Source organism: Schistocerca americana, chromosome 8 (assembly GCF_021461395.2).
Source record: "Schistocerca americana isolate TAMUIC-IGC-003095 chromosome 8, iqSchAmer2.1, whole genome shotgun sequence".
NCBI classification, from domain to species: Eukaryota; Metazoa; Arthropoda; class Insecta; order Orthoptera; family Acrididae; genus Schistocerca; species Schistocerca americana.
The window spans coordinates 144,976,879-145,048,967 of NC_060126.1; the positions used below are offsets into that span (position 1 = coordinate 144,976,879).

The 72,089-nt window shown below is 42.6% G+C and overlaps 4 non-coding genes across 4 annotated transcripts; 3 read left to right on the top strand and 1 right to left on the bottom strand.

Moving 5' to 3' along the window:
• The first annotated feature begins 5,343 nt into the window (after positions 1 to 5,343).
• Trnav-cac lies at positions 5,344 to 5,416 on the top strand. Its single transcript has one exon. It is a non-coding gene; the product is annotated as a tRNA-Val (tRNA).
• A 17,571-nt stretch (positions 5,417 to 22,987) lies between these two features.
• On the top strand, positions 22,988 to 23,061 carry Trnai-aau. The gene has a single exon. It is a non-coding gene; the product is annotated as a tRNA-Ile (tRNA).
• Positions 23,062 to 29,622: 6,561 nt separating this feature from the next.
• Positions 29,623 to 29,695, top strand: Trnak-cuu. The gene has a single exon. It is a non-coding gene; the product is annotated as a tRNA-Lys (tRNA).
• Positions 29,696 to 71,782: 42,087 nt separating this feature from the next.
• Trnae-uuc lies at positions 71,783 to 71,854 on the bottom strand. The gene has a single exon. It is a non-coding gene; the product is annotated as a tRNA-Glu (tRNA).
• Positions 71,855 to 72,089: the final 235 nt, after the last annotated feature.

Here is a 72,089-nt window from a genome sequence, read left to right on the forward strand (position 1 = left end):
CCAAATCCACAGACACTACTGAGGTGTTGTCTACGTGGAAGACCATCGGTTAGAAGTGGCAGGATAATTTTAGCATTCCCCGTTTAATTAATATAGAAAACGGCCAAGATGGCGAAATGTAGCTTGCTCTACAGGTCACTATTTCAAATCATCGTTGGACCCACGCGGTGGTGGAGGCACACTCGGTTCTCCCGGTTTCTGAGAATTCTTCCCGCCTAACGTGAGGGTCGGAACTCCGGAAGGCAAGAACAGCAGGAACAGTTCCACCTCTCACCCCTGTTAGGTTGGCTACGAGATCGTTTTCGCGTACCGCGGAGGTGCACTGAAGCTCATCGACCGGGCCTTTAAATAACCAGAATAGCAACCCCCCCCCCCCCATCTTACGAGGCGCTGTTCGACGCACCAACTCCACGAGGACACCGGGATCCTGCCGCTCCGAGATAGGATCTGCGCCATCGCCAGGAGGTTCTACGAGAAAGCGGGCCACTCCTGCAACCGGCTGATACGAGGACTGGGTCATGAACCACACCACAGGCCAACCACGCGTTGGCCTCACCTGCTGAGGGGTTAAATTTTATTAATCCCCAACAGTGAGTGTTTACTTCGTCTATAGATTTCCAGCAGCAAGGACGAATCAAGAAGACAGGTAAGATTTTTCTCTCCCTCTTAGGAACTGCAGGAATTATAATTCTGTTTAAACTGCACCATCTCCTCGAGCCAAGGACCGACTCGTCATATAGCGTCTGCTTCAGCATCTCCAGCCTGCATTCCATTGCAGTTTCTACAGGAGTCAGCATCGCAGAGTTCAGTGTACGGCAGTTACTGCCATTTAATGACTAGTGCTTCCCACTGCCCTGGAACTGCATAGATTTAGTCGCCGGGAATCACTCGCGATGTTTCTGAACCACTCCGCAATTACGATGGTTACGTCTACATTAGTGCTACGTATGTACAGCAAGGTACTAATGCCGTAGACCGGCATGTATGGTAGTAAGCCGTTTTGGCCGACTCCTGTTGCTGTTAGCGTGGCCCATGGTTAGTTTCTCTGGCTGTAGCGATACCCGCTATTTCATTTCTGTGCGCTCTCTGGGGACTGGTCTTCGTACTGAAGACGGGTTTGTGAGTCATCTTGTGTACTTTCAATTGGTCCTACAGCAAGTATGGTCGCCAGCGGCTACATTCCGTGTGTAACAACGTATGAAAACTTGTGACAGGGCTACCTCTGAATTCGTGTGCTCATTTCCGATTATGTTTCGCCAGACTACCCCGACTTTCATTGTCTGTGGCTTCCCTACTGTCCCTTTCGTAAACCAGTTTCTTACTGCAGAAGAGACAAAGTCCGTCGCCTGGGACAGAAGATTGAAACGTAACAGCCCATTAAAGCCTATTTAAAATGAACGTTTCCCAGTCTAATTCAAGATTGCACATGTAAACAAAATACGAAACTCATACAGAAAAACTTATAACTGAGAAAATAACTGTTTAATCTATTTCAGTTCAAAGTGTAGAATCTCTGTATATGAAGGGAATAATTCCCGTGAAGGGAGAGCCTAGTAATTAATGAAAAATATAAATGTATTATTGTAATTTCTTATGTGAGAGCTTATTCTCGAAAGAAATAACAGACATGTACTAATATCATAGTGTACTTACTGTACTGAGCAGACATACGTTTGCATATGTATTTTCAGTTTTTTCGTATAAATTTTAATTGTCAATTAATCAAATGTTCATCTTAAACAATGCTGAGGATTGTTCGGGATTGTTAAGAAAATATAAATAGTGAATGCCATGTTTGCAGGGAGAGTTAGTCTGGTTTTGGGTTTTGAGCAGTGAGCATGTAGCTGCTCGTTTTGTATTGTTTGCCTGTGTAATAGTACTTTAATATTGTTTTTACAGTAGAATAAATGTGTGTAAAAAACATAATACAAGATTGATTTTCAATTTTAACTTTTTTGAAGTTGGAATTTCGCAGTAACTGTCTCCAGGACTTATGCTGCGACAGATTGCCCGATACGATGAGTAAAACAACCCCTAAGAACTTTATAAGATACTAAGGTGAGTGCGATCTGCTAGGGAATATTGTCAATCAGAGCTCCACTCCTGACCTAGTACAGTTACTTCCATCAAAAATCCAAGCGCTACTGAATGTCGCTAGCAGCTGTATACCTAATGTGTCGGCTACGTCAGCACATTGCGAATTTTTTTCCTTTCCTTTTCCAGGCTGCCGTAGCTCTCTCATTCGCTCTACACTGGACATTTTAGGTTTTCTGGATTCGTTTCGGTGCGAGCTTTCCTCTGACTTGCGTTTTCTATAATTCCAAGCATAATTACGAATCGTACGAGACGATGTCTTTCATTGCTTTGTAATTTTCAGTCTGACATTGATTTTCATTTATATTCCGATGAATATTTTTAGTGTCTCGCTCTGGGTCCTAATAGCGCTTCGTACGCTCTTCACAGTGACACTCAGATAAAAGTTCTAACAAAACGTATTTCCATACTACACAAATTTATTACTTCACGCAAAGCTAATTTGTAACAAGCAAGCACATGCGCTATACTTACAAGGTAGCGCCACAGAGAAATAGAGATGCACGCGACCAACACGTAAAGACATGATCTCCCCGTTGAAAGCTCGACCACGGTTTACGTATTATCTGTCTCGTAATTATTAGCGATTCAAATCTGACGATATTTTGTCACACAACAAAGTTCGAACGACGAGCGAGAAGCCGTTTTCACGTCACACTACAAATTGTAGTAGGACAAGAAACAGAAGCTGTGTGCTTGCTCCTCAATCTATTGAAAATGTTATTGGAACATTTAATGAAGATACGGCATGAGTAACCTCGGTTCTCTGAAATTACTTACTTAATTCCAAAACACTGTGAATGGAAAAGTGATGGTACTCAAAAACGAACATCTTGAATTTCTACACACTACTACTAACGACAAATCACAGAAAATAAATGAACACACTTCCGAGACTTTATGGAATTATAAAATTTTCTTAAAATTCATTCCATTTCCTGGAGATACTACTATTGTCAACTTCGGGGGATATTCTTTGTTCTGAGATGAATAACATACTGGCCACACAAACAAATTTGTTAACATATTTTCATCGCTGAAGCATAAAATAAACAAAAACTTCACAATAGCTGGCTGTCCGGCCCATATTTTGCACAGCTGCCCGCCAGCAGGGTGGCGATACTTATTAATGATCGATGTCGAAACAGCAGTACTGCAGGTTGGTTGGTTCGTTTAAGGGGGGAAGGGAGGAAGGGACTAAACTGCTTGGTCGTCCGTTCCTTTTTCGTATAAAACAAGTCCACAAGGGACAGAATAAAAAAAAAGCCACAAAACCTGGAGAAAAGAAAACCACAAGAACTACAGAACGGCAACAAACTCTACAATGGACAAAATAAGACAAGAAAACCACAGAGAGACGCAGATTTTCAATTTCTTTGTTATCTACACATTTAGAGTAGAGGGATTTAAATAGTTCCGTGTGTTTGTTCATATTAATTACCAGTAACATTTGAGATTTTGCAAAAGTAGATGGCTGAGATTGTTCCTGGTTTACAGCTGCTTATTAAAGAGTTTCTTGCTGTAAAGTTGTACTTCATCCCCCAACCACATAAAACCTTCTCCAGTACTTGCGAGATTATTCTTTGCATACGAGCTCTCGGAAGTGGATCTTTCGTTCTCTTACTTCACGATGTCTGTGTTCCATCCCTGTATTTCAGCAGTGGAATGAGGAAACACCTACTGCGGAAGTACATGTTACAGTTTTACGTGTTCTTATTGTCTCTCGTGATAGGTTGAAAGATAACTTCATAACACTAAAAGTAATACAGTCACTGAACTGTCCCACAGAATCCGATATTAAATTTACAAAAATTGCGACATACCGATGATAATTGCATTGCTCAAAAATGAAATTTGAAAACATGACAAACATTAAGATTGACGATGTCTTGCTGTGCGTTCAATACCTACAATCCAAGAGTGTAAGTGTTCTTGATTCTAAGCTACTGGAACATTACGTCAGTTAGATTTAACTTTACATGAAAAATGGTGTAAATTCTTCAACTGCACACAGTCTGCATGTCCTTAATGTTTTCGTGGACTTTTTAAAACTTGCAAGTTCCATTTCTCCAGTCCAAGCTATAAAGCGAAATATGAAAGGTTTTTTTCCTAAATGACTTCTCGACAAAGGAAAGAAACCGCATCTTGTAACATACAATTAAGGGGGATTGTAATTGTGACATACAGTTTCAAGGAACAGTTTTACAATCACATCCTAAAAAAAAAAAACAAAAAACACTTCTCATCAAAATTGGTGCCAGTGACAAATACAAATGTAACACAGCTTCAGCTGTTAGGAGGTTCTCCATTAAAACCAGGCACGCAATTCTTTTGTTTGACGCTGATATGCTGATAATTATTTCAATACTTGTATATATTTTCAAAAGGTTTCTCCTTTTTAAAAAACTGATCTCTTCCACATAATGCATGTACAATTTTTGTTTTCATCTTCATGTAGTAGGTGCATTTGTCTTCTGTGTAGAGATAGTTGCACAGCTCTAAATGAATGTTAGGGGATTGTTCCGTGCGGGAAGCGCCGACACTGCATATTGCCACAACATGTTCCTGCCCAAATACCAATCATTAGGTAATCTGAAACAGAATTATATTGTAGAGGGCACGAAAACATCAACAGTTGTCCCTGAGTTTCATTCATCTCAGATGATAATGTGGAAGGAAAGTTACTACGTCATCGGGAAGTACACATCAGAAGAGAATAAGAATCTCGCTCGCTCGCTCTCTCTCTCTCTCTCTCTCTCTCTCTCTCTCTCTCTCTCTCTCTCACACACACACACACACACACACACACACAAACGCGTGCGCGCAAGGAAAAACATTGCACAATAAATTCATTAACAACTCTCAGAAATTAAACAACGACATTGTATCTAATGACTAAGAAAACTTGCAAAAAGTTTGTATTACGATAACGTGGGGTTCCTACGCAACAGGAAACACGATAACAAAGCGAAAAACTAAAAATTAATAGCCCCATTATGTGTGCTGCTTACGTGTATCTTTGTCTTCTATTTCGATAACACTATAAAATATGTCCCTAAGCCAGTTATTAATGTGAAAAACTCGAAATGTGTGTTACGTGCTACAGCACACACTTTGATAAGACATTAATAACTGAAATTCGTCCTGTTTTCGAATTCCTCTCACCCCCCGCCCCCAACTCCTCACTCATGCACCACATACCGTACTTTTCACCAAGCATACTATGATAAAGAAGGCAGCACATACGAGGTTTCCGTAGTGTAGTGGTTATCACGTGCGCCTCACACGCGCAAGGTCCCCGGTTCGATCCCGGGCGGAAACATGGGTCGTATTTTAATTTTTAATGCTTGGTATATGAATTACATGGGCTTCGAAACAGTGTTCTACGTAGGCCTTACCACTATAACTGTTAAGTTACTACGAGATTCAGAAGGCACACAATAATGTTGCTTCATGGTGTAAGAGTATTTAGAGTAACTTGTTGACTGAACAGTGGTGCTGAGAATTTGAGGGAAAATCGTCAGGTTTCGAGGGATTTACTGGCGTGCAGATACAACTGATGTTGTGACCTGAGCAGTGCTGGAAACTTAATGTCGCAGGAGGTCGGATCTGACGTAGAAGCATAAGAATGATTAGTGCAAAAGAGGAGGAGCTCTACACACGTAATTCCATCCAGGCAGAAAGTAAGGAAGTTGCAGGCGTTTTAGCAAAAGAAACGGACTATTAATTGCAGCATGAAGCTGAAAGAAGGCTCTGTAATGTTTACTTAGAAAGCGAGAAGTAAAGGACTATGAGAACAGAAAAGAAATGAACAGACGCGTACATATATCATGGAGCTTTTCTAGTAAACTAAACAGGGTTTTCAGAATTAAGTTTATGATATTTTGAAATCGGAGGTTTTCAAGCTGAGTGAAATACCAGTTTTTAACTGGCCGTAGTAAGACATGAAATTTTAAAGCGAAAACCATTCGGAAGTTGTAGGACGCGCAGTGAGCAAAGGAGAGATGCATGTTGGCAATTACAAGAAAAACAAACAAGTGGGTCTGTAGTTGTTGGCTGCCTGCCAGCCTGTGAAGACGTGTGCTGCTGCTCCATTGTGCTTCGCCTGTATCGAGGCCTTTCCAGCCGCCGAGCCCACTTTCGCCACCTGCTGGCTTCCGCGCCGCGCCAGCCGTAATTGTTCGCTGCAGTCATTCATTGACGATTTGGTGAGTCCACAGTGAACTTGACTACGGATAACCGGTCAAACACCACGCCGCAACCCCATTCAGACAGTGAATACGCAAGACCAACGCCATTCGAAATAGAAGAGTGGGTGTTCCACGAACTAAGGATAGAGGAAGGACGAATTTGAAGAACTGATGCCTGTCTTCACAGTATTCAGCCTTTTCATGTAGTTGACACAGACATGCTGTGAAACTCTGGTGACCACCCAAGGTGGATACGAAAATTTAAACACTGGGACGTGACGTCAAGATCTCGTTCGCCGAGTGCAGTCTGCCCTTCGAGGCGCCGGACGACGAAGTCTCACGATGCCTAAGACTGTATGGAGACGTGCTTTCCTTGAACTGCGACTTCTGGGGTACGGGATAGAGGTACAAAGCCGACTCAGGCGCCAGGTCCTTCGCAATAGTGTAAGAAAGGCATGTGCCGTCTTTCGTAATGATACGAGGAGACGGGTGGTGGTGCAGTACAGCGGCTAGCCTCAGACGTGCTCAGTATACAATTCCACGGACCACATGGGAGCAAACTGCCTAAGGAGCAAGTATCTGAACCACATTATCGGTCGCTCGATATAGCGATATTTCAGAACATCAGTGACAGCACAACTGGAAAATTTGCCACACCTCCTTTACACCGTCTTCTTCAGAAGTAAAGTTAGTTTCTAAGTTTGTGAATGCACGTAGGGGGATCGTTTGTGTGAAGTGTGAAACCTCCCCCCACTAAAGGGCTTCCATTACCAGAAGTATTAGCAGTTGTATAATGTGAATTATATTGCTAGTAATTAGTAGCAATATAAAAGTTTAATAATCCTCGTCATTTTCGAGACGCAGTTTCCAGCTCGATTACTGACTGCTCTATGTACCCATCCACACCTCTAGAAGAGAAAATCGTGAAGGTTCAAAGCGACTCTAAGAATTCGCAGCGTAAAAGAGCCATAACTGATAACAAAAGTGTGCAAAAATGAGTATTGGTACAGTGTGTCATTGAAATTATTATGCGATTTGAAAGGGATGATAAATAAATGTGAACTGTACTGTGATTGAATAACCAAAATTCCATTCTCACCACTCATCTCATACCCCAAAATGTTCTGCCATGTTTCAATGATAGACTTGCTGGGGAGTGATGCTGATCCGTCTATCCCTCCCACCTTGAATGTTGGTTGAGGTGACAGACTGACCTGTAGCGCAGCTCAACGTCTAGCTTAGGTTGGAAGGTGGCATGTTTTAAGATTGATGATGTGCAAGTAAAAACAGTGGAAAGCACTGATATTGCAGTTACAAGTTGAAACTGGTAACAGCACTAATGCAATATTTTAAAATACAGACAAAAGTTTAACTGCATATTGTACTGCCGGAAAAATATTCGTCTTTTGAGTACAACTGTTAAGCACGTGGTAAAAATTACATAGTAGACACCAGATTGCATTTTTTGCAGTTTATGTACGACATACGTGTGTAATAGGCATCAAAATACTCATCGGAGACATCCATTATCTGTTTTTGAGACAACTGTGAAATTTTAGCTTTTATGATGAGGAGTGTGTTTAAATATATTACGAAAATTCCAGGCTACGCTACAGGTCTATCTATTAGCACAACCTTTATTCGACCTTCACATTACTCGGCTGTACCAATTCTCAACCGAGTATAAACTTTTTCTCAGAGCAAATGAGCTTTTTGGTTCATTTCTTCGACCATAAGCATGTAATACATCCATATCGTGAGACACAAGGTTATCAGAAAGAAGTGCGGGCGTAGGATAACAGGTCGCACACGGAATCTAATGTTGCTACTTCTAGCTGGGGCTTGTCAAGGGAATCGCAGATAGATTCGATAGCGTGTCGCAAAGAAAAACAGTACTACGAACTTATGCTGTCAGATGGCACACGGCGTTGAATGTTAACTGCGGTTTTTAGCTGCTACTTGTGACTTCTACTTGCAACTTGTCACTGAAATTGCAGATAGACAATAGATTCACAGGAAGAAGTACGAAATTCGGCCAACAGATGGCACACGATGTGGGCGTAACCCCGAATCCTTCCGCGGTTAGAAAAATGGTACCGAATAAGCCCACTCCCGCAAGGGTCTGAAAAACGATGGGACCGAATCCTCCCGTTTGAAGCAGGTAGCAGTTCTAAACGTTATGAATACTTCAAGCAGGCAAAGGAAAGCATATGAAGTTACAGTAGAGGATGTAAAAATTTTTCGCGTGTATTATATGTTTAAAAGTTTTGTCTTTTATTATTTTGATATTTATTTTTATAAATTGGAATCATTTATAGCCTCACTTCCGGCTTTCATTATACTCTCTTCCAAATCAGGAATTGATGGTGAAAAGTTCAAACCTATATTACTACATTTATCGAAAACGCTTTGAAATACATACTGATACGACGAACTTTTCTTGTTGTTCAAAAACGAGAAGACGGACCTCATAAATATCTTCTATGTCTTTTCTCTTTAGGTTAGAAATGATTTCCTGCCTCTGAATTTTGTTATGAGGCATTTCTTCATGATTGCGCTCTTTTTGACACTCCACGACATCCAGATTCCTGAATAGAAATAGTTTTAACAAAACTTCTGCATCCATTAATGCTGCACGTCCATCGCGTTCGACCACCTTTCTGTAGTTTTCGAAAACCGAATGTGTTACCTTTGAAAACCAATATTCTCCTCCCCTTCCTATTTGCTGAAACTGTAAGATCGTCTGAGGACATGTTCACTCTACAACGATCTGCCGCGAACTGCGAAGTGGCCGCAGGCATGCTCTGTCGCCGAGAACTGCGAAATGGCCGCAGGCAGCTGTCATTAGCGCACACAATGCACTGTCGCATTGTGTCAATTTGGGAGGATTCGGTCCTGTTACCTGCTTACCTACCAGGTTTCGGTAGGATTCGGGGTTGCGCCCCACGATGATGACTGTGAAAGTCAGTTGCGACTCCTAGTTGTGAGTGAAATTGCAGCCAGATTCAGTAAAGTTGTTATTGTGATATCTGTGACTTCTCAGTCACTGTGATTTGTCAGATAATGCGATTTCTTGCCCACCCCTACCAGCTACGCTAACGGGCGAAGCGTCGGTCGTAGTCGTAGCTGCCGTTGTAGCGGCGGCAGAAGTGCGCACACAGAGACCCAGCCGGCAACCCCGGCCTTGACGCGGGGAAGAAGCGACAGCTCAGCTGCGATTCGAAGGGCGAGCACTGAATGGAAAACGAGCCGGCCCTGCCCCCCCGGCTCCTCCCATTCCACACCGCTCGGCAGCAGAGGATCGCGGAGGTTGGCGCCCCCGGCCAGGAAATAGCTGCGGCCAGCCAGCCGCCGGACCCGGCAGCAACAGGGTAGCATTTTTCATCTCACGCTAGCTGAGGAGAGCCCTACGTCATAGTGACATAACGCTACGTCATCGTGACGTAAATAAACCTAAATCGACTTCATGAGTACCTGTATCGATCTTTGCAGTTAGAGGTTGCGCGGTAACGTGAAAGCTAAATGTGATATGTTCAGCCCAGTTGAATTACTTATGAAGCTGTAATCCCAACAGTTTTGGATGTTATTGTGTGTTTCTTGAACATAATGAATGTCTGAACGAAGGAACCATAACGAAAGAAAAAAAGAAACGCTTGCAGTCTTTTTTTAAATCCGTGAATCGTCCAGAAATCATTTAGAAAAAACGTGAAATAATTAATTATTAAGCTGTAATCCAAAGAATTTTAGATGTTATTGATTATTTCATGAGTATAACGAAAGTAAAAAAAAAGCTTGTACTCATTTTTTGAAAAATCCCATGAATTGTGCATGATTGTGTCGACAAAAACGTGAAATAATTAATTATTAAGCTCTAATCCCAAGAATGTAGGATGTTATTGTGTGTTACATGAATATAGCGAATATCTGAACGAAGGAGCCATAACCACAACGAAAATAAAAAAAGCGAGTAGTCATTAAAAAATCCGATTAATTATGCATAAATCATGTGGACAGACAAGTGAAATAGGGAGAAATTAAAGTGTTTCGTATTTTTATATAAGCCAATGGATTGTACATAACTCTTCCGGGCAGAAACGTTAAACCGAGAAATTAATGTGGTTCCAAAGATAATGCGGAATGTTTCTGGAGTTTTAATTTTGCATTCATTCTTTATACGCTGTATACTGTGAAAAAACAATGATATTTCGTCTATAATTGTTACATTTTAATATGTAAGCAGTATCAACTATAAAAAAAGTAAGTCTCCTAGTAGTTGCCAAATGATGTTGGAACACTGGCTGTCACAATGGGTGAACTACTTGACAAAATAGCCACAAAAGCCCACAGTTTTAGCAGCACTAAGCGATGTTTCATATGCGATGGTGGAATACTGTGTTAGTTTATTCTCTCAACAGACATGCTATTAATTTTGGGGGTGTTTGGCATGATTACTATAGCTATTTCCACATTACCTAAGTCATACAAAAAGTAGCTGAAAATGGCAACAGCACTCACTGCTTTCAGTTGCTTAAAATTCTGGTAAATGTAACTTGGATGTCATTGTTTTTTCACAGTATACAACATATGAAGAAAAATAATGAGATGTGTTACAAGAGGTCAGTACATTATATTCATCAGCAATAACTTATTTCTGAAGAGCAAAAGTGTCTGTGCTGATCTACAGCATGAAGGAAAAATTAAAATTCCATCAATATTCCGAATTATATTTGGAACCACATTAATTTCTCGGTTTAACGTATCTGTCCAGAAGAATTATGTACAATTTATTGGCTTTTATAAAAATACGAAACACTTTAATTTCCCTCTATTTCACGTTTCTATCCGCATGATTTATGCACAATTAATCGGATTTTTTTTTAAATGACTAGACGCTATTTTTGGCTTTTGTTATTGTTTTGGTTCCTTCGTTCAGACATTCATTACATCAAGAAACACACAATAACATCGAAAACTGTTGAGATTACAGCTTAATAAGTAATTCAACTGGGATGAGCATACCACACAACTGCTGTCATTTCGTTTGTACATGTGTATTTACATTTAGCTTCCACGTTACCGTGCAACCTCTGTGGTACAACTGCAAAGATCGATATACGTACGTATGAAGTCGATTTAGGTTTATTTACGCCATAATGACGTAGCGGGTACGTTACTATGACGTAGAGCTCTCCTCACCTAGCGTTAGATGAATGCTACCCGCAGCAACACACCGCTGACGTTCTGCGAGATGCGCGAAATCAGCATCAAGAAATGCAGAGCAAACTAGCGCGCATACTGGAAGAGTCTGACGACGAGAGAAAAGATAATAACGTAGGACGGCAAAAGCCGGCAAAAACGAAAATAAAAGGCCTCAGGAAGAGCCAAGAAAACGCGGAACAGATGGGTACATCCGATGCAGAAGTGTCTCACACGCCACACGCAAGCACAAAAACGCCCACAAACAAACCCGAGGACGTCGTCCTAAGGCCGGACCGACCACAGCAAACACCCGACTCGTCCAGGCAGAATGCATGACTCCTATCACTGTAAATGCACAGGTAAACAATGCATACGAACCTCTCATGCAATCTCAACAGAGTGAGCACATCAGCGAAATCAGACGCCCTTTCAGACTTCTTGCAGCACAGAACAAGAGACATAATTCTTCTATACGCAAATAGAAGAGGTACCGGGATATCACGTTTTCATCAACATTGGCGCTGAAATCCGACGAGGGACAGCAAGAAGAAATAGAAACAGGAGACCCAGAACTAATGATACACGGAAATGGTTTGGTAGTATAAATTGCGGGAACGCTATTCATAAACATGCACCCACTTTCGGGAACGGAGAGCAAGAGGGCGAGAAGTCAGTTTTTCAATTAACGCATTTGCGAACTCCTCCCGCACTATAACACCAACGTTGCACTAGGGGGGGGGGGGGGGGGGGTTAATTGAGTTACCGCGCCAGAAGACCCCGCCGCCAAGTCTATGCATAAGGCTGCAAGAGCTGATAAGGCGTCTGAAGCTCGTAGACTCGTGGCGTTTGCACAACGAGGGCAACACAGACTTGGCAGAGTGTATGTGAGCAGAGAGCTGCCAGCCTCTGTATCACATCAGCCCAGTGATAGTCTCTGAACATTGCGCATACGAGACCAAAATCCACCAGCCAAGACGAAAGATCGCTGGTCAAAAACCAAGATGGAAACTGAAAACACAACACCTCACAGAAGAGAGACTACGCTCTGAAATCACAATATGCAAATGCTCAGAAAGATGAGACCCATACAACTCCACTACAGAGTGGTGGGTGGAACATGCCAAGCCAGCGATCAGATCTCTGATCAGGTACAGTGCGGAGAAAGCTTTCTGGAGAAAAAGCTAGGCAGACTTCTACGCTCTCTGTCCAAAAAACGCCCTGAACGCACCTGCACACAACCCCCAGTACCTGACATGCGTGAAAGGATTAAAGGCACGCCTCCTCGACATCAAACGACAGCGAATGAAAGTCTCTGTATGTCCATCTTTTTAGAGATGGTTACGGCACTCGGCTGTTTGATACAGGATGTCAAATTGAACACCTTTCAGCCGTCTAGTTTCCAAACTTATTTTATTTGGCTGCTAGTTTCAGAGTTTTACTACGCCATCTTAAGGGTCCTGACTGACGTGTAAGAAGATTCTACCTCAGTTCTGATCAAAACAGGGGCCAGCAATACTGGTATTCGTAGGTTTTCGCTATAGCGATCACTTCAACCATCATTTGCCGACTGTTCAGATGATACATGAAGTGTCCGCTATAGCGAAAATCTACTAATACCTGTATTGCTGGCCCCTGTTTTGATCAGAACCGAGGTAGAATCTTCCTACATATCGATCAGGGGCCTGAAGATGGCGTAGTCATGCGCTGAAACTGGTAGCCAAATAAAATAAGTTTGGAAACTAGACGGCTGAAAGATGTTTGACATCCCGTGACAAAGGCGTCATTGCTTGTTCAAATGGCTCTGAGCACTATGGGACTTAACTTCTAAGGTCATCAGTCCCCTAGAACTTAGAACTACTTAAACCTAACTAACCGAAGGACATCACACACGTCCATGCCCGAGGCAGGATTCGAACCTGCGACCGTAGCGGCCGCGCGGTGCCAGACTGTAGCGCCTTTAACCGCTTGGCCACCGCGGCCGGCGTCGTCATTACTTGTAGTCAGTAATACTGTGTCAGCGAAGCTGAGCCTGCCACACTGTACCACTTACACAGAAAAACGCAAAAGGTCAAGCAGCAAAATCATCACTGAACTGCGCGACCACCACGGAAGCAAAATGTCGACTAAACAAGAAACCCTACACCATGTAGAAAATCACTTTAACGAAGCGAAGAGACGGACGATGCCTACACGACCGTTACCCAACTAAAAACACGTCGAATCCTGAGCAATGCAGACCAGGCGATACCGACCGAAAGTGTTACTGAGGATGAGGTGAGAGCCATCCTCGAAGGCAGCGTAAAACCCAGAGCACCAGGCGCCGAGACATTCCCACGAAATTCTACAGCCAATTATGGGCCTATTGGGTGGTTTCTTAACCGAAATAGTAAACGAAATCTGAAATGGACACAGCATTAATGAGGACCATTATGCCGTGGTAAACGTGTGCACTGCTAGGCAGGAGCATTTTCGATGCCGCCTGCGCATACAGAGATGTCATTGCGTAAGCCGCAACCACCAGAGCGATCGTAGCAATAATTTCTGTTGACTTTCACATGGCTTTCGGCAGGATCAGCCGCCTGTACCTACTGCAAACGTTGACAAAACTAGGATTTGGCCGCAAATTTACTAAAATCATAAGAAGTTTCCTAACGAACGACACATCGATACTATCCATAACTGGAAGGACAGCAAGAAGAATTAAATTACGGAAGTCATAGAGACAAGGCTGGCCGCTGTCCTTGGCCCTTTTCGCGGCAGTACGTGACCCATTCCTGCGGTAACGGGCAGCCAGCTTAAATGGTACCCAACAGAACCACAAACAACCGCATACATAGCCTACGCCGATGATGGAATTTTCATCAACAGTGAGAACATCGACAAAATTGAGCCAATTATAAAACGTTCCAAAACGCATCAGGAGCAAGGATCAATCATTGAAAAACAATGCTGCTCTCCAATGGCAATGGGAGTTTTAAAAACCAACAGGTAGTTGTGCTAAATAACTGACATCCATAAAACACTCGGGATAGAAATAAAAAAGTTCACTAAAGATGTCGGTACAAAACTGGCGTATCAACAGGACGATCCTGTCGAAAACGTGGTATATGGCACAGATAATACGGGCATCAACAGAAATTGCAAGAGCGATCCAAGGGCAGTCAACTACCTGTTGTGGAGGCGGGAGATCTACAAAGTCTCACAGGTGGCGTGATCGCTGGCGAAGGAGGGCTGAGATTCGTCGAAGTGAAAACCTGTACAGCACTGTTGTTCCACGGAACAATCCAAATGGAAGACAAGAACGCAAACAATACCACGGCCTGCCTAATAAACACCTACAGGTCACAGTGAAAGGAAGGGCTACTAGACACCAGCCATATCCCCTTCAATATGCGTCACATCAGGCAACTGACAGTCGATGAGAGCTACGCATTCACCACTGTGGCTAACCAACAACTAAGGACGGCGAAAGAAAACTACGGCGCAGTGAGAGGGCACACAAGCAAAGCAAAAATAGAGACAAAATTTCCAGATCACGACTGGCCAGTAGTCTGGAAAAACATCACAGAACGGGCAATAACAGAACACGTCAAACCCACGTGGTACAAGGTCGTGCACACCACCGTACTAACGAATGAGAGGCTGGCCCTATTCTATATTAAAGAATCGCACAACTGCAAAATCTGCAACGAAGAGGACACTACAGAGCACCGGTTCCTATGCGGGACAAGCAATAATATAATATATAGACGACATGAAAAAAAAAGAAAAAGTGGTGGCCCACATAAACAGGAGCGACCCACGCAACATACATTATGGTACTTACCGCCCCTGAAGCGAAACTGTTCCCCAGACAAAAGCGCACGAGCTTTGACTCCTGGAGAGGAGTTCAAGGACGCCTGCCGAAACGTCACGTGACCGCCTCCGTTGCTACCCACCCCAACATGCCCTAGTTGCCGCTGTCGTCGACGCCCTCCACCCCTCCCACACCTCACAAGCATCAAAAATTGCGACGTATGTCTAAAAGTGCAAGAAAGTGACAGTGAAATGTGTATTTTTTTTTAATGTTTCTCGCACGCAAAGCTCTTCTTGTAGCACCATCGGTGTGTCTTATCACTCGTGTGCAAACACAGCGTTTGCCAAATAGCTGAGCACTGAAAATTATTTCCCAGAACTGAAATCAGTTAGTGTTTACGTGTTTAAATGTAGCTTCTCTTTCACCACGACTGCCTCCCTCCTCCTCTGCCCTGTCTTTCCTACTCTTGCTTCTCACTTTTATCAAATTTGTTCTATATTTTGCTTCGTCCATTGCACCCCAATGTGTCAGTTCTTACTCACTTTGTCTATATGTAGCACGATCTCTCTCTCTCTCTCTCTCTCTCTCTCTCTCTCTCTCTCTCTCTCTCTCTCTCTCTCTCCCCTTTCTATAGATGAAATGTGTATACTTGTAAAAGGTCGCTCGACTAAACATAACCACGAGTAACAGGAAAACCAAACCTTAAAACTTAAATTTCAATCCTCCTCCTCGCTAGTTTTGAGTGTGCCTTTCCTTCTTCTTACGCGACCTAAGATTATGTGTTTTCTTGCTTCCCCTTGTTTAGACATATTATGTAAGTAGTTAAAATAGCACACCATATTAAACTGAGAAAGATTCTCAATCATATATAGTGTCAACCAGGAAATATCCCGCCTCCATGTGCTAGCAAACCAATACAAACAATGCACAGAACATTAACTTCCGTTACTATACGGTCTCAAAAAGAAAACATACATAATGTAAAATACCACTATAGTCAAACTAGGATTAAGTGACAAGAGATTACTATTGTTATTATTTTTCTATTCTTTTGTGTAATTAAGCTCCTTATTGTATCCACATGTTTTCTGATTACCGTTTGTTTTGTATACATACACGCAGCGTTTCTCTTTTCACAAAAAGCTAAACTAATGTACTAAACTGCAAAAAGCCAGCACTAACGAACTCAGTTTGAGGGGGCAGTCACAAAATAAAGAGACTCGTGAAAACACAAGCCTTGAAAAATACCAAAATGTGTTTTTTTTTTACTGAAATGCGAAACATGTAAAGTGATTTTAAAAAATAAAATCTGTTATTCTGTTAACAGGTTTATATACGTTGTTCGATAGCAGGTGGAAACGTGTGTTGTATTATAATTTTTAATGTTAGGTATACGAATTCCATGGACTTTGAAATCGTGTTCTGAGTAGGTCCTGCCACTGTAACTGTAAAGTTACGAAAAGGTTCAAAAGGTGTGCAATAATTTTCTTCTAGGTGTAGGCGTATTTGAGAGATCGTATTAATTAAATATTTGAGGGAAAATCGTAAGGGTTTTGAAGGATTTACTTACGTGCAAATGCCACTGATACTGTGACCTAATAAACTACTCCTGGAGCACCGCTGGAAACATAATGAAGCAGAAAGTCAGGTCTGACGTAAAAGCATGAGCGTAATTTTTGCAAAAGATGAGGAGCTCAAGAAAATTAACTGCGGCATGAGGCTGAACGAAAGTTCTGCAATGTTTACACAGAAAGCGAGAAGTAAACGACAAGGAGAACACAAAATATATGAACAGAAGCGTAAAAATATCCTGGAGCTTTTCTAATAAACTAAGCAGGGTTTTCAGAATTAAGTTTTGATAGTTTGAAATAGGACGTTTTCGAGCTGAGTGAAATACTAGTTTTAACTGGCGGCAGTAAGACATGAACTTTTAAATTCAAAACCATTCAGAAGCTACAGGATGCACAATGAGAAGAGGAGGGATGCGTATTGGGAATTGTAAGTAATTACTTAGCTGGCTGGCTGCCTGGAAACACCTCATGCAGTCATGCCTTCCTACTGTGCGAACGCAGGTAGCTGAATGGGGAAATTTATCGCACCACGTCCCTTGCTTGCCCCATGCCAGCCCATTACAGTGCAGTCTTTTCTTATAACTCAGACCCGAAATCTGAGGCGTGTGACTGTAAATGGCGGAATCCAGAAGTTTAAACACGGGGATGGTGCAGTTAGCGACGGGAAAATTTCGTACGCTAGGCATACAACCTGTCTGCCGTTCGAGATACTTAACGAAGTATGACGCTATTTAAGACTGCATGGTGAGGTCCTACCCGCGACTAGAGACTTCTGGGGGACAGGCTACATTTAGAAGGTACGCTTAGGCGATCGGTAAGAATGACGGTAGGGGAACACAGCAGGGTCGTTCAATGTAGTGAGCAGCCTCTGACATACTCCATCCGAAGCCCCACATTACAGTCAAACGTGCCCAAGCAGCAAACGACCGCCTCACCCACTAACAGAAAAAAATGGAAATGCTCGTCTACTGGCTGACACATACAGCTACGGAGGAGCGCTGACGGGCCGTAGCGAAAAGCGGCAGCGGCAAAGCCACAGACGTACCCACGGTGATTCAGTGGGAACCATCGGCTGTCGAGCAATCCGATAGATGTCTCTACGGTCACACTTTCGTGGATCCTTTGCGAGTCCAGGCCGCCCTCGAGGGAGTGTGTTTCTGCTGTTTAGCTCTGGAAGTGTGGAGAAAGCAATTCTAAGCAATGGCGCATTGAAGATTTGTCACAAATACGTCACTGTTTTTCACAAAATCTTTGTCAAACTTTTATGACCAAACTAATTCACTGGAGCTACATTATCGTAAAATTTTTCGTTTCGTCATTGTTGCTCGGGAATTAATGGCGAACAGTTAATCACCTGTACAACAGCATTTGATTTAATGTTGGTGGCAAGCACATTGCTTGAGAAGAAAGGGAAATTGAAATATTTTTGGATGAAACCGCGGATAGAGAGAACAACTCAAAGAGTTTATCAGAATTCAAAATGGTTCAAATGCCTCTGAGCACTATGGGACCAAACATCTGAGGTCATCAGTCCCATAGACTTAGAACTACTTAAACCTAACTAAGGACATCACACACATCCATGCCCGAGGCAGGATTCGAACCTGCGACCGTAGTAGTCGCACGGCTGATTTTTTATCTGACAAAGTTTTTATTTTTACGAAACAACAATATTATCTCCTTCAAAGTAGTTCCCTTCAGCAGGTAAACACCGGTGGAGTCGTTCGCAGTCCTGGCCTTTTGTGGTTAACAATTCCATGATGGAAATGATCGTGTGACATGGGGCTTTGGCATGATGCAGCATTCACCTCTCTGCAATGAGCGGTCTCACTCGATTCACGCTTTTCCTGAGCCTTCGACGGACACATTTGCAAAACACTTGGTTGACACTTTGACCTGGAGGAACAAATTCCTTCTACATGATAGCCCTACAGTCAGAAAAGCAATTTAGCATTTTTTTGAGTTTTTATTTGCTCATTTGAGCTTTTTTCGGTCGAGGAGATGTCTCAGTTTACCACTCCTCACTTTGTCTCAGGACCGTACTCAAGATTCCAGGATTCACACGACTGAACCATTCGTGGTCATTGGCACTTCTCTCAAGAAGATCAGCGCACACTTTTCCTCGATTGTCCTCCTCAATCGTGAGGTTTTTGGGCATCATTTTAGCACCAACCTTTTGCATGTGCACATTTTCGGTCAAAAACGTTCGACATTTTCGTCGATTTTTGAAGCTGAAGTTTTCCCTGAGCGATCAAATTTCAAGACAGTTGACAACAACTGTTACTATGCGCTGCAATTGCTAGCACCACAATTGCTCTGTTTGTGTATTTGGAAGAAAGGGAGTGGAAGAAAAGGAAACATACTTAGATGAAGCCATAGATATTACATCGAAATATTAAAAGCATTCAGCAAAATTTATTACGAGAGCTGCTAGTGGATGATGTCAAGTCTTATATATAAATTACTTACAAATGGATGTATTTCAGTACTTGCTCAGTAAAGTGGTTTCTCATATTACAAAACAGAATACTCTCTTGAGAAATTTTATATATGCAGAAGACGGGCAAACTGTGACACTGGGATTTCTAGATACAGGAGAGAGCTAATCTAGTTTACAGCACAGCATTGGAATATCACATTGCACATTAACCAAAATAATTCCAGAAACGTGTGAAGGTATTTACAAAGCAATGAATGGGGAATATGTGAAGGTAAATAAATGTCTAGTACATTATATGGGTAATAAAAACTATTTTTATTTTTGAATAATTTTATTAATGGAATTAGTGTTCCAATAACAACAAAATTAATATTAAGTACGAAACAGATGAAGCGCTTTTTAACTTGTGACATCCAGATTTCAAAAGTAAAGTAGAATGGAAAGCTAAGAAAGAATTTTTCATTTTAGAGTGTGACCACTTCCTGTACTCCAGCTTGCTGAAAAGCTGCCTGGATGTTTCCAGATGTAGAGGTGGATGGCTGTAGCTGTGATTGGGGACGTGAAGTCGCCTGCAGCATACTCCACTGGCACATCAGCACACAATTAATAGCATGCACTGTGTTCGTAGCTCATCCTCCACCCTAGTCAAAGGAACACACCAACTTTGAAGCCACGTTTACAAACACTACAAAGACGTCAAATAGCTGTAGCGACGCCAGCGCTCCAAGTAGTTACATCTCACATTGCAGTGAACAGAAGACGAACGGCTTTTATGATCAAATCAAGGGCGAGATCCTAGATCTGATCATATTTATTTGACGGCAGACGAGATTTCACAGTTCCCTATTACATCATCAAATTTCTTTGACATATCAATTTTGGCAAAGAAATATGGTCTGTCATACTGGCCTAAGGAATGTTCCCTATGGGTCTGTTTCAACTTTTCACGGGCCACAGTCACGGATTCTCCAAGTTCACTACAAACCGATGTCATAAACTTGCTCTCAGTTCCGCTGTTCCATTTTCGTAACACTGTACGGAGCTGAAACTGGAGCAGAGCATCTGGAAGGGTTGAACGCTACGGTCTACACAAGTAGAACAACACAGCGTTGCCAGATCGCTCGAAGTGTTGTCAGTCTGATTACTTTTGTCATAAATCTCCTGTACTGTGGCTGTTACTATGAATATTCCACGAATTTCTACTACTACAGCAGAATGTCAATGTTCCGTATTCTCTATATGAAGTTTAAGTGGCAACTTCGCCCCCAACTCGACGGTTCGTGCCCCCGAATAAATTCTATCAAAACGAAACAAAACCAACCACGCTTATCGATTAAACGAACGAACCATATTGCCATACATGGCCGATTCATTGCATGTGGTTTCTTCAGACTAATCAAATGAGAATCACAATCGCACGCCTAGTTACGTCGTTAGTTCCAACTTCAACTATGCAATACTTCGAGATGCGTCGACTCTACAATGCAAAAAATTATAATCTGTGTTCAAATACAATGATTTTACTTTTTGGTAAACAATTCTGCCTTGAGCATACGTCATTTTATTCTTTTATTTCCCATCGGCTTGCTCTGGACAGAATCCGTATTTACTTCAGAACAGACATGAACACACATTGACATTTTATCCTCAACAATGATTTATCCTTTACAGGAAATGAATCCTCTCTCCTGACGAGCCACTTTAACATTAATAACTGCTACAAAAGCATACATTATCCGTCCAAAATTTTCCAAGAATACCAAAGTTGCAGCTTGAACTAATTACTTTAAGCAACAGATGTGCATTCGAGCAATCAGGTGTGAGGTTAAGCGGTGAACGTGCGGCCGTAGTGTGTCAACTTTGTCTCACAACTTGCAGTGGAGAAGCATCTCTATGTCAAGTGTTCAAGAAATACTCCAGAATGTTCTAAAGAGAAAGTGTGTGCAAAGTTGGTCATTTACACCTCGGCTCTCTAACAAAAACAATGACGCATGAACAGCTGCCGCAACTTGATGGAAATGTAAAATGCGTAGAGTGCTTTTCTGGAAAAAAAATCGCCCTATGTGGCCAGACTTACTGTTATCTTTACTAACTTGCCATAAAACGACAAAGTGCTGAAATTCACGTCATGTCAAAGAAACATTTTTCTGGCAATTTCACTAGGCTGCATGAAAGTTGTTAGTTGCACTTAATTTGAGGGAGACTATGTATAACACCTGAAGCATGAAAACCTTCATCTTAACTCCTCTGTCCGTTATTAAGGTTCGAAACTTTTTGGAGTGATTTCCTTATGGTCTCCACTATGAAGACTGATTTGATGTAACTCTCCATGATAGTCTATCCTTTGCAAGTACTTAAACTGTGCTTCACTATTGCAACACACGTCCACTCGCACATGTTCTACAATCTCTCCAACATACCCGAACACCTTCTTCCACTATCGGATTCACTGTTCTTTGATGCATCAGGTTAATCGACATCCGAAACCTTCTTTTAAGTATAGTTGTAGCATAAACATCTTTTTTCCCTATTCGATTACGTAATTCTTTAGTTATTTTATCTACTCCTCTAACCTTCAGCGTTCAGCTCTAGCTCCACATTTCAATAGCTGCTACTGTCTTCTTGTCTGTACTTCTACACAAAACATAATTGCACTTGTACAATTTATAAAATCGCTAAAGCTATTTTGTACTGCGTTAGTTATCGGCTATCAGTTCAATAAATAATCATTACCATTTGTAGGCGTTTTAAGTGATACGGATGACGTTAAAGCGTGTCAACTGTTCAGCACAAATATTTTACTTTGACGTACAAACTGTGACGAGCGGCTGTCCAGGATTACTTCACTACTGTTCAGCGTAGTGGCTTTACAATTACTTTTTCTGGTTACTTTTCGTTGTAAATTTTTAAACGATCTCTAATAATATGTTTACTCTTGGTGAATTCCCGTGACTGTTCGGAGTGTTGTTTTCATCACAGTTTCTGGGACAGTCGCAAAATTGTTATCGTGCAGTATGCGATATCCACATCAAAATGCATAAACTTAATTCCTTACACATCCAACGTAACTTTCTGGAGACTTCAAAGGCGGCTACAACAAATCGGAACTGCTTTCCCGCAAGCAGTTAATAAATAATATACCTTCCACCTGGTAATGATGTTGTTAGTCTTTTTTTCTATTGGCAGGGCACGCAGTGAAACATAACAATCTAGCGACGGAGGGAGACACTGATATTTTCATTTAAATTAGCAATCTCATTTCTCACAGCCAAACCAAAAACGATGAAACTGTTGTTTTAATATTGGATTGGATTGTAAATATTACAAATTTTATCGAATTGATAAATAATTTGGGTGTAAGTTGTCTTGACCCACTATCTGGCAAGGAGTTGGTTACACCGCCACAGGAACAAATCTGAAATGTCTGCTTCATACTATACGATGTCCTGATACGCCAGATATCTTTTCCCTACTTTTTGGAACTGCTCACAAGAGTTACGTCGTACTTTGATCCTGTGTGCTTAAAATATTTCGTATGTCCTCATGGTAATTAAAAATAAGCATTTCATGGTTGCCTAGGAAGTAAGTTGAGTTGTTCAAACAGTTATCACAATACCTTTTCAATTTCAAAACTTATAATCCACTATTACAAATTACGTGATGGTTATGAGTAAAAACGTTTCACCGTCTTCTCAACGGCCCGTTAGCTCAGTTGGTTAGAGCGTCGTGCTAATAACGCGAAGGTCGTGGGTTCGATCCCCCCACGGGCCAATATTTTTTAGCTTTTGCTCGTTCAGTGATAAATTGATTATTTCAGCTGGTGTATTATTGTGTCCAAGCACAACGCGTAATTACTTAATTGTTCTATTAATTAATATAGCGGTACTTCCATTTTTGCCTTAATTGTGCAATATAGCTCTCGAATAATACGAGTCGAAACTAAACCAAAGGACACTGTGATAATACAAATATACATGCCAACATCCAAAGAAGAAGACGCAGTCATCGACGAAATATGAGAAGAAATAAGTAATGCGATGAGAAATGTTATGGGAGATGAAAACCTGAGTGCCATGGGGGACTGGAACGCGGCTGTGGGTGAAGAACCGGAGGAAGGAATTGTTGGCAAATATGGACTTGGAAGAAGAAATGAATTACGAGATCGACTAATCGAGTTCTGCTCGAGGCACCAATTAGTTGTTGTAAACACACTTTTCCAACATTACAAACGAAGAAGATACGCATGGAAGGCCCCTGGTGACCGAAAGAGACAACAGATTGATTACATTCTAATGAAAACACGTTTTGGGAACCATGTAAAAGATTGCAGTTGCTATCCATCTGCAAACATAGGCAGCGATCATAACTTGGTCCTGATGAAAATTTTACTGAGATTCAAACGTTTGAAGAAGCAGCCAGCAAAACTTAAATGGGAACTAGAAAAACTGAAAACTGAGGGACTGGCAAAGCGCTATTCTCATGAAACAGACAACCTAGCTAAAATTTTTAAACATGGTGGAGTAAGTGAAGACTGGGATCAAATTAAATCTTGTATATACAAAGCAGCAGAAAAGATAGCCGGAAGGACTGAACCTAAAAACATGGGGAAATGGATTAAAGCAAGTAGTATTGAGCACTAGTTTAACACAAACCTAAACACTGCATCAGAAGGAAGTGTTCAGTTCCTAGTGCAGTGAAATGTGACAATTATAAGGAGAGGAACGGCACCACAAATGGATGAGAAACGTATTATGTACAAAATCGTCCACGCAACCTACCACTGAAGATGCCTTGCAGAGAATAAATGCGAAACGTGTATGTCACGAAAATTGTGTTTCATTCAGTTGCAGTCAGACTGTCCAAAAAGTAAAAATTATCAATATACCCTAATAGTAAACGTAACAACACGTGTTAAGTTCCACTCGCGAAATTTAGTTGAATTCGAAAGTGTTCTCGCAGGTGGTGGTGTCTAGTACCAGTGAAAATTGTGTAAACAACAGTGTTCTGTGCAGTAGTGCTATTTTTTTCTGTGCTGCGCCAATATCTTCGAGGAAATGGTAAACAGAAGAGTCAACAGCAGCGCGTATGCAGCGGGTGCGGCGGGCTCGCTCTTGGCCGAAGGTGTGGCCGCGGCTCCCGGTATAGCGGAGCTGGTCCGCTCCGAGGTAAACGCTGCGCTTCGCGATAAAGACAATCTCGATCTGATAGCAGGCACTGTATCAGATACAGTAACGGCAGCAGTATTGGCCAAAATGCGTGAAACTGTTGAGGCCAATACTGCCGAACTTACAGCACTAAAAAAGTCTGTGTCTGGATACGAGAAAAAGGTACGAGATTTGGAAGTGAAACTATCTGCCGCAACAGACGAGCTAGAACAGTACCAGAGGCGAAATAGTCTACGACTGTTTGGAGTAGCAGAAAATAAGGAAGAAGACACAGACAACCTGCTTATACAGGTTGCGCGTGAAAAATTAGGCGTTGAAGTGACTAAGGCAGACATTGATAGGAGCCATCGGGTGGGACGAAAACTACCAGGTGCTACCAAACCTCGTCCAATAATAGTTAAATTTGTCTCATACCGAAAAAGGGCAGAGATCTTTATCCAGAAGAAGAGGTTAGCAAGGACAGGGCTTACAATAAGGGAAGATCTGACACACGAAAGTCTAAAGCTTTTAAACAGTGCCATATCCCATTTCGGTCTTCAGAATGTGTGGACTCAGGATGGCAGAGTAATCATTAAGACAGCAGCTGGAAAGAAGACAGTCACAAACATGACAGAACTGAATAGTATTAAGTGAAGCTACTCGAGCCAAACACCATATGCAAATTGTAACAGCACTATACTCAAATATACTGTTTTGTAATTGTATTAACTTTTTAATTATACCCATATTTGTACCTTCAACTAATCGTTTTTGTAACTGTATTAACTTTTTACTATTTTTTGTACCTGTAGTTCTAACGTTTACTTAATTTTAGTTACTGCTAATTCCTTTTTTTCATTTTCTCAGCTTATTCTCTTCCATTCTGTAATAGTACCATTGCAATTATTAGTCTCTCCTTTAGCTCATTAATCACCCATCTCTTCGGTTTACATTGTTCATAACAAAAATCACTATCAGTATCACTTTATCAAACTTCAATCTAACTGTAGCTTCCTACGATAACCACTACCAGTATCACTTTAGTAAATTTCAATTTAATTCTAGCTTCCTACGATAAGCTAATAGTTATTAAGCTTACTTCTCTCTGCTGGCAGCAACGACCTCTTAAATCACTCCCCTTTCCCGTATTTCCACCCTAAGCTGTTTCAAATACGCTAATTACATTTCTCCTCTTACGACAGAGGATACACAGTGACACACAGCCGTCACTATTTTGGTCATATTCTCCTTGCACCGAATACCACTAATCCATTTTCTACACTCCTGCAACATCAGGAAATCTCTTGCAGTCGCCTTTCTTTCGGTACTCGTGGAGTCACAAACAGGGCGCGCAAAATCTCGGACACCCCTGTGTTATGTCACTTGGCGGAAGCAGCGGCCAGTGCCCCTCCGCGGCAGGTAGCGCCCAACAAAGGGACAAACCAGTCTGCCACCCTACTACAGGCTGCTCAGTGGAACTCGACAGAACTTTTAGTAGCTCACTGCAACATCCAGTCTTTACCTGCACATTACGAAGAACTTAGCCTCCTCTTCAACCAACTAAACTACTACGTACTTCTCTTATCCGAAACGTGGTTAAAACCACACATATCCTCTGCAACTATTCATCTCCCAGGGTACACATTTCTTAGGGCAGACAGATCAAAAAAGCGAGGTGGCGGGGTCGGCGCGTATATACGAACAGACCTCAAAGCGAAAGTCTTATGTACGTCAAACCCTGCTGAAGAAAAAGAGGCTGAACTCATGTTAATTGAAAAAAATATACAAAGTAGGAAGTTCTTGACTGGCGTCGTGTACAAGCCACCAAAAATAAGCTCAATGAGTTCCTTTCCGTCGGAATTACATTCACTTCAGTGTCAATACGAACATGTCATCGTAATGGGTGACTTGAACACAGACCTGCTAAGAGACATTCCCTCCGCAATAAACCTAAGAAGATTGTTTAGTTGCAATAGCATGAACATTCTTCCATTACAACCCACACACCATACGGCGCACAGTCATACTCTTATAGACATAATCGCAACGAAACAGACTGACAAAGTAAGAGATGTTGGTCAAACTTCGGCTCCAGGTCTCTCAGCACATGATGTAATATTCCTGGCCTACTCTGTGCAGCCCCCCCCCCCCCCCCCCAAGGATCAAATAGCGTTACATAACTTGTAGGAACATGAAACGTATTGACCTTGACGATCTAACAGCCGATTGCTCAGAAATCTCATGGCATAAGATAATCAGGGAACCTACAATCGACGGCAAAATTAATGAACTTGGTGATAAACTCACTGCCCTCTATGACAAACATGCACCTGAACGCACAATCCGTGTAAGAAAAGCTCCTGCTCCATGGCTGACAGCTGAATTACGTCAAATGATGACTAATTGGGATGCTGCCCACAGGCGTTTCAAGGCAGATCCGAAACCCGAGCGTTTCGAAGAATATAGAAAGCTACGAAACAGAGTGAAACAATGCATTCGCAATGCTAAAATCAGGCACGCTCGTTCCCTTGTATGCAGCGATCTGACGCCCACGACTCTATGGAAGATTCTCCGTAGCTTAGGGGTCGGAAAGGCAAAATCGGGAACTACTTTTCGTGTGTCAGCTAACGAATTAAATGAATTCTTCTCTGCACCTCTGAATACCCAGAAGAATCCCCAAACAGGATAACTAACAACGATACCTTCCATCTAAAACATGTAACAATAAATACGGCAAGAAAACCAATAATGAGAATCTCTTCTGATGCAATAGGCAATGACAGTATCGGTATAACAATGATTAAGAATGTTGCCGATATCTTAATACCAGTCTTAACTGACATATTTAATTTTTCCCTCGTGAACGGAATATACCCCACTGCATGGAAAAGAAGCATAATTCGACCCATCCCTAAGATCGAAAACCCGCAACTGCCTAGTGATTACCGACCAATTAGCATACTGCCTGCTGTTTCCAAAGCACTTGAATGTATTGTTCATGATCAAATCACTGAACACCTGCATGAATTCAGTCTATATGACAAATTTCAATCCGGTTTCTGTAAACATCACAGCACGAACACTGCTCTAATTGAAGTAACTGATGACCTAAAATATGCCATCGACAACCGAAAGGCAACAATATTGACGCTACTGGACTTCAGCAAAGCTTTTGACACTTAACTTTGACATATTGCTCAGAAAAATGCAACAGTTTAATTTCTCAGATAGTGCAATGAGATGGTTTGAAAGCTACTTAAAAGACAGACGGCAATGTGTTGTCTGCGTAAATGAAAAATCTTCCTGGAAACATGTTTCCTCGGGAGTGCCACAAGGATCAGTCTTAGGACCACTTTCGTTTTCTTTATATGTCAACGATATTTCGTCGGTTCTGTCCTGCTGTAAATATCATTTCTATGCCGACGACCTCCAGCTCTACCTAAGCGTCAGACCAGAAGATGTAAACACTGCAATCGCTCAGATGAATAATGATCTGTCTTCAGTAGTGACATGGACGAAAAACCTGGGGCTTAAACTAAATGCAAAAAAGACGCAAGTAATCTTAATAGCACATCAGAAATTGATAAGTTCAGATTTCCGCGAACGGCTACCTCCTATTCTGCTCGACGGTACTCCAATACCATAAACAGAGAACAGTTAAGGACTTGGGTGTCACTTTGGATGAGCATCTCAACTGGGCGGAGAATACAGTCGCAGTGTGCCGGAAGACGTCTGCTTATCTCTATGCTCTCAAAAAGTTTCGGAACATATTTCCACAGGACTTGAAACGCCAGCTCGTGCAAGAACTCGTTCTACCGAACCTCCACTATTGTGATGTAATTCAACAAGGCATGAGTAGTGAAAACAAAAGACGGCTAGAACTAACCATGAATGCCAGTGTGCGTTACACCTGCAACATTCGCCGATATGATCATGTTAGTGCTTCATACTCCGAGCTAGGGTGGCTGCGGCCGGACAAATTGTGTTACTACCACACTATGTCTACATCACTGACTCCTCGTCGCGCAAGCATCCCAGTACCCTGCTTCAGAGATTAAAAACCTGTCATGCCATCATAATCGAAACACGAGGTCACTCTTATTTGGTATCCTAACTGTGCCCACTCACAAAACAAAAACTTTTGCAAACTCCTTCTCAGTTGCCGCTGTCCGCCTCTGGAACAAACTCCCCCTTGCCTTGGGCAAAATTCAATCCCCTGCTGCTTTTAAGAAGAAGTTGAAGCATTTCCTACTATCATCCTCATAACGTTCTCCACAAAATTAATGTACAAGGCCAATCCTCTCAGCTGTCAAATAGCAAAGCTAGCGCCTCCTATCTTGCTCCTGAGATGCCTTCCTCTTCATCTATCTCTATTAGCCATGCAATCTTCTTTTTCTTTATATTTCCTTAATTATGTTTCATCATGTCTCTATTCTTGTCCTCCTTTCACCATCAGTCTGCCTCATACTCCCTGCTGCTATCACTCCTATCTAAAATCTGTCTCTTCAATAATGTCTAATTATAACAGTAGTTATGATCTACGCATATAAACTCTATATGTATGTATTTTTCCAGATGTGCCTTTGTAATTGTTTATTTCACTTTTTGTACTAGATGTAGTTTAACATGCCTACTAAAACTTATGAATGTAAAATAAGTAGAATGCTTGGTTAGATGTAAGAGTGGGCCTGATGGCCCTACTTTTGCCAGGTTAAATAAATCAATAAATAAAAATAAATAAATAAAATAAATAACTGAGGAAGACAGGACTACAAAAGTTGAAAATGGTAACTTTGATTTCGGGGTGTTTCTTTCTTTTCGAGGAGGACAGGATTGCAGACGCCTGCACAAAGCGCTAGCTGCAGTAAAAAAAAATTCGCTGTAAGAGCATACCATATTGTAGTATATAACAGCAACTATGGACAAAGATGCTTTAAGCTTAGGCTTTGTAGACGCAATAGTCTCGTAGTGTGCTTTATTTACTGGCCAGCGCTAGAATGCATTTTACTTTGCTTTCACCAAAGACTCGTGACTTTCGTGGTCGACCATCAGTAAAAGTCGTTTCGTCTTGCTGCTATGTAGACAAATTCGCACATCAAATATTGACATCTCTCCACAAACAGCAAAGAAAGGATGGACTACTACATTGCACCTTTCTACTGCATCATGGGTGCCCGCTCCTCGCGCGGCCCGGCTAGCTCAGTCGGTAGAGCATGAGACTCTTAATCTCAGGGTCGTGGGTTCGAGCCCCACGCTGGGCGACAGGTTTTTTAAACTTTTGTTGTCTGGTACACGACAAAACTAATTCTTTTGTGCAATCATTGATAAGAGAAACAGCACATTTAAGTGAGTTCGGAAATTACTCCAAGCCCCTCTTTGCGTTGTGATGCTCGAGATACAAGCAAGTAAGAGTTATATTGAAAAATGAAGATAACCGCAGGACAGTTGCTTAACCCATGACCGGTTTCGGAACAGTTACAGTTCCATCATCTGATGTAAACTGCAATAGTAAAAATATTCTGTTACACGTGAAAGGGAGGGGATCCTCAAGTCTGAAATATCAGATAACGAACATTCGGCTAAAATTTCAAAATTAAAACAAATTAAAAGAGAGAACAGGATGTTAATTACAAATGAAATCACTTAATCATCTGATGTCATCCTCACACTAATGTTGTCATGGAACAAAAGGATTCGCGTCAAAAGAGTAAAAGGGACGTAAAACAATGCGAAAAACAGACATCACGGCCGGATGCCTGTTTTCCTCGCAGCAGAGGAAGACGAAAACGAGGAATCACCACTTTTAGCCCCAGAAGAAGTGGCAAAAATAATAAAGTCTCTCCCGACGAAAAAGGCACCACGCCACGACCGGCTCACAAATCAACTGATTAAGGAACTCTCGCCTCTGGTAATCCAACGAGCTGGAAACACGCGGAAGGGGTCGCGATAGCAATCCTGGAGAGGGCCCATTATTCTCACAGCACTACAGACCGACTAGTCTTCTGCCAACCCTCAGCAAGATCTACGAGCGCCTCCTACTCATACCAGTTGAACAGCACATTGGCAGGGAGCAACTACTCCCTGATCTCAAATTCGAAATCAGACAAAACATTCAGCCCCACAACAGATCATGAGGGTAGTTGAGGCCACTACAAAGGCCTTCAACCGCAGAAGCTACGGTGGCATAGTGCTACAAAGCCTTCGATATAGTATGGCATGATGGGTTACTTTACAAACTATACACTCAAGGCTTCCCCGGATGGACAGTCAAACTTCTACAAAGTTATCTTACCGGTAGAACTTTCTCCGTTAAAACTGACACCTCCCTTTCCACAAGCACGCGCATACGTGCCCACCTGCTACAAGCCTATATACGGCTGACACCCCCACCGCCCCCCTGGTAAAGACGGCACAGTATGCGGACGATACCGCGTTCTGTACTCGAAACGCACACCTGGATCTGGTCACTCGACGACTGCAAGTAGTCCTGAACGCAGCAGAAAGACTATACACCACGACAAAACACAGGCAATGTTAATTACACGCCGTCTCGGGAAACGAGGCCCGCTAAGGAGGAGGCCCCTCCATCTCAGGTTCGGCGGACGGGAACTACCGTGGCGGCAGGCAGCCAATTACCTGGGGGTAACCCTGGATAACAGGCTGACTTGAAAACTGTACACTGAAGACCTAAGCCGCAGCGCCAGCGGAAGTATGAGCACCCTATGCCCGGTTCTGAACGCAGAAATTTCTCTATCCTCAAGTACAGGCGTAAGAGTTTACTGTACCCTAATCACACCAATAATGGAATACGCCTGTCCTGTATGGGGCTACGCCGCCGCCGCCGCGCACAAAGAAACTCCAGGCAGTGCAGAACAGGGCACTCAAACGTGCGCTACATTTTCCCAACCGATTCCCTACATTAAACCTGCACGAAGCCTCTGAAGTCCCCCTCCTAAAGTAACGTTTCGAAGACCTTGCAAAATCCTTCTATGAAACCACAGCTAAATCACACAATGAACTAATAAGGTCACTAGGACGTTATGACCCGTTCGGAGAGTGTCATAAAAGACCCAAGGCGATCTTCCTTGACTAATAGGTAACAAATAACCAAGCTTGGCCAAACCATCAAAGTAAAGGGGAAAGAAAACAGCAGGCACTCTTCCTAACATTAGCAAATTACATATTAAATATATCTATAATAAAAAATACAAAAATCAGACATCACCTCATAATATAAACAGACCATCAATCCATAATCATCCACTCACCCCACCAACCACGGTATGGCAGCTAAAGAAACACTAAACAAAAAACACGCACAAACAGCAACGACAAACCCAAAAGTAAAGCTATAACACAAAAATCATTCGCAAACCATACATTACGAGTAAATATCCAAAGGACAAAAGCCCTAATAACATCACCCTCAAAAGATGAGGAAATAAAAACATTGCGAAGTAGACCCATTGGTCACCAAAGGCTGCCCACGCCTAGTGTAAACGGTAACTGCTTACCGGCCTCTTCCCCGACTCCCCCCCCCCCCCCCCCCCCCGGGTCAGGATTTTTAGTGTGTGGTTAACCACACTTCCTTCAACCACTGTCCAAAAATTTGCGATTACACTTCACTGACGTTAATTTAACTGTCCTGTGAAGGTATGAAAGAAAAACAAAAGACTTCTGAACGTTATGCAGAATATAATTAAGTTTACAATTCAATCTAACCTTTACCTTTACAGGCAGAGCAATTCCTTAGTGAGTAGGATAGACGAATAGACGGTTTAATTGTAAATTTTACGTTGTTAAAAAAACTGATAAAATTTTGAGGAAAAATGCAGACAAACGTCCGTTTTCCAATTTGCAAGTGTATGGCTAAGCCGGTGGCGGTAATTGCACAGTCAATAAAGACAGAAAAGGTTGAATGTGGGGGTATAATTCGTGCAATCGACAATTTTTGTACAGTGGAAGGAGCGAGTTCCATGAATAACCAGGTAATTGTAAAAATCCTTACACTGAACCGATGCTGTACTGGTGGGGTGTGTTTGAGGATCACTTTTGTACGATTTTCTTGAATAACTCCAAAATCGAGACTTCTATCGAAAATGCACTCAATACAAAATTTAACTACGTGAATTGGATTTTCCGTCGGTGATTGGACGAAAATGACAATAATACCTTAAATTTCCTGTAGAAAAGACTTAAACTTCATTTTTTCTCAAGGACTAATACTCCGCACAAAGACAACGAGAGACTATTGACAATCTCGCGCGACGCGCGTATGCTACAACTTAGGTGGTTTTTGTAGACCAATTTACGAGTGTTTCCCGGCTTGATAGGCTGTAGTTTATTGTTCTGTACCAAATTTTTCGTCTCAAAATCCTTTACATCACTGTGGTAAGTTGTAAACATTTATCATTTACACCCTGTATATACGTGTAAAAAAGCTAAATATAAAAACTGTAAACGAAAGAAGGCCATAGCTTCCATCTTTCTTGAAAACAGAAACCACAGTTCAGTAAACAAAAAACATTTATAACAAAAAAGTCTTAATTTATCTGTAAAACCCTATATTTTACAACAGCGATCAAACCAGTAACATAAAAACATGGTCTCTACCACCCACTAGTGTGGGTTCCAGATATAATGGTCGGCGGTGGGTGATAGGAGTTCTAAAAACATTTTATTAGGTTTTCATAATATTTTAACAAAGTATTTGGTATGTAATTATTATTGCTTTAACTTTCTATAACTCTGCTTTATAAATTTTAAAGCATAAAGCTACTGTCCTACGTTATTAACCACCATTACTACGGTGGGCGGTTACAAAATTTTGCTAGCATCGGAGACAGAAGTGGAGAGTAAGTAAAAAAGCTTGACAACCACAGCATTATACACGTAGGAAATGCTTACTCTCAAAGACAATGCATTAAAAGAACAGTTATAATTAAAAATCACATAAAATTAAGAGCAAAAATCGTAAGGCCAAGAATAGAATACGAAACATCGCCCAATAAACAGTGCAGAAACGTACAGTCAAACCCCTTAAATTAAGGTTCCAAGGAGCATGCGAAGAATTACCACTCTGTGACACGCACAAAGAACCAAAGCAAACTACGTAACGAAACACATTCTTGAAAATTCAAACTACTAGACTCAATTAGTAAAACCAAAACAGAAAAAGAACTTCAGGGTATGGGAGTACCAAATTTACAGGAGCGCGACACAATCAGGAAAGTTATACAGACAAAGGGTTCCGAGGAATATCAGAGGAGTAAATAACAGACATGGGCAAGTAACACAGTCACTCGTTGCGTTTGAAAGAATATTCGACAAAAGAATGGGCGATAAGTGTCGATTTTGCACGGGTCTGAGTAATTCACTTCCGGAAAAAGCCATCTACTACTGACGCTCCTCCTCATTTGCAGTCGCTACGCATCTTCTTACGTAACGTCTCGTCACTCCCCGAAGTTAGTGCAGCTTCTAGCACCAAGAACAGCAATGTAAATGTACTATAGGTGGTTTATTCAGCCCTTGCCGTGCACCTAGTTTTTGCGGGCAGTCTTCATCTAAAAAGTCTTAGCAATTTGCCAGAGTAGTTCGGCAAATTCATGGACCTGATGACTTGGTGCACACCCCATCTTTAGCTGGGCCTGACAAGATCAGTCTAATAAGATTGTGAGTTTCGTTTATACAAAACCTTTCCAAACCTCACTGCTCCAATTTTAATCATGTAATCAGGAAACAGATAGTTCTACGACAAAATGTGCGAAGTACCACTGAACAGTCTGCCCCTCCTCTGTGTCTTTACCGTTACAGCTCAAACCGAACCAAGCGCGTGGGGGAATGGGGGGGGGGGGGGGCGTGGTAAACTACTTTACTCCTATTTAGAAAGACTGAGTTCAAGTACCTATTTGCCTTCAACGGTGAGGGGAAACAAAGAACAACCTAGAGTCAACAGACATTCGTCGTTGACATAATTACGTTAATTACGAACCTAAACTTAGACAGCTAGACGAGAATTTAAAAGTCGATCGTCCCAACTGTGTCCCTGACAACTGAATGGAGTCGGAAATAATGCCAGTCGTGTCTTCGTTGGCGTGGTTCATAGTCTGTGCCCAGTATGCACTGATTACAGAAAATGGAATGTTAAAATTAGCAAACAATTTACACGAGATACTGCTCAGTAACTTCCAATATTTTATATCAAGGCAGATGTGGAACCCGCACTATTAAATCATAACACAAATGTACACACATCACCCATCTCTTTTTCTATTATTCTACTCATTTACTATGCGTCACAAATACACGGTTAACTTTTGCACTTCAGTTATTGCACTGAAATCATGAGGAGTACTGTCATGCAAAGCGTTTTTCTGTTATTCTCACACGTTGATGCAACACGTCCGCGATATTTCTGATTTTTTATCTCCTTCGGCTTACTTTCTTGCTTCGTGGCCTTTCTCCATAAAACTTGCAAATTGCTCAAATAGTTTGTTATTGGTGCAATGTCGCCAGAAAGTTGCAACAGCTGCTGGGAGAGATACATGATGGGAACGGCACAGGAAAAAAAAGTGCAGCTTAAAGATGCTGCAAAAGCAACAGTTCACCTGAAGGTGACTGGTAGGAAACTCGTAGAAACGTTGTGACAACATAACATGGCCAATAACCCGAGAAAAATTCACAATACGATTTGTTGTGCTGAAGTGTCAGGAAATAATGGCGCTAGGCAAGAAATGCTACATATTGACATCCAGAATGACTAAAGCACACAAAATCAGAAAAAGCAAATTTACTGCTGCCAAATTTCGAGGCAATATTGAAAATATCGTTAGAGGTATTCCGTTATGTGCCACCAATGTGCCACCAGTGAAGCGTCTACAGTGGTGAAAATTATTATTTCCTGCTTCCAACAACTACGTAGCAGAATGTACACTCTCCCACTCTCCTTCCCCCCCCCCCCCCCCCCCCTGAGCCCGAGTGCCTGGATCAAGAAAAGATAGACAGGTGTAAAAGTCACACACATTACAGCACTGCTATTTAATGGAAAATGGACTCCTGTTGTCTGAAATGTTTATGGTAAATACAATGTTTCGTGCGCAGGAAGCTTGCGAGAAGTGTTCCACTCCCGAGTCTTCTCTCCCGAAGGGACGAGCAAAAAATATCGGTATCAGAATATCGATGATACCGTCATCTTTCATAAATGTCGATAGAATATATACATTTTCAAATATTTGCCCATTCCTATGAGAGTGAGATGGTTGACTTGACAGAGCCGGTCCCACGCTGAGGCAGTGAGTCAGCTGTTAACGCTGTGAGCTGCTTGGCAGTGAATCACAGCGGAGACACGCGCGGCTGATGAATGGGCCGCCCGTTGTCCCCTTCCTGTCCTCGCTGCGTATAGTGAATCACTTTAATATTCGGACACTATATGTTAAACTTGTAGCATCATAACTTTATTCGTAACAAAACATATAACCAAGTATTATATTCCGTGATGTGTCTCGTAAATAAAAGCATAAACTTCATTAAGATAACGTACATAAGTTCTTTTATAATACTATTTAAATACAACTCGGTCCTATATTCACATTACTTTAATATTCGGACACTTTGCAGAACTAAACGTTTCAAGACAAGATTTTGTGGAACATTAAATGTTTCGATATTTTGTCGGGTAGCAATTCTGTTTTACCAATTCTTTCAAACGCTTCAGCATACTACAAACCATTTTTTTTTTAAATAGTCCGCATGTAGACTGTCCTATTCTTTTAATCGACGCTTCATATTCTCCTTGGACGATTATGGTGTTTTTCTAATATGTCACTCCAGTTCTCCCCACACATTCTAAATGCGGTTGAGATCTGGTGATTGAGGTGGTGGTTGTAAGACTTTGGGGGCAATTGTACAACAAATATTCCTGCACAATGCGAGCCTTATGTTTCGGGTCATTGTCCTGGTAAAATCTGAACGTGTTTGATATCGCCATGGTCTCAGCACTTTCCCGTAAATTGTTCTTTAATATGTTCAAATAGACATATTTGTCCACAATACTGTCGATGAACACCAATCCGCCCGGTCCAAATATCGATATACAGCCCCAGACAAGAACGTTGCCACCTCCATGCTTTACAGTCGGTTTGATATGTATTTGTGACTGTACATTTTTTCGTTCTTCTTCTAACACACTAGGCTTCGTCCATCCGACCGAAAAACCTCAAATTTACTGTCGTCGGCAAAAATGACGTCGTTCCACAATATTTCATCCGTCGTAATGAACACCCTGGCAAAGTGCAATATCTTCCTTCGATTCCGTCCATTCACATACTGTTTCTTCCTGGCCACTGTTCCCACTGCAGCTATTGCAGGTACAGGATGTACCTTCTTGCCAGTCTCGTTTAACAGCTCACGTGCTAATCTGGGTGCACTGAGTGCAGGATCCTTCTTTGTTTTCCGCATTAGCTGCCTCTTGTCTTCGGTGGCCCTTTTGCGGAAGAGAGTTGATACGGTCCTCATTTTTGAATCGTCTGACGATATCTGCCACAATCCTCTTACTTACGTTGCGCGTGGCAGCAATTTGTCTATATTATTTACCTTTCGCGTTGTGAAAAATCACAAGCTGTCGTATCTCAAAATTAGTATTAGCTTCGCGTGGCATCGAACCGTTTGGATAGTCGACCGCGCTTGTAAACGCACACGTGCCCTCTGACGTAAGTATTTAACCCGGTGCGAACGGTGAAAACAAGTGCGGCACTGCCATCTGTCCGGATATTAAAGTAACGTGACCATCGAAGATTGCTTTATTTCATTCGTATTATTGAACATGTGGTATGCGTTGTGTAAACATCATGCATGCTAATATTTACTAGACATCTACTTTCATATAATACGTGGATATATTTTTCTTTTATTCAGAATACAGTTATGATGCAGCAAAGTAAAAATCTCTTAGTGTCCGAATATTAGGGTTAGTCACTGTATGTACCAGGCGCCTACAATCAAATAAAACTAACAGACTGAGCACGCCTCTATGAAGACAGTCAGAGCCAAAGCAAACAGATCACTGCACTCTCATAATATACTGTGTTCATCATAAGAACAAACCTGATGCAAACATTACACCATGTATTCTTCCGCGGTTGCTCGAATTCCACTGCAAATGTTTTCACGTTGAACGGCAGCCAAGCTGACTTGAATACAGTCAAGTGCGAAAATAAGGATACGTTTTATGCTTTGCGTTATGCGCACATCGACTGAGCGATTTTACGGGACAAAAGAGCAACCGACGCATTTAACTCGCACAGCTATGGCTAGCCAGTCCAACAAACCAGCGAGAAACTGCAATTACGACGTAAAAAGAGACGAGCACAGAATTAACGTAGCTACGAATGTCATTTTTAAAGAGCATCAATTAATATTCGACACAACTCCAACAATATCATACGCTTGTTAGGGAACCAGACGGTAAGCACAAAATGCTCGCCTTCTTAGCTAACATAGTATTGTAATTAAAAACAACAGTGATGAAAATTCCTATCACAGGGTAATTGTTCTGCGCGAGATATATGTGACGCAAAAGTGTATTTCAGGGATTTGAACATACAGTTAAATTTTGAAGGTATTACCTAATCGTCTGGTATCTTCTCAATTGCTACCCTATCCGAATCCACGAAATACATTTCAGTACTGGAACTGTCATCTGCTACACTGATAACGAGTAGATCAACAATGAGACCCAAGAAGTCAACCAAGCGACACATATTGACCACCTCTTTTATGATGCGCTGTTCTGTTTCCCGCCAGCGTTCGGCATTCATGGGTGACAACTTTCGCGCCTTAGTTCCAGTACGTCTGACACCTTAAGTGTGGTGCTATTTCTCTCGTCAAATCGCTTAGCTTGTCTCTACAGTGATTCTGATGAGTTCCTTTTGCAGTGGTACGTTGCCAACTGTAAAATGCTGCATTTGAATGGTGTGCTCATTGCTGTGAAAGTTATTATTGTCCATGTTTGCACGACGCTTACCACACTGACTCTTGTGAGACCACGTCCGTGGTACAGAACGCTGGACGTGGCCCAAATAAAAGGTATCTGATTTTTCATTTTTGTCCTAAAAATTTGGTTATGTTTTTTCTTAGTTTAAACATCCTATATTGAGAATCTTTTATAAAAATTTCAATAATTAAGAATTTATATTTGCAATGGAAACTGTAATTTTACGTTGTTGTTGTCTTCAGTCCTGAGACTTGTTTGATGCAGCTCTCCATGCTACCCTATCCTGTGCAAGTTTCTTCATCTCCCAGTACCTACTGCAACCTACATCCTTCTGAATCTGCTTAGTGTATTCATCTCTTCGTCTCCCTCTACGATTTTTACCCTCCACGCTGCCCTCCAATGCTAAATTTGTGATCCTTTGATGCCTCAGAACATGTCCTACCAACCGATCCCTTCTTCTCGTCAAGTTGTGCCCCAAATTCCTCTTCTCCTCAATTCTATTCAATACCTCCTCATTAGTTATGTGATCTACCCACCTAATCTTCAGCGTTCTTCTGTAGCACCACATTTCGAAAGCTTCTATTCTCTTCTTGTCCAAACTACTTATCATCCATTTTTCACTTCCATACATGGCTACACTCCATACAAATACTTTCAGAAACGACTTCCTGACACTTAAATCTATACTCGATGTTAACAAATTTCTCTTCTTCAGAAACGCGTTCCTTGCCATTGCCAGTCTACATTTTATATCCTCTGTACTTCGACCATCGTCAGTTATTTTGCTCCCCAAATAGCGAAACTCCTTTACTACTTTAAGTGTCTCATTTCCTAATCCAATTCCCTCAGCATCACCCGATTTTATTCGACTACATTCCATTATCCTCGTTTTGCTTATGTTGATGTTCATCTTGTATTCTCCTTTCAAGACACTGTCCATTCCATTCAACTGCCCTTACAAGTCCTTTGCTGTCTCTGACAGAATTACAATGTCATCGGCGAACCTCAAAGTTTTTATTTCTTCTCCATGGATTTTAATACCTACTCCGAATTTTTCTTTTGTTTCCTTTACTGCTTGCTCAGTATACAGATTGAATAACATTGGGGAGAGGCTACAACCCTGTCTCACTCCCTTCCCAACCACTGCTTCCCTTTCATGCCCCTCGACTCTTAGAACTGCTATCTGGTTTCTGTACAAATTGTAAATAGCCTTTCACTCCCTGTATTTTACCCCTGCCACCTTCAGAATTTGGAAGAGAGTATTCCAGTCAACATTGTCAAAAGCTTTCTCTGTGACTTATTAAACTGATAGTTCGGTAATTTTCACATCTGTCAACACCTGCTTTCTCAAGTACATCGCCCTTGTACAGACCCTCTATATACTCCTTCCACCTTTCTGCTTTCCCTTCTTTACTTAGAACTGGGTGTCCATCTGAGCTCTTGATAGTCATACAAGTGGTTCTCTTTTCTCCAAAGGTCTCTCTAATTTTCCTGTAGGCAGTATCTATCTTACCCCTAGTGAGATAAGCCTCTACATCCTTACATTTGTCCTCTAGCCATCCCTGCTTAGCCATTTTGCACTTCCTGTCGATCTCATTTTTGAGACGTTTGTATTCCTTTTTGCCTGCTTCATTTACTGCATTTTTATATTTTCTCCTTTCATCAATTAAATTCAATATATCTTCTGTTACCCAAAGATTTCTACTAGCCCTCGTCTTTTTACCGACATGATCCTCTGCTGCCATCACTACTTCATCCCTCAGAGCTACCGATTCTTCTACTACTGTACTTCTTTCCCCCACTGCTGTCAATTGTTCCCTTATGCTCTCCCTGAAACTCTGTACAACCCCTGGTTCTTTCAGTTTATCCAGGTTCCATCTCCTTAAACTCCCACCTTTTTGCAGTTTCTTCAGTTTTAATCTACAGTTCATAACCAATAGATTGTGGTCAGAGTCCACATCTGCACCTGGAAATGTCTTACAACTTAAAACCTGGTTCCTAAATCTCTGTCTTACCATTATATAACCTATCTAATAGCTTTTAGTATCTCCAGGGTTCTTCCATGTATACAACCTTCTTTCATGATTCTTGAACCAAGTGTTAGCTATGATTAAGTTATGCTCTGTGCAAAATTCTACCAGACGGCTTCCTCTTTCATTTCTTCCCCCCAATCCATATTCACCTATGTTTCTTTCCCTTTTCGTACACTCGACTATTAAATGACTATGACTATTCAATTTTCGTCCCCCTTCACTATCTGAATAATTTCTTTTATCTCATCATACATTTCATCAATTTCTTCGTCATCTGCAGAGGTAGTTGGCATATAAACTTGTACTACTGTAGTAGGCGTGGGCTTCGTGTCTATCTTGGCCACAATAATGCGTTCACTATGCTGTTTGTAGTAGCTTACCCGCACGCCTATTTTTTTATTCATTATTAAAGCTACTCCTGCATTACCTCTATTTGATTTTGTATTTGTAACACTGTATTCACCTGACCAAAAGTCTTGTTCCTCCTGCCACCGAGCTTCACTAATTCCCACTATATGTAACTTTAACCCATCCATTTCCCTTTTTAAATTTTCTAACCTACCTGCTCGATTAAAGGATCTGTCATTCTACGCTCCGATCCGTAGAACGGCGGTTTTCTTTCTCCTGATAACAACGTCCTCTTGAGTAGTCCCCGCCCGGAGATCCGAATGGGGTACTATTTTACCTCCGGAGTATTTTACCCAAGAGGACGCCATCGTCATTTAACCATACAGTAAAGCTGCATGCCCTCGGGAAAAATTACGGCTGTAGTTTCCCCTTGCTTTCAGCCATTCGCAGTACCAGCACAGCAAGGCCGTTTTGGTTATTGTTACAAGGCCAGATCAATCAATCATCCAGACTGTTGCGCCTGCAACTACTGAACCACACGTTTGTCTGGGATCTCAACAGATACCCCTCCGTTGTGGTTGTAACTACGGTACGGCCATCTGTATCGCTGAGGCACGCAAGCCCCCCCCCCCTCCCCACCAACGGCAAGGTCTATGGTTCATGGGGGGGAATTTTACGTGTAGTTCGTAATTAGAAATAAAATTATTAGATATGTATTTATTAGCAAATATTTGACGAATTTTACATTTCAAATATGTAGGTATTTCAACTTGAACGAGAAAAAGCGACCAGAACGGGCTTGAGCATTCGATCAATTAATTGGACTGGGTCACCGTTCTACAATGCTACCGATTCAGCTACACATTCCATACTGAAAACATCCATATCTTCAGTAAATACAGTTCCTCGCAAAAAGTTCAAAGCTGATTTTTTTCTGTAAACTTGCGAAAAACACTGAGTACGACCTGTTTTTCGACACTTTCAAACAGTGTTCTACGTTCATGTTTTACTATAGAGCAGGTAGCTGCGGCGACCACTTTCATATTGCCTATTAACAGCGCGACAATCACAATACAACAGTAAGGAGACAGACTGTATACGATTTTTTAAATAAAAATTATTCATGGCTAAAATATGATTCTGAAAAATGTTGATGGTTGTTAATGTATTAGAATACTTTAAAGTTTCATTTACCGTATTACAGTAATAAGATATGTAGTACGTAAGCTGGACCTACGTCCAAGAATGTAACAACATCTGTGTGCGTGTGCTACAACTGTTGACCAATCACTGCGTTTTTGTTTGTTTATATCAGGTTTATTTTTATGGCGAAAAAAGTATAGGAAGGATAAAATCGACATTACTGTTATGATCAGTAGCGCACTACCGCTGCTCAGGGCCGTTGCTAGGTGTTTTGCCGCCCTAGTCGAGAACTGAGAAATGATGCCCCCTCTTTTCTATTACCATCAGTCTCCTTGATGTCCTTCCCTCCGCCATCTCTCCCTATTACCACCAACGTCCAACGGTTGGTTAGTTGGTTTACAAGGGGGGGGGGGGGGGGGGGGAGGAGGAGGATCAAACTGCTAGGTCATCGGTCCCTCGTTCCGATTAAAATAATTCCACAAGCGTGGGAGACATACAAAACACAACTGGAAGAAAGGAGAAAACCACAAGAATGACAGAAGCGCAACAAACACTAAAATTGACAAAATCGGACAAGAAAACCACAGAGAGACGCCAGAAACATATAGAAGAGATCAAAACAAGAGAGCAGATTACCATGCCTGGCTGAACATGAGAATAAAAAGAAAAAGACAGTCACTCTGCAACACATTAAAACCTCCGCCCTAAGAGCGCTAGGGTGGAGAACACAGAGGGACAAAGGACATGCGCTAAAACTTGGATTAAGTGATAAAACCCACCCTCACGAATAAAACGTAGAACTAAAGCTGCTGTTGATTCATTGTCGCCTTACACCGAAGGTGGGAAAGGCTGGGAAAGTTAAAAGTCCGCCGCAGAGCGGCTAAAAGTGGTCATTCCACCAAGAGGTGGACGACCGTCATTTGTGAGCCACAGGGAAACCGAAGTGGTCCTGGCGCAGGAGGTAACCACGCGTTAGCCATGTATGGCCAATACGGAGCCGGCAGAGGACAACTGATTCCCTGCGAGAGGACCGCATGGAAAACTTCCACACATTCGTAGTCTCCTTAATGATACGCAGTTTGTTGTGCGTACTGTTATGCCATTCTGTCTCCCAAGCCGAAAAACCCTGCGGCATAAGGCAGAACGTAGGTCAGTTTCGAAGATGCCCATCTCCAAAAGCGGTTTCCGCGTAGCCTGTTTGGCCAGCCTTTCGGCAAGTTCGTTGCATGGGATTACGATGTGCCCTGGGGTGCACGCAAACACCACTGACCGACCGGACCGTTCCAGGGGATAGATGGATTCCTGAATGGGCGCTACCAAAGGATGGCGAGGGTAGCACTGATCGATAGCTTGTAGGCTGCTCTAGGAGTCAGTACACAGGAGAAATGACTCGCCAGAGCACGAGATATGGCCGCCAGCGCTGCAGTGAAAACACTGCAGCCATCTGGCAAGGACTGCTGTTCAATATATCCTCCATAAACATACGCAAAGCCTACGTGACCATCAGCCATCGAGCCGTCGGTGTGAACCACTTCATGGCCCTGGTACATGTCGAGAATCGAGAGGAAGTGATAGCGGAAAACCGTAGGTTTAATGGAGTCTTTAGGGCCATGCAAAAGATCCAGAAGAATCTACGGCCTAGATGTACACCATGGAGGTGTACGTGAATGGACCTCGAGGAGAGGTGGTGCGGGAAGTACAGTGGGAAGACATATGGCCGAGCTTCCAGCACTTAAAGCACAGCATCAGGGGAGGGATATATAGCTTTACGTCACAGTGATACACTGTCACCTTGACCTCGGGTAATGTGTCACCCTCGAAGGCCAAGATGAAGGCACCAGTGGCAACCTGATTAACCCTCACAACCCAGTGGACGCGCTGGACGAAATGGACACCTCGGCGCTCTAAACTGGCGCGCAGTTCATCGTCAGACTGTAAAAGGAGGTCCCTGTGAAATATGATACCCTGGACCATACTTAAGCTCTTATGGGGCGTGATGGAAACAGAAACATCACCCAGATTGTCACAGGCGAGTAGTGCCCACGACTGGGCAGAGGATGCTATTTTGATCAAGACCGACACTGACCACATTTTGGACAAGCCCTCCATCTTACCAAACTTGTCCTCTAAATGCTCCATAAAAAAAAAACTTAAGTTTCCTTGAGAAGAAAGGTTCCCCGTCAACTCTCGTACATACGAGGTACCGGGATGAATAAGCATCGCTGCCACCCTTAGCCTGGTGTTCCTCCCATGGTGTGGCCAGGAGGTGGGGAACATTTTGGGGTCATATTTCTTAGCATTTAAGTTAGACCTTTATCGTGTAGAGACTGCTGGTGTTCCACCACCAGCAAGAGATGACGTACTACGCTTAATGGCGTGTCATCCGCCCTGATACCACCCACTCCGACCAGGGGCCCTCCCCACAAGCGCCACCCCGCCACAGCAAAGGCCACATGGCAGGATGGCCATTGCTGCGAGTCCCGATGCCTCAGGGTGACAGCCAACTACTCCTTGGCATACACGGGGAGTTAACAGCTCAGGAATCAGCAGAGCGATCCCTGCATGAATCAGCAGAGCGATCCCTGTGTGGTCAGGGGGACACAACCTACATTTTACATGACAGCCCCACCACAACGGACTGGCTACCATGCTGGATATCAGGCGCAAACGAACTAAGAAGTCCATTATCGTCGGTAGCGCAGAAAGCGATACTACACAGAGAATGGAGGAAAACGTACCCAGGAGGGCGACCTCGCCCAATCGCTGGAGAATGAGTGGAAGTGCAGATACACATCGATATGAGTGGGCTCAGCGCATGACGGACACTGCACCATGTAAGGCGCCCTTCCCCAGTTGGCTCGCTCTTTGGGAAAATTTTGAAAACTTGAGGTCAAACCCTACAGGGGACCATCACATAAAGGCTGAAACGGGTGAGACTCCTTTAAGCCGCCTCTTAAGACAGGCAGGAATACCTCAGGCCTATTCTAACCCCCAGACCCGCAAGGGGGCAACATGTATCGGCACAGCACTGCAGAACTAATATACTTTTAAGGTAGCAAATGTTATCATTTTGTAGGGACAGTTGTCGGTTTTCATGCTAAGTCTTCAAGCCCTTTAAAACTGAGGACAACAAATGTCCTCAGTTTCTTATTTTTTGTCTTCAATTTTTGAAATTTCCCAAAATAACAAACAGGAATAAAGTGGTCAACATTTTAAACTAAAATACAGCAGTACAACCAAATTCAGCATCAATACCTTGTTTAATTTAATTGCAAGAAAATGGAATTATTTTCTGTTGTGGATGAATTTTTTCTTTAACTTAGAAACTAGGCTACACTGATGGGAGACAAGCTGAAGCACCAAACTAGATCATCTGGATAATCATGGTGTTATTTACTTTGTTTTCATTGACATATTTTTTGAATGTGGAATAAATATATTTTTCAGCATCCACTTTCGTCAGAGTAAGTAAAGAATTATTAAATAACTGTTCTATATGTTTTTGAGTACTATTTGGTTTTTTTAATTTTTCGTGTTCATTTTTTCTACTCATTTGGCTGCCGTAGGTGCTCGTCTAGTATTGCCTATTGGTGGAAATGGTCTTGCCGCTGCTCATTTAGACAAACTGTGTGAAACTTCGTTTTTTGTTTGAGATGGATTTGGAGCATATGTTCATCAGTAGTGTATGTGATTTGAATAACGACACCTAAGCAAACATGCTGTAATGTAATTACTAGCAAAAATTGATACAGGTGAAGATATATGATAATTGAAAAATTTAACAGTAAACATGAACCCACAAGCGAGCCTTTGGCAAGATAACTGCAAATGTATGGTAGCTAGGTGCCACTGACTTCAGCATGAAATATCGTTCTAATTAGTAAAGTCCGCACTGTCGGCAGGGCACTCGGTGGGGACAGCGGTAGCGGTTGGCGGTTACGGGCAGGCGCTGTAGGGGAAATGCCGTTCTGAACTGAAGTCTACAGCCAAATTTTTTGTAAATATTAAGTAGCCTCCATGCCCACACTTGCGTGGAGATCATTCAGAAAGATCCATCACCTCTGCTTTAGTTAGTACTTAAAAAGAATTCCGCTGAGAAAAGCAACAAAAGCAGTGATTTATTTTCGCCGGGCTTGTTACCAATTTGTGACTTACAGAAAAGTGACATGAGTGGGAGAGTTATGAGTAAAACCTACACAATTCTCTTACTGCCACATTGAAATTTGCTTCTTTTGCCAAAACACAGCGGAGTTTACAGTGTCACCTCACTAACATGTTGTGCAGACGCAATTGTAGGACAATTCTGAAACAGTGGTTTATTAAGTTTATTAATTAACGAAATGAGAAAAAGCACAGTCAGTAGCTTATGAAAAAGCGCATCCTCAGTACAAGAATAAATGCCTAATGTCTTCACTTGCGTAATTCCGAAACCCGTAGCATTTCTTTTCACCAGCTATCGCTGGCCACTAAAAAATTACATTATTTCATCGAAAACGTCTGTATTTAGTGGAACAACGCGGCAGATAACGAAGTTTTGCATAATAACCATTTGGCGAAATACTCTTCTCTTGTGCGCTATCGTGTGCCAAAATCGCATTTCAGTATCTCAAACTGTTTATGAAATATGTAAGAGGAATGTTGTGGATATTTCACTCCGGGTTTATCGCTGACGCTCGCGATCGCAAATGAGTGTGCTACGTCAGATCAATTTTCTTGCGGTTGGTGACAGACATCCAGCCAAATCTATAGAAAAATTCAATATGTTGACTAAACGTCATACACAGCAACATATCATGTAATATGCAGCAAACGCAAAATCATAGTGATCCCTAGTTTTCATTGCAAACTTCTTCGAATTTCGCTCATTGTCTTTCTTCCATGCAAATGTCACAATGGCTATGACCATTAAGGAAATCATGGACGCATCATCATATAAACCTATAAATAACGCAAAAGTGAAGCTGCTTTACCGAATAGTTTTTGTAAAATCGTTTGAGAGATATTGGAGGGCATACGTCTCGGTTGCTGACCGGCCGAAAGGGAGCAAACACTTGTCGGCCTCCCTCTCCGAACAAACGAATGAAGTCGTCCAGCGCTTTGGACGAAAATTGGCACTGCGCATCGGCAACTTTACACAGCGCGAAGTATTCTAAGTATAAAACTTGCGATACAGTCCTCATCTGACTGGACCCATACTTTACGCATGGCTTGTGGTTGGAGTATGTGTTGGATGTATGTTAGGATACAGGCACATCCTACACACGTACTAATTTATCGTCCGATTGACTAATTTTGTGGCAGCCTACACACTGACGACCCATTGCACTCGGCGATTACTGCACCGCCCTGTTCCTATCGCTGCTTGCGAATTGTTTGTCTTTCGATCATCGAGGTTATTTTCTAAGGAATCATTCGAGACGGAGCACAAGTTCGGACTGTGTCAACAATGGGGTAGGAAATCGGCCGTGCTTTTTCAAAGGAACCATTCCGGTACTTGCCTGGAGCGATTTAGCTCAATCACGGAAAACATAAAGCTGGATGGTCGAGCGCGGGTTTGAACCGTCGTCCTCCCGAATATATTTTCTGCAAGACACCGCTGAGTACTGTACAGACACAAAAAATTGCGATTTGGCTTCGCTGTTTTAAAACCAACAAAACAAAATGAGAGAAAACAGCTGTCGGCAAAGAAATGGCTTGTGCAAAGGAAGAAATTCACCTACGCTCTGTTACTTAAAGAGCTGAGAGCCGATGATTTTCGAAATCATTTACGAATGGACGAAACAGGGTTTGTTTCGAAGCTGTTAAACGTCATCAAACCTTATTTGGCGAAAAAAATTACAGAAGCTGTAATCTGTCACGAGAGGCTGTTAACTACATAACGGTTTCCAGCCACTCCATACGTTTTCGAGGACCTCGAATACAATGCAGCTGTAGTCCCACAAATATAACCTGTAATGATTTCTGAAATCTGCAACGTGAATTATAGATGCCTGAGGAAATACATCATGATAAAGTGAAACAAATTAAATAAATGATAGTCTTGAAGTTTTATGAATTTATTGATGTACGCAGCATAAAAGATGTCCCTTGCAAGTTCCAGAAACTCGTTTTAAAATTAGAAGAAAAGCTACAAACGATGGTGGCACCCATCTTGCAGTAAATATATCAACAGTTACATAAGGAATTTAGCTACTGTGAGTAGTAAAAAGATGTGCTAGACTTTGCTGTAGAAGGACAAGCATGGTAATAAACGATTTTTTAACGCTTCTAAATATGAAGCAAGTACATTTTATGAATAAAAGTCTGAACTGCGAGGGATTTTTATTCATAAAAATATATGTAAATTACTGTGTCTGTGCGGCACTTTAACCCACTACAAATTCGGTAAAAAATGAAACAAGTGCTTCATTTCTTGCGTTTCTCTTGCTATACTCCTCGCACGGCGTGTCCCATAAAAATCCGCAATCCTTAAATTCTTCAGAAATTCCGCCATAAAAGTTAGGTTGCCTCGCTCTCGGTGATCTTCGCTATATTAAAACAGCGTTCATTGTCTCGCGCTATGATAAAAGATGAACTTTTATAGGGCGGTTGGCACGACAGAGCAGCACTTGGCACAACTTGTTATAAAGCGGTGAAAGGGCGGGAGGGGGGTGGGGCAGGGAGAAGAGTCCGATGTCAGATTGTCGTACCCAACCAACCATCTGACAAGAAAAAGCGATCAATAGCTTAATGAGTCTACACATGCACAATTTGTCGGTCTGTTTGCCGATAAATTCTTGCGTATGTGAAGCTCGTAAGGCATCTAACGCGTGAATGCTGTTCAACATGGATAGGACGAGCAAGATCGCTAACTCAGTCCTTTGGATTTTCCTGTCTGGGCATAGCAGAAGTGGAGTGTTCAGCACTACCGTCAATACGGTTGAAGAATAAGAGAAGCGAAATGTACAGCTTTGTCAAGATTTGCGAGAAGTTCGAATGAAGTGCTAAGACGAGTGTTTTATTGCAGACGACTGTGTGGACGCCACAAGGAACACCGGCTTGTAGTTAAGTAAGCGTAGGCTATATAGTACAATCAATTGTTAACATGTAACGTGCTGAAACACTGCTGTGCTTCTGAAGTTAGGTCATGGGTGAAATTCGGGATCAGTTAGGTGCGAACTTAATTTAAAACACGTTTTTACTAACTACGGCAATATCTGATACTGAAGTCTGTGGCGGCTCTTAATTACGCATTCGCAATTTATTCTCAAACGGCTTTTCTGCGAACCAAGTTTATGAGAATCTTCTCACTTCGCTTTATCTTGAAACTCTTCAACTGGTACTTATTTGCGTGAAAACAGAATATGGGATTGTCGGTCTGTCTTGATGCAAAGCACTTTAACTTTTTATTTATTTTCTTTTCTTTTTCAAACTACTTTTAGCGACAATATAGCCATCAGTAGGTTTTTTATTCTCAAACATGCAAAAAAATATAACCGTAATAAAAATTATGAAACGTTATTACATGTGTACAGAACTGTTTGGTTTCAAATATTGTATTTGGACATTCATTATACCTTATTTACTCTAACTTACAACACGATTATTACGTTTGCTGCCGTTGTTTCCGACATATTTTCTGTGTTTTTGTTGCCGTTTCTTCGGTATACAGCATGTCAAGTGCCACTACATGCTTGGCTGTTATTAAACAATAATTTAACATAGTATATCGCTGACGTATAATTTTAAGTTTACTTTTTCATATTTAGTAACAGCCACTCGCACAGTTGCCGGAAATAACGGCAACAAACGTAAAAACTATGCTGTGACTCATGGTAAATTAGGGACAATGAATTTACGGAATATAATATTTGGGACTAAACAGTAAACATGTAACAGCGTTTTATAGTGTCTATAACGACGTTATTTTTCATGTTTAGGAATAAAAAACAACACAAATGATGCCGATATTGTTTCTGACACTAGTTTGCGAAAGCAAAAATTTAAGAAAAAGCAAAAGTATTTTGCATCATGACGGACCCACAATCCCATATTGCACTTCTATTTATATCCTCTATCCGTGACAGTTTTCGCTACTAATGAAACATCATCTATAATTTTTTATGTGCCTATCGTGATTGTTACGGTCATTTGTCCATCCCTTTTCTGTTCTATTCACGAGTGAAGTATTTTAGTTCTTGCTCTGGAATATTATGGGCGAGGTAGTAACGTTTAAATTCTGTTTCAAATAAGTATTTCTGAAATTGTTCACTAAATTTAGCGAAGAGATGTCTCTTTTCTGTTACTATACTAAATGGCGCAGTGGTTTAAGACCGCGAACTCTTTGGTAGCAGCGAGGTTCAAATCCAGATTTACGTTTTCCGTAATTTCTTAAATCCACTACACCCAATGGTGGAACTGGGACATCGCCTATTTCCTTCCCCATCACTGTCTAATCGCTGCTTATACGTTATACTTCCTCTTATGCTTACTTGTAGATCGGACGTTTCGCCGAATTTTTTGCCCTTTGTCTCCGTGACAGGTCTACTGGTGTAACGGTAGATTAAAATTCCAACATTACCAGTCTCAAAATCTATCGATCCACTTATTTAATACAACTAGTGAAAATCAATACTCAAGCAGTAATAGGAATATGTCAAAGTGCGCTGTCTGCTTTTGTAGATGCCATGCACTTCCTCTAACTTTTTCCCATAAACCTGTTTCTTGTCCGTTTGCCCCCGCTATAACTGATTTTGACTGATAAGTGGGCTACAACTGTCTCTCTAATGTTACGCGCAAATACATTATCTACGTACTGATTTCATCTGCATATCATTACTGCTTTACTCAAAAGTGAATGGATTTATTGCTCCTAATCAAATACCTTCGAGCATATTGCCATCTTTAGGCACGCTGTCATTAGATGAAGTTGATATTTTATCTATCTAGGTGTGCATTTCCTTATAGTTACTGATCTACGATTTCTTACGAAGACAGCATGATGAGCAATCTCTATTGGCACTACTGTGTATATACGTTTTTAGATATTCGGCTGCTGCATTGAATCACAATGGTTCATGTTCGTTTAGCCAATTAACATTATTCTCCTTATGCACCAACCCCGTTTCACTAAATTATGGTTAGTAGACGCCCTTTCCCAAGTAAAAGTGGCTTGTTTATGTGATGAAATAATAATAGGAACTAGCTAACAATTACTACATAATAGTTTTACTTCGGGAATAATGTCCACTTCACTGACAAACTGTCTGTTATATAGTTTTACAAACTTAAAAATATGTAGCATTGGCCTACACCCGCATTTTGAACAAGACTGCGATTTAATCAGAGAAATTATCGACAGATATATCAGTGAGAAGAGTAATGTTGCACGATACTTACAGGAATACACCGTGGAGGCCCAAGCCTGAGAATAATATTTAATTGAAATGCAAATTGAATAGTAGACGGACGCCCGAGTCGCTGCACCGTATTTTGTTTACTTACATGCTGTAGAAGCAAAGACTTTCCATTTACAGATATCTTACCACCTGACCAGGCGAAGTTCGCACTTGGTGCTGAGGGCAGCACTGTGTCGTATTGTCCTTTGGAAGGAAGAAGGTTGCACTGTTCGCTTTCGCAGGGTAAATAAAAAATTGGAAACGACAGCGAGCCTTTAGCTGCCCATATTCTGCCTACCGTAAAAGGAAAACAAAAGACCAAGGAACAAAGGTGTCTAAGCCGCACTGCGCAGTAAGTGTTTCATAGTTCGTTCTACCAGACAAGCTACTTACGTTGTATGTTGTATTCATGGAGGTATACCTCCATGGTTGTATTGGTTATACAGGTTATCTTTGACAGACCAAATGAGATCATTTGGAGTTAACATCTGCGGTCATGGAGGCTGTGTTCAAATAAATATAGAAATATTTATAACGTGTGTGTTATTCCGCGTGTGATGTGCTCGTTTAGTGTGTGTAAATATTAACGTAAGTTCCTCGTTCTATGATTTAGGTATGTGTATCAAAACCGGTCGTTCCGTTATTTGAAAGCTAGTTTTGTTTACAATTACAGGATTGTGAGCTGTTAACAAATGTCGTTTCACTGATTTTTAGCGTTTGACCATTGTGCTTCAAATTTTGTCCGCTTATAGCTAAGCAATGAAAGGAAGGCCGGGGGAGAGAGAAGAGAAGGCGTTCAAGGTGATGCTTCTGCAATAGCATAATTTATAGGTTTCCTTATTTGAAAAAATATTCGTTTCATAAGAAGCATATTGGGGGAACATGTTCTTTTAAAAACTGTTGGGATAACGTACAGTTGTGTACCTAGAATTCGAGTAACTCCATAAACTAAAAACTTGCGCTATTTATTGCAGCATAAAAAAATCTGAAAATTACGACCATATTTTATTTTTGGTGGAATGGCTAGATTCGAGAAAATAACTGCAAATACTGACTAATTGCACGGTGATTACATTTGTATAGTGGGAAAAAAAACCGGACACCGTTTATGACACATTGCATGTTTACTCGGATTATCGATTGTGACTCTTTTAACTGATCTGCTAACGAAATGCGATCCATAGTAATTAGACTTGAAACAAAATACGATGCATAAAAAGCTAGAATACGATACGACACAAGGACAGCGCACAATTTACAAATGTCAGTCCCGACTTACCTTGACTGGCGGCAGGAAGGGAATTCTGTGACAAAGTTACAATAAAAGAAATTTGCCAAATTATGAAAACAGCGGACTCTATATGACGGGATAAACGTTAGGAAAGAGAGAATTATGGATTAATCACTTTAAATGCGCTAGTATTGACGAACGTTTAAAGCTCTACTGATTTAACTACCGGATCTTTTTTTTTAAGGATTTTATAGTGGATGAGCTCGAATCACACACACTGATTACCGAATTCTGTGTTTAGCGTTTGACATAATCCACTAAGCGTCGTTAGACAACATTCCTTGAACAATGGTTGCACACCTTGAAATCTTACAGGTAAAACAAAGTTATTTTCTCTGAGCCACTCAAATGTCTTACTTGTGCAGTCGGAGCGCTTCCTCGTATCGGAGATGAAAAGACGAAGAGATGTTTGCGCCAAATGGCTACGAAATTTTTAAATTACTGTGTCAGTTTATCATGGAAAAATACGCTCCTTTGATTAGATCTGCATTGTCATGTAAAAGAGTATAAGGCTGCTCAAAAATTGCGGAAGTGTCAGTATTTATACCTGCAACATGGTTGTTGTTGTAATGAGTAATCCAAAGAAACACAGCTCTTCTCGCTAGTCCGTTCTGACCAGTCTTTATCTCAGCACAATTACTGTGTTCAAGCATTAGTCTCCCAGAAAAGTTTTTACCCCCACACTTCCCTAGTTACCAAATAAGCTATTCCTTGGTGCACCAGGATATGTCAAATTATTATGTCACTTATTTTAGAAGAGTTATGCTACGAAGATACGGCGCTTTTCCTGAATTACTCAATCTACCCATCAAACTTTATTCTGTACCGCTACAAATCAAGAGCATCTAGTCTCTTTTCGTTCATACGACGTATCGCCCACTCTCTGCTTCCACACTCCAAATACTTTCAAAAAATATTTCCTAATAATTAAATAATTAATGTCAACATGCTTCTTTTGTTTTCAGGATGTGTTTTATTTCTGTCGCCAGTCTACATTTTATTTCCTCTTTATTTTCAGCGTCGTCAGTTATTTGTGCCTAAATACTAAAACTAGTATATTACTTTCAGTACCTCATTTCCTGTTCTAGCTCCCTCATCATCATCCGATTTAATTCGACTAACTTGTTTCACGTTTATTGAATTATAACGTATTTTCGAAACACTATTAATTCCGTTGAACTGACCTTTCAGGTTCACTGGTGTTGGAAGCTCCAATTGGAACCTCTTTGAGGCTGTTCATAGAGATGCTGTTTTCTGCAGGAAGGTTGCAATGCAAAGTAGCGAATTGCAGGAAGACCTGTAGAGGGTCAACGAATGGTGCAGGGGCTGGCAAATGACCCTGGACGTAAGTAAATGTAGCACATTGCGCATGAAAAGGTGTAGTGACTCGTTACTGTTCGATTACGTTATTGGCAATAAATCTCTAGAAACAGTTATTGTCGTAAAATATCTTAGTGTTAACATACGAAGCACGTAAAACGGAAATAGCAGGAGAAGGAAATGCGAGGCTGAGAAAGACTTATTCTTGACTGTTGCTCACCCTTACCAAGTTGGATTAATGGAAGAGAGAAAGCTCCAAAGAAAAGCGACACTTCTTAGCTTAGTAAGCGCGAGGGCATTAAGGTGTCACACACGTCTAGTGACATTGTCAAACTGACAAGATATTGACCATACGAGAGAGCATATTGATGTATTGTCAACACTTTAACTACTATGTTAAATGATTCTTCCAACGCTTTTTGGTAGAACAACACAACTATAAATTGAAAAACACGATATGGTGTTATGTTCTGCAGGATTTATTTGGTAAACTAACCGGGTAGGCTAGGAAAAGCCATCGTCATACTTACTGTAACTGACTGTGTTCTCAAAGAAGTTACAGTATTTGTGAACCACATTGGCAAACATGTTACTCACCTAGACTGAGGCAGGAACACACAATAAATGTCATGTCGACAGTGCAGCGGTAGTGCAGTTAAAAATGTAAAATGTTGAACAGTAAATACATATGAAGGGATCATACCAGGAAAAACATTAACATTACTCGAAAATAGTGCCTATATAACAACTTAATTAACAATCGCAATAAAATCAATACTTGATAAAATCACTAAAGCGGCTTGAAAACATTTTACGTATAGATAGTAAACAGAGTGAAAGAAATAACTGACGATTGTAGAATATGTGGAGTGCATAGGCAGTCACAATAAAATAAATAAATAAAATGTAGGAACAGAAAGGAATAGACAGTATCTGGCAAAACTGTCAGGATTAAGTGAAATACTGACGAGCAGTACTGATGGCCCCAAAAGTGTTACCAATACTGACGGTACGTACTGAACGTATGAGGTCGAGAACTGAAGGGTTGACAATCTTCGCCACGCTGATGTTGTGACAGAGCTTCATGAACCAGCCACACGGCATTAGTGTGCACTATTTATGTTTTCAGCCCGTCTTTGAGTACAATATCCCACAGATACAATTTTTTCAAACAATCCTTTAGTTACGAAACTTCGTGGCAGATTAAAACTGTGTGCCGGACGGAGACTCGAACTCGGGACCTTTGCCTTTCGCGGTCAAGTGCTCATTCTAGTCTTTTAGTAGGCTACAGTTTAATAGGACTGTACAGGTATAGTTGTGGTTAGGGTGGTCAATGGGCGATTCACTGTGGAACTGTCTTCTTAATTAATTTGAAAACATAGTAGGCGTCAAATACATGCAATGAATGCGAAATACATGCCAGTCACAGCACATTATATGAAAAATTTAAAAAATACGTGAATTACCTAAAAATATGACATATGATTACTCCATAGATTTTAATAACAGTTTTGCTAATCGTGTTTGCATATTGCTGCATTAAACTTCAAGCATTCGAATGACTGTCTGTCACCACGAAGTTCAAAGTTACACCTAATCGCGATTGCCTGTCCCATTAACTTACTTTGCTTCTCTATTTTACGTCTGTTAATATTAATAATTTGTCGTAAGGTGTAGGACTTACACAAAAGATTATGGAATCTTTCGGGTCAATGGTTATGATTTTAGTAACGAAATAACACACGACAATTAGCTTTTTTTTAAAGTCATTCTCGGACCCATTTAATCTTTCCCGTTCCTCTCTGTTGTTTACCAGCTACAGCTAAAATAATTGCGGTACCCGCTCTCTTTTGATTGTTGGGCATCCTAACACTGTTAAATCGCATACAGACTAGTATTGTCAATAAATACTAAAATTGTGCAGGTCTCTTTACGGAATTGCTCAGCAAACATCGGTGGCAATTGCTAAAAGAGAGCTGTTCTGCCATTACGCAGAGATCTGGTGTTAATATTCCGACAGCGTACGCCATAGACTGTAGAGCGTACAGTCGGACAACATATTCCGTTAAACACACGTCTCGCGAAATAACCAAGTCAAGAAATCAGGGAAATTACAGGTCATACTGTTGTAAGTTAATGCGTATGGGTAAGCTAAGCAATCGCGTAATGTTCGAATACAGAATTAGTAGTCTGCTACTTGACACAAATCAATTCATTTTAATATCTACTCGTAACGTTGCAAAGCGATACGAAATGGACACCCAAGGGCGGTAGTAGAGAAAGCGAATGGTAGATCTCGGTTTACTGGGAGAATTTTAGGGAAGTTTGGTTCATCTCTAGAGGAAACCTGGTATAGAACAGTAGTGCGACCCATTATTGAATACTGCTCGAGTGTTTGGATCCCCACTACGTCTGATTAAAGGAAGATATCGAAGGAATTCAGTGGCGGGTTGCTAGATTCGTCACCGGCAGGTTCGAGCAACACGCAAATATTACGGATGTGCTTCGTGAACTCCAGTGGAATCACTGGAGGGAAGCCGAAGTTCTTTTCGCGAAAAAGTATTGAGAAAATTTAGAGAACCGGCATTTGAAGTGGAGTGTCCCGAACGAGTCTAGTGCCACCAACGTATACTTCACGCAAGGACCACGAAGATAAATCAGGTCTCGTACGGAGAGATATAGACAGTCGTTCTTGCCTCGCTGTATTTGCGAGTGGAACAGGAAAGGAAACTAGTAACAGTGGAAGAAGATACCCTCCACCATGCACCATTCTGTGACTTGTGGTGTATATATGTAAATGGGGTTTATTGGCAGTCTTTTTGTCAGGCACCACTCGCGTGTGGAGTACAGAAGAAGAGAAATGATGGTGGTTCCAGAAGTATGTCGTCTCCGTAACACAGGTAGATGTATGCTTCTCTAAGATATTCCTCATCCTCGCATCTTTTCTGACTTAACGACTCCAGAACGAACCGTGCATTCAATTTGACGTGTGTTTTGGTGTGCTTGCACTGTCGCCTGTGGGATCGGAAGCAGGCGGTTAGCACGTGGCAGAGTACGCCTGTCCTCTGCCGGTGATTCATTCATAGTGGTGGCCGCAGCCCTCTGAGTGGACTCGTGGAATGCGACCTTCCTTCCAAGGTCCAGACTACGTCCGGCGCCAAAGCGTAGACCCTTGCCTTGCCACTCAGTCTCGTAGCGAGAAGCCAGCCGTGACTCAACGGCTGCTAACGACCTCGCAAATCCTTACCGTGGTGCGGGCGCCTACATTGGCAGTTCCTACACGTAGTTCCTACATTTTCAAATGGCCTTTATTCTGCGGACATTAACCATGCCCCACAACTCTAACTTTCGAGTTGACCCTGTCGTTTTCCCGCGAAAATTGGTTTTCTGTTCTGCGAAAAAGAAACAAGCTAATTTTGTGTCTGAAATTTACGAAGAAATAAGAACTTGGAATTTCCACGAAAAGGGGTCGTTTGGACTGGTTGTTTTTACGGAACGAGTTGTAGAAACACAAGGTAAAAGTAATTTGAATATGTTTTTTCCGTTTCAGTTCACTTTGAGGACAGTAACGTTTAGGTCTGCCCTGTAATGGCACTGCGCAAATGTATGTCCTATAGTGAAAACAGCGGACTAACAACCAAATTCAACGTCTACACAAACAGAGAAAATCGCCCAGGAGAACGATTCTTCGTGACCAGTTGGTCGAATTCACTTTAAGGCAGCCAGCAAAATCGGTACACGATTAGCAACAAACGAATGAGTCCATATGATAGTGAGGCTATCCCTCCCACTGAACGTCGATTATGGACACTTACTAACATTATAGGTTTGTAGCTTAAGCCAGATTCTTAGGTTTCTGCTCATGCGCAACTTGACCTTATTACGGGAAGTTCATGACACTCGCCGAAACACAACTTAAGTATCGTTTATGAAGAGCACACTAGAAAGTTCGCCGGCTGCTGGGTGAGAGCCAAGTATTCTAGCCACGGAAAACCATATGGAATTACATTTTGACGGCAGCTTGATCACTGATATGACACAGAACGAAAGGCATCCAAACTGTCTGAGAAAAAGATAGCTTCAAGTTCATGAAGTTACAAAACGATACAGCAAGACGCTCAAAGCAGTGTACAGTAATACGTAAAAATAAACTTAATCACTGGAATCACTTCCCAAAATGTATCGTGTACATAAAATTCTTGCGACCGCTACGGTCGCAGGTTCGAATCCTGCCTCGGGCATGGATGTGTGTGATGTCCTTAGGTTAGTTATGTCTAAGTAGTTCTAAGTTCTAGGGGACTGATGACCTCAGATGTTAGGTCCTATAGTGTTCAGAGCCATTTGAACCATAAAATTCTTGACTGGCGAAGCAGTTATTTTGATGTTACAAATATTACAGCTGTTGTCACAACAGTAAAGTTTCAACAGCGATTTTTTATAAAGTAAAAGAAAAAATTCTCCCTCTCCCTATCCCTCTCCCTCTCCCTCCCTCCCCCTCTCTCAAGAACGGAAGCACATACAGAGGTTGACACAAGTATTCAGGTACTCGGAATAGTTACAGAAGTAAACCTTACATGTGTTTTTAACTCAAAGCGTATATTTTATTCTTTACACATATGTAATACATATGTAAATCTGAATATATGCAGAACAACAAGTAACAAAACACGCCTTATGTGAAAAAAAATCGAAATATACAATGGGCAAAAGTAGTCAGACACTCAGCAATCAGTATTTGGTAATGCATACCTTCCTCTGTATTACAGCTCTCACGGTTTGTGGCATGGAGTAAACAATCTTTTTCGTTATATCCGAACCGTTATTCACCCACTCTTCTTCTATCAATGCACACAAATGTGTCAAATTGCCCACATGTCGTTTGTTTAGTCTCGTTTTCAGTTCATTGCAGATATTTTCGACGGGGTTGAGGTCCGGAGACTGCGGTGGGGTAATGAGCCGATGAGGCGTGTTGTATAGGATCCACAGTTTACCATGTCCGCCGTAAGCTCTGGATCATTGTCTTGTTGGAAATAGTCACCTCCAAGATTCAACTTCGCAGCACTTTTTGTCATATTTTGTTTGAGTATATCGAGATAGACAAGTTTGTCCATGGTACCTCCAATAAAGACAAGCTCGTCAACACCTCTGGAAGATATGCATCCCCTCACCATCACACTGCCGCCTCCATGTTTGATGGTTGCTTGCATGTCTTTGGGATACCACTCTGTGTTTGCTTGACGCCACACTAAACTGCTTGGCTCAATGTAAAGTTGCATTCATCACTCCACAGAATCTTGTCTCAAAAGACAAATTGTCCTTGCCGACAAATTCTTCTGCAAAAACCATCCGCTTTTTTTCGTTACACTTGCTGATGAACAGTTTGCGTCTTAGTACTCTGGCATTGTTCAGGCATCTGCACACTGTTGTCACACTAAATTCGGTACCAACATCTTCTGCCAGTTCTGCCGCTATAGCAGGGGCCGTTGTCTGCGGGTCGGTTTTCGCCATTCCAGATATCTTCTCTTGTCCCTATTCGTGAATTTATGAGGACGCTCCAGTCGTGGACGATCGACGAGATTTTTCTTCCTTGCATTTCTGGACGATACTAAATATAGTTTCGCGGCTTCGGTTGACGACCTTGCCTATTTCCCTCACTATCCAGCCGCATTGTTCCACTGTCGTTTCCCTACCGTTACAGGGCATGGCACTACGTTGGTCTTGTTTGACGAGACCTGTGCTTTCCTGAAGTACGAGACAGCTGCCTTATTTACACTGCCTGCTTGCTGCCGCCGAGTTGTGCCTCCAGACTGCGGTTAGCTTTTCAAATGAGACGGTGTTCGGTTACTTCCGTCCAGCGTGAATAACACGCCTTTGATGCTAACACAGAACGAGTTGTTCCAAATAGAGGGTACGGTGGCATTCGCATAGTCGATGTGTTTCGAAATATTCCCTGCATTATGGCACATATGCAGGTACACATTCCGTGTATGCATCAGTCACAATTGACGGTGAGATACGCATGTGACCTGTGTCTGAATGTTTTTGTCCGCTTCTGTTAGTGCTCGACCATATCTGTTGTCACAGAGCGCGTGGATAATAGTGCAATGAAGTGACAAGAGTTCGAACGGGACACGATTTTAAGGGTAAGACAAGGCCAGGCTTTCATTTAGAGCCGTCATAAGAGCTACATGTGCTCAGATACATTGTTATCATTGATATTCTGCAGTAGAATTGACTAGGAAGTACGTAATGCTCATATCATGCTCGACTATTTTTATTTGATCGTACGTGTTTTTCAAGGATCAGATTGTCTCTCGCTTTTTCATGTTCTGAATCGCATTATCGGAAATCGGAGTTCACAAGACGGTTCTTCTGAGGAAGCTGGCGTATGTATCATAGTAATTGTTGATGCATAGTAGCTTGTGGTGCTGATCAGAGATGTACATCCAAAAATCTCCTTTGCTCCTTTCTTCACTGGACAATAGGTAAAATACTGCGTGTCCCGAGGTTGGGTATAGTTCTACTTCCGGGTATAGAAGGTATGTTGGCGTTATCAAATACGGCGGTTTTCTCTGCATAGTTGCTAATTTTTTCTGACTGACAGCCATGTTATTTGCAGTTTCACAGAGAAATTGATGTTCATCTGTGTCGATCAGGTTGGGGAATCCGCCAGATGAATGGAATGTAGAGTGGAGTTCGTTGGAAACTCCCTATTCACAAAATAATACCACAATGACTGCACTTTCGTTGGTAAATGCGGGTGGTGTATGTTCCTCCAGACATCATGCCAAGACATATTTTTGTTCTATTACGTTCTTGGTCTGAAAGTTCATTAAGTTTCGATAGATTTTCTTGAATTTGATGACATCTGTATCAGGTGTTCCTAGTTTAATGTAGCTATATTCTACGGAGAAATGTTTTAGGTGGTAAAGTTCATTTGGGATGTGGTGAACGTCAATTGGGGCGTCGTGGCTGGCTGGCACTATTTCATTTAAGAGAAATGCAGCAACACTATTGACTGACCGCTTCCACAGTTTATACATTTTACAGACACACAGTGTTTGTGCCTTATTGTACACGTCTGTAAGATTCAATCCACCGTTGTCAGTTGGTAGAGTCAATGTTTGGTATTTGACTTTGAAGATGTGGCCGCGGCTGACGAAGTAGCCAAAAGCAGGCAAAATCCTGTTCGCCGCTTCCCTCAGCATTGGTAGGTCTTGCGTCACGTAATTTAATTTAGAGGATAAATAGATGTTCATGAGAGCCACTCTTTGTATCTCGTCAAGAGTACGGAGATTGTGCTGACATATACAGGCACGGATGGTGGTAAGGATTCTTCTGTAATTAACTGCGACCGTCTGCCGAATATTCCTTGTATACTCCACCCCAAGACATGTCATGGTGACAGTTTCCTTTGTAGGTCCATGAATGGGAACTCCTAATCCACTTTTAATATTCATTGAGCCAGACTTACTTCTATTCAGTTTCGCACCAAATACTAGTTCATATGGGTTTATTATGTCGAGATTTTTCCCTGTCTCGTCGTTGTCTTTGACAATAAATGTAACGTCACTAGCATATGCCCTGCGGACAACCCTACGCTACCTGTAGTGAGTCCTTGGAGGTTGTGGCTCAGGCGAAAAAGTAATGGCACGATTGCTATTGCAAAGAATGACATAGACATCGGGCACCCTTGTCGTGGTGGTGGTGGGTAGTGTTTAACGTCCCGTCGACAACGAGGTCATTACAGACGGAGCGCAAGCTCGGGTTAAGGAAGGATTGGGAAGGAAATCGGCCGTGCCCTTTCAAAGGAACCATCCCGGCATTTGCCTGAAACGATTTAGGGAAATCACGGAAAACCTAAATCAGGATGGCCGGAGACGGGATTGAACCGTCGTCCTCCCGAATGCGAGTCCAGTGTGCTAACCACTGCGCCACCTCGCTAAGTACCCTTGTCGTACCAAACTTTTCATTGCCATGGGCCTACTAGATTGACCATTCACCATAATTGTCGATGTTGACTTCTGCAGAAGTTCTGTAATAATTTCGATAAAACATTGTTGAAAGTTCATGGCACGCATGGTGTGAGAAAGATAAGCATGATCGACTCTATCGAACGCTTTCTCAAAATCCAGTGATATGATGGTGCACTTTATTTTACAGGCTGCAGCAGTGGAAATAATATCTCTATAGTCGCACAGTGTGTGGTAGATGGACCTGTCTTTTCCTACACTGGATTGATATGATCCAGTGACTGTGTTCAGTACTGATTTTAATCTTTCATTTATGATACGAGCAAATATTTTATAGTCAGCGTTTAGGACAGTGATAGGCCTGAAATTTGTTACTGAGTTTCGTGCAGGATGTTTCAGAATTAGTACTATGGTTCCTTTTAGGACGTCGTGTGGGACGCCATTGGCGGGATTCATTAGTTCGTTACGGATACACGTTAATTTGGGAATCAACTGCCTTCTGAACATTTGATAAAACTCCGCCGGAATGCCGTCAGGTCCAGGAGACCTGTTTTTCGGGCTTTGTGTTATAGCATCTCTGACTTCTTCTTCTGCAATTTAAGTTAACAGGTTGTCTGCTTCTACTGGATCGAGCCTGCATGTTAATCCCGCCATGAAGTCATAGTCCGCCGGGATATCCGTGGTCGTATTGCCTAGTAACTCTGTGAAGTATTTGTGAATTTCGTTCTTGATGTCACTATGCTGCGTCAGTAATCTGCAATCGGAATATCGTAGTTCGTTATTATTTTCCTAAATTGCCCCTTCCTCTCATTAATCACATGATATATAGATGTTTGTTCTCCTTTTATGGCATCGTGAAGTCTTGCTCTTACTTGATGACCTTCCAGCTGTTTCCGCTTCAATCCGTGAAGTTTAGCCTGAATTCGTTTTATTTCCACGTAGTTGGCAATCACTGACACATCGGATTGGTACAGGTCACGAAGGACTTGGAAGTAATATTTTACCGTCCATTTTTACCAAACGTTTTTCTCGTGGGAGTAATTCATCAACGATTTTCTTATCGCGGGTTTCACACGTTTCATCCACCATGTCAGTGCCGAGGTATATGAAGTGAATTTGTTCTTGCACGCGTTCCATACGTTGTTGAATATTTCACGGTATTCAGAGTCGTTTAGGGGTTCCACGTTAAACTTCCACAAGCCTCGTCCTCTGTAAGTTTCTTGCCGTTTTAGATTCATGGTACATTTGTATGCAGCGTGATCCAAAAAAATAGTGGGCCATAACTCTGTTTGGAGGACGTGCGTTTTCAGGTCGACTGTTACATAGATCCAGTCGATGCGACTAGTGGAATGATTCGTAATATGAGTGTAACTCAGCAATGCACCTTTCTTGAGTTCCGAGGTGTCAACCAAGCGGAGTTCCGTAATTACGGCTCCGAGTTCTGCACAGTTATTAAAATGCGGCGTCTGGTCTCTTGGAGACAGCACACAATTATCGTGACCTCCGAAAATGATAGGCTCATAGAGGCCACCAACAAGGGGAACTATATCATCTTTATAAAATTCAGCTCTTCACCTCCTGTTCCCAGTGCCAGATGGTGTATAGACATTTATAATACGTGTATTATTAATGGTGGCTGCTAGACCCCTGGCGTTTGCCAGTTTCTCGACATCTTTGATGATGATTCCTTCTTCGTTGAGTATTGTCGTTCCTAGATCACGGTCGTTCCCTGGATTTACGACTGCCTTATAAACTGTGATGGCATTCAGTCTGATATCTGCTACTTCTTGTATATCAATATCGGCGGCATAGAGCATATCTTGCAAGTTCTTGAGGTTTAATTCGCTAGGGATCTTGTTTAGATTCAACATTCTTATTCTATAAGCTTGTAATGAAGTCATGATTAAGTATACAAGTCGTTATGGCCCACTGTCGACAAAGCCTAAGGTTTTCCATGTAGCGGACGAGAAGACATCTCATCCCTCATTTCCTTGTGTTTCTGCACTGGAATCTTTCCTCCTGGTAGGTGTGATACTTCCTTCATTTCCTCATCTGCGGCAAATTCTTCAGTGTCATCTGCCCAGTTTCACATGTCACTGCGTTGTGTCAACTCTCTCTCTGGTCCACGTTGAGTTGGAGTCCTGTTCTTCGTTTCCTTACTTGTGGACCGTTTCGTTTCGCCATCCTGTTGCGTCTGCATTTTCACTTTTCGAAAGTCGTCTTTTCCCGCTGTCTCTGGGGTCTGTGGGCCTACGTGACAGATGCCATACCACTAATTTTGCGACCAATTTGTTGTGCCTTTTCACGCACTGATTTTACCTTTTGGGGAGCGTCAGGTGGAGCTATCCTCCGTTTTTTATGCTTTTTGGGAAAAGATTCGGTTTTCTATCGCTCCTCATTCTCGGAAGCCGTGCTGGGATCTTGTGCAGCATCCTTGTTCTCGTATCGCTGTACATCTTGTTCAAAAGTTCCGTCAGTTTTGGAAAGACATCCTGCTTCTGTGATGGGCGCCACTTTAGGCGACGGAACGACAGTCGTTACTTCAGTAGAGCTAGTGGTCACTGGCAAGCTTTGGTCATCGTCTTTTCTGTCGCCACCACTGCGAAACTCAATGTCTTAGCAGTGTGGTCATTGGTGGCCATAGCGCACGTCTCTGGTATAGTCGCCATCGTCATGGGAGGGACTGCTTCTCCCTGCAGTACCTGTGCCACTCTCCTCTGTATACGTTCAGAACGTACATGTCCAGTCTGTCCACAGCCAGAGCAAGTACGTGGCTGTTCATCATACATCACAATAACTCTATAACCGCATACGTAAACATATGAGGGAATGTGCTGCTGAAGATCTAGTTTTATTTGCCTAACACCATTTCAAACTGGAAACGTGTGGAAGGTGGTCCACTTCTCTACAACATTACTAATGACCTTCCCATATGCTTTGAGGACGCAGTTTATCTGTTCCGCAGTTATTTCAGAGTGGAGTTCAAAACTCCGGACCGTTAACCAGCATGATCTACTTTGACATCACCGACGCTTCCACCAGAGTGATTAAATTTAAAAGCTCTGCCACATCCTTCAGTAATCTTATCACAGCATTAAGCGTTCACCATCTTTACATAAACTGTGCTTCTCACAATCGATAAGTGGATCACAATTATATCAGTGAAACTGAGCTTTACTACATCGTGCAAGAACTGTTTTACTTCGAATGCTCTAGGTCGTGCAAAGCGTTCATCAAACGTGAACTTCAAAGTATTTTTTGAAGCTGTTGCGTCATATTCATGTTCAATTCATTTTCAAATGTATATTGGCGTGTAAGCCTCAAGAGCGCCCAACTCACCACTTACTTGTCAGCACGCTGCTGGCCGCAGGGAGGACGTAAACAAGGCCCGTCCGTGCAGCTTGCCCGCCGAAGCACGACTTAGCGCTGCTCAGGGATGCGTTGACACTGCAACCACACTGCAACACAGTTTAGAGATGAACATATACCAAATTGGCTAATTTTTCCACATTTTTTCAAGAACTACACGAAAACTAATGGTTGTTGACGTTGTTAACCAGAGATTTGTTTCTAGAATGAGATTTTGACTCTGCAACGGAGATATTTGTCTCTGTTCGTGAATTTATGAGGACGCTCCAGTCGTGGACGATTGACGAGAGTTTTTTATTCTTTCCATTTCAGGGCGATAATAAACATAGTTTTTCGGCTTCGGTTGACGACCTTGCCTGTTTCCATCACTATGCAGCCGCACTCTACCACTGTCGTTTCCCTAATGTAACGGGGCATGGCGCTACGTTGGTCTTTTTTTACGAGACCTGTGCTTTCCTACAATACGAGGCAGCTGCCTTGCGTACACTGACTGCTTGCTGTCGCCGAGTTGTGCCTTCAGACTGCGGCTAGCTTGTCAAACGGGGCAGTGTCTGATAACTTTTGTCCTGCGTGAAAAACACGCCTTTGATGGTGACACAGAACTAGTCGTTCCAGGTAAAGGGAACGGTGACATTCGCATAGTCGACGTGTTTCGAAATATTCCCTGCATTATGGCACATATGCAGGTACACATTCAGTGTATGCATCAATCACAATTGAAGATGAGATACGCATGTGACCTGTGTCTGAATACTTTTGTCCGCTTCTCTAAGTGCTCGACCATATCAGTTGACACTGAGCGCGTGGATAATAATGCAATGAAGTGACAACAGTTCGAACGGGATATGATTTTAGGGGTAACACAAGGTCGGGCTTTCATTTAGAGCCATCATAAGAGTCACATGTGTTCAGATACATTGTTATCGTTGATATTCTGCAGTAGAATCGACTAGGAAGAACGTAATGCTCGTATAATCCAACATGCTTCTCAACTATTTTTATTTGGAAATGGCTACAACAACAGTATAAAATAGTTTATTATAGTGACGTAGGCCTGTAATGCTGATGAGTGGGAAGGGTAAAAATGATTTCCCATGCCGGGAATCGAACCTGGGTCTGCTGGGTGAAAGCCAGCTATCCTAGCCACTTTATATTATTATTTTTTAATCTCCAAAAATAAAAGAAACCGAATCATATCAACTCCTACTTGACACTGCCACTTTATCTCTGCCATAAAAAAGAAATGAACTAATTCTGTTCGGGCTTGCTCCTAACTATTCCCTCACTTTTTTATTTTTATTTATTTATTTTTTGTTTATGTATTTATTTTTTCACATGATTACATATAGGACACGTGTACAAATGAGAAATCTAGTAACTGAGTGTTACAACAACAAAGGTGGCATTCTAAGAGTAAGCAAAAAAATAATAAAAATGTAAATCACTGATGCAATTCCAGCTAAAAAGTTCTTCAGTAAACGTAACTGGTTCCACTTTGTGCTTTACCATCGTTATCTGATATCTCCAACAGCGCCTTTGAAGGGTGTCTGCAACAGAGGCATTCTGCTTCGCTAGTGCCTCAAGGAAAACAGCAATCCTTGCAGTAGCCTGTCTCTTCCTTCTCTCATCGCTGACAAGGCATGACGTTCATCTGTAAGTGTGATGCGGCACAGAACATTAACCGCAGCTTGGCATTCCCCAGCTGAGTGGGGGGGGGGGGGGTGTTAACGAAAACGCTGCGTAAATAATTTGCAATGAGCGTACGGTATCTCGATCTCGGTGTGCGTTCGAGGGCATTGTGAGCATTTTTGAGGAACCACCAGTAATCAAGCTGCTCTTTCTCTCCGTCGCTAAAGATATAGGCGACAGTAATTCCTTTGAACCATGTAAGCGCATGATATTTTGCGGCGGGAAAGTAAGATTCAACTGGACAGAGTAGGGTCTGACGGTCAGTTACCCGGAGGCAACAAGCCAATATCTTCTATGTTAGTCGCCAAATTCCGGACGACGATGCGCATGTAAAACCATGTTCATCGGTATCCAAGAGGTGACAATCTGGGCAATAAGGCGAGTCTGCCAGTCGAATAGCGTGAAGTCACTGTCGTGTGGCATATTTGTTGTTCGCGATTTGAAACCACTTCGAACGCACCGTGGATGACAAAAAGTTGTGGCGCATCGGCTTCCACACTCTCGGCCAGTGAACTGTAGGGTACTTCTTTTCCACCAAGTTATGGGGAATAGCCTGCAGAAGGTTGATATAAAAATCTTTCACCTTTGGTGGACGTGTGGTGGGGAGGTTCGAGCTGGCGTAGCTGTAATCAAGAATGAATGTCGGCACATGGGAGAGCTGTGGTGCGATGTGCGCAACCAACACCGTCGGGACGTGAGAGACTGGCATCAGAACCTGTAGTAAACGACCCGTGAGAGAGGTATGTTGACTTTTCCATCGTTTCCTCATGTTGCTCATGTAAAGTGCTGCTGCTCTCGCCCTGACGTTGACCAGTCCCAGCACCCCTTTGTGCACTGGGAGGGTAAGAGTGTCATATCGTACTTTAAATATATGACCTGCGGAAACGTAGTAACTGAAGGCCGCCTGAAGCCGGCGACCTATCTGCAGCGGTAGTGGGACTTGTGCCACATGGTTGAGTTTTGATGCCACGTAGAGGTTCAAGTATTCAACACGTTGTAGCTGGTTCAAGTCTCGGAGCCGGGTCTGTCGCACCATTGCGCGTGTCATCTGTAGTAACCGGAGGTAGTTTGCTGCAGCTGTTTTACGTACATCCTTCGTGAACGTGATTCCCAGATATCGCAGATCAGAAACTGGTGGGAGAGGAGCGAGGGCTTCCGGTCCGAGACCATGCTCAGTATCCAACGCCGCTGACTTGTTGATGGTCAGAAGACTGCCTGCGGCCTGTCCGTACCGCTCGATCCAGGTTAGTACGCTTTGAACTTCGTCATTGGAACGAACCAGCAGTAGCAGTATGCCCTATAGCGAAAGGTGACGTCCCGCAGCATGATGCGAGATAGCCGGTGGTTAAGGCCCCTTAGAAGTGGCTCGAGTGCGATTGTATAAACGTAGGTAGAAAAGGGACAACCCTATTGTAGAGACCTCTTAATGGGTACTGGTCCTACCGTCCTTCCATTGACCTGGACGGGTGAGCTGGCTGCGGTCCAAAGACGCCGTAGGGTGTCGATGAGGCCCGGGGGGGAATCCCTTACGGTCAATCACTCGTAGGAGGAAGTTGCGATGGACTTTATCAAAGGCGCGGTTGAAATCAATGGAGGCGGCACGCAGAGGCGATCGCTATTAAGTCCCTGCAGTCACCGGTGGCCGTGTGTATGTTGGCTTCTCCCCCCTGCGACGTCTGTTCTGGAGCGAGAATCATCGACAAAGTCGTCTTAATATGGCCCGCCATAAGCCTGGCGAAAATCGTGTAGTCGGCGTTCAGCACTGTAAGCGGCCGATAGTCATTAATCGATCGCCCTCCACCTGGCTTGTGTACCGGTATGGGAAGTCCTACAAACGCTGGCGGCACAACACGGTCTGGAGACAAAAGTTCGCAGAACATTATAACCTAGCGAGGCAACATGATGTCACGGAAGGTCCGGTAGAATTCGATGGGCAATCAATCAGGCCCAGGAGACTTATTGGCCGCACCTTTGTCCACGGCGTCTTCGACTTCTTCGAGTGAGACTTCCTCTGTTAGTGCATTCACGGTAGCCTCGTCGGTAGTACGCGTTACCTGCTGTTTACACTTCAGTAGTGGCCTCATCATCGACGGTTCTTTCCTGGTAAAGATGACGAAAATGATCCTCCACCGCGTTTACTATGGTTGCTTGGGTCGTACATAAGCGACCGTCTTGGGTCCTGAGTTGTGTGATTAAGTGTTGGCGATGTCGGCGCTTATCCGCCACAACGTGGTGCACAGTGGGTTCCTCTGCAGCTGTTGGGTCGTGCCGTTGCGAGCGGACTACGGCACCTTCTAGTCGGCGCTTCGTCAATAATAGTATGTGAGCCTTGACTCTGCTTTGGTCCTGTTGTCTCTCCGGGGAAGGAGGTGAGGCGTCGAGGTCCCTGAGTGCCGCGTGGTAAAAATCGAGGGTCTGTCGGTGCCTCGCAGTCACGTCCTTGCCAAATTGGATAAGTGTCCTGCAGATTGCTGGTTTGGCACAGAGGAGCCACCACTCCAGGGTCGAGGTGTATCGTGGGTGACGGCGTTCACAGTCAGTCCAAGTTGCTTCAACTTGCCGACAGCAATCCAGGCCCTGGAGGTGAGTTATATTAATCTTCCAAAAGTGATTGCTGCGCCAGACTTGTTGGGGGCGTAGATGTATAGTGCAGATATAGGCACTATGATCGGAATAGGCCTGAGGCCATAGTTCGGCGGCCACCACTCCTTTTGTGAGGTCTTGTGACACATATATGCGATCAAGTCGGCTGGCTGAATGACTGGTAAGATGAGTGTGGCCAGAGCGATTACCGTGGATTTTCTCCCACGTGTCGCACAAGTGGAGTTCTTGGATCATCACACCCAGTTCCGGACAGGGCATGTAGTGTGAGATTTGGTCCTTGGGGTGAAGTACGCAATTAAAATAGCCGGCGAAGACGCTGTTGCCCTACCGTCCAAGGAAAAGGGGGCGACATCCGTGGAGTAGAATCTGGCGCGGTCGTGACCTCTGGAGGTACCCGATGGAGCGTAAACATTAATGAATCGGGTGTTGAGCGCCGTAAGTACTATTCCTCGTGCAGAGGGAAGATACGTGACGTCAGTAAATTCAATTCCATCACGCATTAATATTGCCACTCCGGTGTCTGCAGGCACACCGTGCGTCACATATGTGGCGTAACCGTAGAAGTTGGGGATTGCGGCCGTTCTCACTCCTTGTAGGAAAACAAAATCAACTCCCATGACTCGTATTGTTTCTTTCATAAGTTGGATCTTGACAGGAGAATTTATCATGTTGATATTCATTGTCGCTAGGCGAGGTTATCCATGTTGATGTTGGAGAGAAGCGAACATCGAAAGTGATGTCCCCCCCCCCCCCATCCCCCCGACGAAAGCGGTCCTCCTTGCATGATCCGGCGGCGCCTCAGCTGGTCCCCGGACCGGGATCCTCGGCCCACGAAGCGGGCGCGGATGTCTGTTCATTTTCCATAGCCTCGGAATGTTTGATAGTACAGGACCGGGCGACTTCGCTGCCTGCACTAGTACCTTCCCGCTGCTCACTGTTTATGCCAATGGGCTGATAGTCGAACGCTGCATGTTCCTCTGTCTTTCCTGCAAGGTTGGAGTCAATGGAAACGGCCTCAGCCTCTCGGTTGGCTTCTTGAGTTGTTCTTCCCCGGCCGAATGTGAACCGCCGTGTTCCGACACGGTCCGACGACGGCGCTTTCGCCGATCGCTGTTTCCGTACGTGGCCTTCATTGTCAGAAGACGGCACTGACTCACGCCCCCCCGGGACAAATGCTTCGGTCGGTACAATAAGGGAATCAATTGCTATCTTGCTGTCGTCAATGTCTATCGCGTTCGGTAGCTCCATAGTACTATTTTCTACCACTGGCCAGGCCGGTAGATCATCCAGGTTTCTGTCCATGGAAGGTGGTTCCAGTACCGCTAAATAGGTCGGCTGTGTCTGTTTCGCGGAGAACGTCGTGAGCGCCGCCGCGTAAGTCACGGGAAGAACAGATGTCGTCGGTGGAGGTGCAGCGTCCATCGGTGAGAGTTGTGTGATCCGACGCTGGAGGCACTCGGAATGAAGGTGACCTTCCTTGCAGCATCCGGAACACGTCTTCGGCTGGCCGTTATAAATAACTATGGCCCGGCACCCTCCTATCTGTAGATAGGATGACAGTGTCGTTGGAGGTCAATGCGCACTTGGCTTACTCCATTGAGCACTGGATACGTCTTAAACTGGGTCCATTTCTCAGCCACGTGTTCGTGTACCGTGCCGTAGGGGCGGAGCGCCGCCACCACGTCTGCCGCAGGGAGTTCAAATGGAAGTTCGAATATGCGTATAGTCCGCAGTCCCATTGCGGCCTGGCCGACGTTGCCAACATTTCCGTTTGAGTAGCAGAAGCGGAGTTCTTGTTTCGTCTCACGAAGCACTTTGTCGCTTGTAGCTTCGTTTATGAGTCTTACAAAGACCGTGCTACTGACGATCGAAAAGTGAATGCCGACAATGTCGGCAGCCGGGATCTTGGCTTCCTCTTTTAAAAAGCGTTCGACTTCGGGCGCCTTTGGTCGGGAAAAGTCGTTCCGAAATGTGAATTTTCTGTATTGGTTTGCCACGGTCTTGTAGTGCTACGGCGTCACGTTAGTGTCAGCCGAAGAAAGTAAACCACGCCCGCGGGCCCGCACTGACGGCGGAGAGAACACACTGCACGTCTGCTTTGCTCGGCTGCGAGAGCCGCACTGAGTGGAAATAGCTACAACAAAATTATAAAATAGTTTATTATAGTGACGTAGGCCTGTAATGCTGGTGACTGGGAATGGTAAAAATAATTTCCCATGCCGGGAATCGAACCCGGGCCTGCTGGGTGAAAGCCAGCTATCCTAGCCACTAGACCACATGGGAAGATACCTGTTCGAATCGCATACACGTTTATAACCACGTTCTAATTTTAAAATCAATTTTTGTGTTTTCGCAGTCGTAAAGGAAACATACTTCTTCGAAAAACGACCAAATACAAATTGAAATATCGATCTTGACCCTAATATTGAAGCAATACTTTCAAGTTATTAGGTGAAATCGTAAACTGCAGTATTGCCGTTAAATCTACTTATAAAACATAACACAAATATTACATATC